The sequence below is a fragment of the Rutidosis leptorrhynchoides genome, chromosome 11 (assembly GCF_046630445.1).
Source record: "Rutidosis leptorrhynchoides isolate AG116_Rl617_1_P2 chromosome 11, CSIRO_AGI_Rlap_v1, whole genome shotgun sequence".
Lineage (NCBI taxonomy): Eukaryota > Viridiplantae > Streptophyta > Magnoliopsida > Asterales > Asteraceae > Rutidosis > Rutidosis leptorrhynchoides.
Window position 1 is genome coordinate 341156642 of NC_092343.1, and position 72089 is coordinate 341228730.

Below are 72089 nucleotides of genomic sequence, written 5' to 3' on the forward strand. Positions count from 1 at the left end.
GTTTTTAGTAAGTCCGGTTCGTTCCACAGGGAGCTGGTGAAGTTAACGCTATATTATTAAGTTTATTTGTAAAAATATATATATAAATAAGTAGTAGTATTATTATAAAATGGGGGTTTTACCGTTTAATGACCGGTTTGTCGATTTTAAGCGTAAAAATAAATGACAAAAATTAAAGTGCGTAAAATAAATTGCGATAAATAAAATGACAGAAAATAAAATTGCGAGTAATAAAATGACAGTAAATAAAGATACGATGAGAAATATAATAAAAGAATTATGCTTATTTAAACTTCCGTAATCATGATGTTTGACGTGTTGATTTTAATTTATTACCATGGGTTAATTGTCCTTTGTCCTGGTTTATTTGATACATCTATCTGGTTTTTGTCCATAATAGTTCATCGGTCATAAATATAAAGTGCGAGTATCCTCGTCAAATTACCCTTATACCCGAAGTCAAATATTCCAACTGATTAAGGATTTAAACTGTGACGCAGTTATCACTTCTGTCAACAATTACACCAGTTATCACTGTATGTAATCCACCCCTGTTTTAATTAGTTTATGAATATTAATTCATCCACTTGATCAGAATGAATAATCAATTACCCAACCCAATTGATTAATTAAATGATTATAACAGATTCCATATGAATATCACTAAATAGGACAACCATAATCATTATTAATTATTAGGTTAATTAATTTGAAGATAGGTTCGACAGACTCCAATGAGTTGTCACTCAATTAGACAATACCCCCCATCTATTAATAGTCAATAGTTCAATTTCCACAAGTGTCGGTCTTTTGCCCAAACCTTAATTATGGTACAAAGCCCAATTACCCAATTTTAGTAATTAGCCCAACATCATGATTACTTCGTTTTAAATAAGCATAATAATAACTTAGCTACGAGACATTAATGTAAAAAGGTTGAACATAACTTACAATGATTAAAAATAGCGTAGCGTTACACGGACAGAATTTCGACTTACACACTCAAACGATCTCTATCATAAATCTTATTATTATCATAATTTAAAATTAAAATTAAGATTATTGTTATATCTTATTAAGTTAACATTATGATAGAGATATAGAATATAGATATTGATATTTGATATTAAGGATAGAAAAAAAAAGATCGAATAGAAAAAGGTCTCCCTTATTTCATCGATTTACATAGCCTTTTATAGGCGAATTGTAAATTGAAATTTTCATTTACGACCCCTGAACTATGCTCAATTAACAACTTTTTATTATTTAATATTATTCTTATTATGAATTATTTAAATATTATATTTTATTCTTGTGCATAGTTGACTCGTAATTTTTACACCGTTGCGTCGAGCGCTGAAAGTTGGTTCATGCCTCGGTTCCGGATTTTCGAACGTCCTTTCGTATAATTTAATATCTTGTACTTTGCGTTTTGTAACTTGTACTCTTGTCATTTTTAGACGTTCTTCATCAATAATTTGAACCTTTTTGATTGTATCTTGTACTTTTGAGCTTTTTGGACCTTTGCGTCTTCAAATCTTCGTTTTCGCCTTTTGTCTTCGCACTTATTTAATATAACCGATTATTACTTGAAAATGAAACAATTGCAACTAAAATCTTGTCTTTCTTGGGGAATAATGCTATGAAATATATGTTCCTTTTTAGCCTTATCAATATCCCCACACTTGAGCGTTGCTTGTCCTCAAGCAATACAGTCTTGAAATAATATAATACATCACACGAATCACTTCTTTATTCTTCACACTTTGTACATCAGTGATTTTGATAGAGCGGTATAAACAATGATATTAACAATAGAACCATGGTTAAAGGTGGGTGTGTCATCCACAGTTACCTTGGGTTTAGGTCAACGACACTTGCAATCAAATAGCCGATTTACTTTCGGTTTCCAAAGCAAAGTGCACATTTGAAAGGCGGTTTACAGTCCCACATGACTATAAAAATTTAGATCCTTTAAGGAAATTGGATCTTTATGAAAACATTTGATCTTTTGAAAATTCAAGCTAGATTTTACCCTAGACAAGTTTTCTGATTTGATCCATCATTGGTGTTGCAAAATATATTTGTGGATCAATATTTTGGCTAAAAACTTTTAGGTTCGTGTAATCCACTGCTATCCCGGTATCGGAAAGCACACATCCAGTTTACTTGTTCCGTATATTACCTTTCGGTAAACTACCGTCCGGTTGTAAAGGAAATCGATGAACAAGAAACTGTTAAGGCAATGTCCCGTGACATGCAGATGATTATGGTCTTTTAACGTGTCGGATGCTAGAACTATCCTTGGTAGGAGCGATAGTAAAGATCATCCTATGATTTTTCGGTCTGGCACAAGGTCCTGTCTCTGACCATGCTATGCAACCACCGTTCTTACGGTTGACACCCGATTTGGTTCAGGTGACCTAATGAATTCTGATGAATTCTCAGGATTTTACGTTCAATGGTAATGAACGCATTGAAAATGGGTTTTCAGAAAACAAATCGGTTTGTATTTTTGATCAAAATATTTTCTCGTTCAAGCTCGAGTTTAGATATCATTGAATTCCATGAGTTTGAATTCTCAATCTTTAAGGTCAATCTCAAGGATTGAGTAATATCAGTCTTAAAAGCTGATTTTTAATCTTTAAGGAGATTATCCTTTCTGGGGATCTGATTCATTAGTCTTATCAAGCTAATTTGCACGGTGCCTCCCCATTGTACGAGATAAATCCTTCTCATGGTTAGGATAAATCTGACCACTTAGCGACCCTGTTTGATGCTGAGGTCCGTGGATTTCCTGCTGATTTTAGTGATGACTTTTCTAGATTTTTCGTCAACCTACAGCTGGTCTGGACGACAACTTCATGACCTAAATCAAGAAGCGCGTGTCTTTTTCGGAAGACTTTACTTCCTTTTAATGATGGAATTGATTCATCGTGTAGATCCATCTTTCTTTCAAATGTATTACAGTAAACCGGGTAAAACTGATTAGTATCGTCCAAAGCAAAAGTACCTGCAATAATCTTGTACAAAAATATGTGATATATGTTTTAAATTGAATAACTTGGTACATTCTTCCCACACTTAGTTTCTTTCTTTGCCTTTTTATTTTCTTTTATTTCATTTTAAATGAATTCAAGCGTTTTAGGGTGTTTCTCAATTTATGTCATTTTCGAGGTAACGATAATTTCGGTATTATCACCTAGTTTTCACCGTTCATAAATATGTATAAACATGATTTTAAATTCATTTAGTTGAAAATTTTTCAAATTTTCACAAAATTTGGCAAATAAACTAAGTGCAAACCCGAGAGAATTTATAACCCTTCCCCACACTTGAGATCATGCAATGCCCTCATTTGCATGAAATCAGACTATAATTATAAATTCATGAGGGTGATTAGTGTAGAAAAGTGATTAAAAATACCCAGTTTGTAAGCATATTATTTTACATCACATTTGATATTTTGCTTCTTGTCGTCAAAATCAGTAGCTATTGCTGAACTTAATGTTAGTCTTTGAAAGTGCGTTGTTCTACCCTGTTTTGTACATAAGATAAAATACAAACATATATATATATATATATATATATATATATATATATATATATATATATATATATATATATATATATATATATATATATATTGAAGTTTGGTTTATAACCCCACTTTTCAAAAATTTATAAAGTATAATATTTTTGGCATACTTTAAATCAATAAAATTAAAAATAATGATAACAAAATTTGTCGCCCCGCCCTCGGGTAAAGCAATTTCGGCTCTATGACCTAGTCTTCAACTCACGACGAATTTTAGAAATCAATTTTTTTTTAACTTAATGAAATAAAGTAAATTTTGTTTTTAAAATCACACAAAACTTAAATTTAAAAAGCATATTAATTTATATATAAAACCTACAAAATAAAAAAAAATTCAGAATGGAGGGAGGAAACTAGTTCTTTAGTGTCTGCTAGCGGAAAAGACCAATCGGATTCCATTCTCGGAACTACACGAGAACAGAACAACTAACTCTAGATAGCATTTTTTTAAGACACTTAAATCTCCCCACACTTAGGTAGCTGTGGTGTTGAAATTGTGATTAACTTCATCGTTAATTTCTTTTGGTCCATAATTAACTTGCGTATCTGTGAATTTTTCTTTAAGCCATTGCCTAGCTTCTTCTGTGAAATCCCATAATTCAACTAGTTTGGCCTTTTCTTTAGGCGACAGATTGGATACTAACCGGTTACATAACTTAAAGTTCCCCTTACTTCTAGCATCAATAGCCCTTTTAAAAAGTTTCTTCATTGAACTGTTAATAACGGGGTCATTTAATTTCGTATCAATAACGGGGTTCTTTGTTATCAAGTCATCATTAGATGTTACTTCATTTTCCCCACACTTAGGCGTTTTATTATTGTTAAGCACTACCGTTGGAGTTGGTAAAACAACATGGTTATTACCAATCGATTTTACTGGTTCAACGGTTTTGGTTGGTGGAGATTTAGACTTTCGAATCATAAAGGTGATTGACTTGTCACCACTTTTAAGTGTCATTCTACCATTTCCTACATCAAATAACGCCTTGGTGGACGCTAAGAATGGTCGACCTAAAATTAGAGGAATGTTTGGGTCCTCTTCTATGTTAATGACAATGAATTCGACTAGAAAGGTTAAATTGCCTACTTGAACGGGTAGGTTGTCAACAATTCCAACTGGGTGTTTAATGGTTTGATCAAAGAGTCGAACACTCATATCCGTTGGACTTAACTCACCTACACCTAATCTCTTATATAATGAAAGAGGCATAACACTTACACTTGCACCTAAATCTGCTAGTGCATCATACATAACACAATCACTAAGTAGACAAGGAACAATAAATTCACCCGGATCACCTACCCTAGGTGGAGGTTTTGGTGAAACTGTATTCACCGGGTTTACTTCTACGGCTTTTGTTTATTGTACTTTCTTATTCTTTTTCTTCTTCTTCTTTCCAGAGGTATCACAATCTTTATTACCTATCACTTGCTCATACTCAACTCCTTTTCTTGGAAACGGGATGGGTGGTTTGTATGGTGCCACCATTGGCTTTACATACTCGGGTGGTGGTGGTGTAACTTCTTCATTGTTACTCTCATCTAAAACCTTCCCATCTTCTGGTGCTGGTTTTTCAGAATTCGTTGAAACCATATTAACATTCTCATTCCGAGGATTTACTTCAGTATTACTCGGTAGCTTTCCTCGTTCCCTCTCACTCATCATGCTAGCAAGAGTACCTACGTGTTTTTCAAGATTCAAAATGGAAGCTTGTTGAGTTCTTAATGACTGATCAAACCTCTCGTTCGTTTGGGTTTGAGATGTAATGAATTGTGTTTGAGATTCAATCAGCTTTGCCATCATTTCTTCAAGATTTGGCTTTTTCTCTTCGGGTTGTTGTGGTGGTTTATACAAGCTAGGTCTTTGTTGATTGAAAGTGTTGTTTTGAGTTGGTTGGTTATTCGGACCTTGTTGGTTATACCAGTTATTTTCGGGTCCTTTTGGATTGTAAAGAATGTTTTGATTTCGATTTAAGTTTAGCCTTGGCGGTTGATAATTATTTTGATAATTATTTCCCGGCCTTTGGTTCATATAGAAAACATTCTCTCGTTGTTCCAATGTTGGTTCAATGTGACAATCTTTCAATAAGTGTGGTCCACCGCATAGCTCACAACTGATTCGTATTGCGTGAATATCTTTATTCATCTTTTCCATTCGTCTTTCGAAAGCATCTATTTTTGCGAAAACGGAATCAAAGTCATGGCTAGAATCGGCTCTAGCCACTTTAGATGAACGAAAAATATCTTTTTCTTGGTGCCACTCATGCGAGTGGGAGGCTGTGTTATCAATAATTTTGTAAGCTTCAGTTGCGGTTTTCTTCATAATGGAACCACCAGCTGTTATGTCGATGTCTTTTCGTGTGGCGATGTCTACGCCTTTATAGAAGATTTGTACTATTTGAAAAGTATCTAATCCGTGTTGAGGACATCCTCTCAACATCCTTCCGAATCTTGTCCACGCCTCATATAATGTTTCATTTGGATTTTGCGCGAACGTAACAATTTCTCCTTGAAGTCTCACGGCTTTGGATGCCGGAAAGAATCGTTTAAGAAATTTTTCAACTAAAACATCCCATGTGTCAATCGCCCCTTCAGGTAACGATTCTAACCAATCTTTGGCTTCTCCCTTTAAAGTCCAGGGAAATAACATGAGATAGATCTGCTCATCTTCCACTTCTCGGATTTTGAATAGTGTACAAATTCTTTTAAACGTACGAAGGTGTTCGTTAGGATCTTCATTCGGTGCACCACTGAATTGGCATTGGTTAGTTACCATGTGTAGAATTTGTCCTTTGATTTCATAATCTGGCGCATTAACTTCTGGTTTAATAATGGCATGACCTTGGCCCGTGCGTGTGGCTCTCATTCGATCTTCCATACTTAGAGGTTCCGTTACTTCCATAATTGAATTTGTTGAATACGAATCACTAGAGGACTCTGATTTAACGGTTTGTGGTTCAGGAGGAATAATTAGTGGTTCAGGATCTTGGAATTGTCCTTGAATATGCTCCGGGTTCTTAATTGTGAAGTCGGGTTCAAAAGATGGATTATCGGAAATTTGAGTTAGAGTTCTTGGTCGACTAGATGATGATTCTAAAGAAAAATCAACGGCAGCTATATTTGTTAAACGATGTCTTGATCGAGTTACAGGTGGTGAACGTACAAAAGGTGGTGAACGTCTTGCTCGGTGCATTCACTGAATATCCTATTAGTTTTAAAAAGGAAAGAAAAATTATAATAAGTTATCCAACCAATAGACTTTTCTGATTTTGCCCACGTTTCGAATAGCCAAAAGATGCAGCAGAGGGGCAGGATTCGTTTGGTCTCAATATAATTGAGGACTGTTTGGCTCCAATAACCCGGTCCACGTACAAATCCAACTATTACTACGAACCAGAAAATTTTGATGTCTATCAATTTAACCACTTAAAATAAATTTTCGTAATTTTAAGAAATTTAGAGAAGAAGTAGAAAAAATTCTAAGTCCTAAAAACTAGAATGGCGAGAAATAAGAGAGAAAAAGATTGCGCGTCGAAAAGTGTCGAAAAATAAAAAAGACGAAGAGTGGTTTGTAAACACGCGGTTAATCCAACCTTATAACGATCACTATCTTAAAATTAAAACTACAAATAAAGATTACTAATTGGAATTGTAATTGATACATAGGTAAAAGGCGTCGAAAAATAAAAATAAGAAAATAACTATGGCAAAACTAAACTTAATACTAAAAGTTGCGACTATAGTCTAAAAATCTAAAGGTAATAAAACTAAAAAAAAACATTTTTTTTTTATAGACAAAATTTTAAAAATATATATATATTTTTTTTTTTTTTACGTTTTTTTTTTTTTTTTTTTTTTTCGTTTTTTTTTTAAATTTTTTAAAAAAAAACGATTTTTTTTTTACAAATTTTTTTTTTTAAAACGAATTTTTTTTTTTTTAAAAAAAAACGATTTTTTTTTTACACAAATTTTTTTTTTTTTTTAAAAACGAAATTTTTTTTTTTAAAAAAAAATGATTTTTTTTTTTTTTTTAAAAAAAACGATTTTTTTTTACAAATTAATAATTTTTTTTATAATTATAATTTTTTTTCAAAATTTTTTTTTTTTTTTATTCATTTACTATTCATGAATAGTAAATGAAAATAAATTAATTAATTTACTATTTAAATGAAAGCGACATGATAGCAATTATTAATTATAAGTTACATAATATACCCCTGAAGTATTTAATAAATACGACTTTTTTAAAATTTACGTATAAATTTTTGATTCTTAAATATTATTATATTATTATATTCTATTTCAATATTATTATATTATTATATTCTATTTCAATATTATTATATTATTATATTTTATTTCAATATTATTATAATTAAAAATATAGCGTTTTAGCGCTCCCCGGCAGCGGCGCCAAAAACTTGATGATGTAGCGTGAGGGTACGAAATAGTATTATTTTTAATACAAAATACTACAAAATATGACACAAGTTTTATTAATTTACGGATGGGATATACCTAAACCTTGCTACAACACTATAGGCAGTGTACCTAATCGTAGAGTAGTGTAGTTTTTAGTAAGTCCGGTTCGTTCCACAGGGAGCTGGTGAAGTTAACGCTATATTATTAAGTTTATTTGTAAAAATATATATATAAATAAGTAGTAGTATTATTATAAAATGGGGGTTTTACCTTTTAATGACCGGTTTGTCGATTTTAAGCGTAAAAATAAATGACAAAAATTAAAGTGCGTAAAATAAATTGCGATAAATAAAATGACAGAAAATAAAATTGCGAGTAATAAAATGACAGTAAATAAAGATACGATGAGAAATATAATAAAAGAATTATGCTTATTTAAACTTCCGTAATCATGATGTTTGACGTGTTGATTTTAATTTATTACCATGGGTTAATTGTCCTTTGTCCTGGTTTATTTGATACATCTATCTGGTTTTTGTCCATAATAGTTCATCGGTCATAAATATAAAGTGCGAGTATCCTCGTCAAATTACCCTTATACCCGAAGTCAAATATTCCAACTGATTAAGGATTTAAACTGTGACGCAGTTATCACTTCTGTCAACAATTACACCAGTTATCACTGTATGTAATCCACCCCTGTTTTAATTAGTTTATGAATATTAATTCATCCACTTGATCAGAATGAATAATCAATTACCCAACCCAATTGATTAATTAAATGATTATAACAGATTCCATATGAACATCACTAAATAGGACAACCATAATCATTATTAATTATTAGGTTAATTAATTTGAAGATAGGTTCGACAGACTCCAATGAGTTGTCACTCAATTAGACAATACCCCCCATCTATTAATAGTCAATAGTTCAATTTCCACAAGTGTCGGTCTTTTGCCCAAACCTTAATTATGGTACAAAGCCCAATTACCCAATTTTAGTAATTAGCCCAACATCATGATTACTTCGTTTTAAATAAGCATAATAATAACTTAGCTACGAGACATTAATGTAAAAAGGTTGAACATAACTTACAATGATTAAAAATAGCGTAGCGTTACACGGACAGAATTTCGACTTACACACTCAAACGATCTCTATCATAAATCTTATTATTATCATAATTTAAAATTAAAATTAAGATTATTGTTATATCTTATTAAGTTAACATTATGATAGAGATATAGAATATAGATATTGATATTTGATATTAAGGATAGAAAAAAAAAGATCGAATAGAAAAAGGTCTCCCTTATTTCATCGATTTACATAGCCTTTTATAGGCGAATTGTAAATTGAAATTTTCATTTACGACCCCTGAACTATGCTCAATTAACAACTTTTTATTATTTAATATTATTCTTATTATGAATTATTTAAATATTATATTTTATTCTTGTGCATAGTTGACTCGTAATTTTTACACCGTTGCGTCGAGCGCTGAAAGTTGGTTCATGCCTCGGTTCCGGATTTTCGAACGTCCTTTCGTATAATTTAATATCTTGTACTTTGCGTTTTGTAACTTGTACTCTTGTCATTTTTAGACGTTCTTCATCAATAATTTGAACCTTTTTGATTGTATCTTGTACTTTTGAGCTTTTTGGACCTTTGCGTCTTCAAATCTTCGTTTTCGCCTTTTGTCTTCGCACTTATTTAATATAACCGATTATTACTTGAAAATGAAACAATTGCAACTAAAATCTTGTCTTTCTTGGGGAATAATGCTATGAAATATATGTTCCTTTTTAGCCTTATCAGTATCGTACGCAATCTCAATAATATACAAACAAAAGCACAAAATACAAACACATTTCGTTGACACATTTTATCGAACAGTTGGCGTGCAAAAACTTTTTTTTAGCACAAAGAACGAAGATGGAAGAAAATCTAACTTAGATCGAATAATATAACATAGATCTAAGAAGTCTAACCTGTTCTTGAGACTTAATGAATGATGATGGTGATTCGATGATGTTGGTGGCGTAGAAGCTCGCTTGTACTCGGGAAGATTGAAGATGGAAGGATGAAGATGATCTAGTAAGAATGAAGATGTGAGGAGGATGATGATGAAGATTTTGCGAGTGTTTGCAAGGATGATGTAAGGAAGCTTGATGACGATCTTGCGAGTGACGAGCGAAAGGGCACCAGAGAGCAGCTTGCGTATGAGTGTGGTTGTGAGGTGAACAGTGAACGCAAAGTGATCATTTAACTAGCTCTTTTTAGGAAAGACGCAATGTCGCAAGGTCGCAGGGTCCCAAAGCCGCAAGGTCGCAAAGACGCAAATCATCTTGCGCCTTGCGAGGGCAAATTGTCAACTTTTTTTTTTAGGGCTGTCAGTCAACATGCTTCAAAAAAATGGGCATTTTGGTGATAATCCCTTGTATAACTGGTCAAACATGTGACATCAATCTAGCGTTGCATACAACGATCTAACAGGAACTATTTATTTTGGAGGTCAACTTTCGACGTTTTCCATCTCAAGCTTTAAAGGAAACCCGGTGCTTGGGAATTAAGACACACACACATTTAAAAAAACGGCCACTATAAAAAACGCGACGTGCAAATAGATAGATCTCTACAAACACACACATTCAAAAAAAACCGGTGACCAAATCGGAGCTAAGAATCAAAAGATATGATCGTTCAAAGTTCGAAAATGAGTTAGAACACAGAAGAGACGTTATAATACAAATCTGTTCGAATTCAGTGTATTCGGTGTAAAATTTAGGCGTTAGAACAAATATTTATTCGAATGGGTGTTAGTAGTCTGTGTTAATATGGAAATTTTGTTCGAATGGGCATTGTATATAGGCAACTTTTTTAAAAAGGTATACATCCTAGTAATTTTTTTTTTTTTAAATATAATGTATCTGAGCTAATTTATATAACTTTAAACATCAAACATTAGTAGGAGTAACAATTTGTTTTAAGCCCAAAGAAATCTATCTATTCTTTTAAATTGCTATTTTGCTTATGTCATTAATATTAATAAGCTTAATCAAAGCTTAAGAAAAAATTAAAAAACAAATCAAAAAAATCTAAGACCCTCTAATGATGTCATTATTAATAATTAATTAAAAATTAAAAATGAAATATACAGTATTAGAAAAGCATATCGATAAATGGTTTGCAGCTTTAATTTTTCACCATAATCTTGGGACTATAATAATGCTTTGCAGCTTTAATTCAAATTCAAATTCAAATTCAATTGCCTTGCACGCCATCAATATGCATCGCGTCTTCTCACATTGTTCTCAAATCAGGCTATTTTTTCAATTATAATCTGCATCACTTCAATTACCCTAATTTTCTTAATAGAGTTGATTCAGTTTTAGGGTTCTTAATTTAGTTTTGTTTTTCTAATTATTTGGATGTCAACATCAAGGTTGCTGCAAGTATTGATCTCGATTGAAGTTTTTGACGCGGCATTTGATGTGCGTTTATCGATATGTTGAAGGTAGATTTATATTTTATTTGAAATTTATTATAAGTTTGTTATGATTTAAATATGGAAAAGTGTTATTAAATCGATGTTTGATATGTTATTTTCTAATGCATACAAGGTGTTCCATGAAATGATCGGTATAAATTTGTGAATTGAATGCTAGCAAAATTTGTTCTTGCATACTAATGAACATTATCCATTGCTGGTTACTAATGAACATTATCCATTGCAAAACTATTGTTCCTTTTTTGGTGTTTATGATTTCAGGATTTTTAAAAGACTACATTTAAAGCTGTGAGGTAGATTACATCAGAAGAATCTAAATGTGCATGTACGTTGATTAACAGTATGTATGATATTTGAGGTGCCTCATTGAATGTTTTATATATGTTGTTTGGTGAACATATGCGATGTTTTTTCTAATGAAATTCATTATTTTTTAATCAAATGTCAGAGTAGTATTTTTTTGTTGGTTAGCATATTTTTGTTGGATATGTTCATGGAATAGAACTAACGGTAAGAATATGATTTGCCCATCTCATTTAAATCATAGTGAAAACACTTGATTCATCTTGAGGCTACTTTTTGCATGTAGTGCTTATATCTTCTTCCTCTTCAGTTTTATCTTTCTTACACTTTAGCATTTTGTGTGCTAGATGTTGAGGTACTTTGAGATTACAGATATATTCACCATTTATGGGCGTCTTGGCTGCCATCTAAGGGAACTTTTGAATATTGATAGTTGGTCTACGGTTAAGAATGATTTTGTGAAAATATATTTGCATTCAAAACACAGATTATGGTAAAAGGTAAGGTTCGTATGTATTGTAGGTTGTTACTTTTTTACTTCAATAGACTTTTCTAATTTATTTGTTTATTGCTTATAATTTTCAACCAACTTCATAAATGGTACTGCACAAGTATTCAGTTAATAATTGGGGCATAAAAGATGTACAAGTCACTTGGGAAGAGTGAGTAAAATTGTCACAGTTGGATGTATACAGCTAAAGTGAAATTGACTATGGACACATGTCAAGTTTCGGATTAATGGGTCGCAAGAAACATGAACAAAGTCAATAGTGAGGGGTATAATGCCGAGTTCTCCATGATTTTTTCCGATTTGTGCAACCTTGCCCATATGCTATGTTACTATTTATTTTTTTAGATTTTATTGCTAGAACTTTAGTGTTTGTATTCTATTTTCAAATATACTTTATTTGTTATTTCCTTTTGTTTTTATTATACTTTGAGGTAGGACTAACTTTATCTTATTTGTTTCACTTCTTTTGGTTAATCCTATTGAGCATTGTAAAAAGTTAGTGTGATATCTATATATTATGTGTCACTTAAATGAAAGTATAGCAATCGTTATAATTAAAGTTACAAGTTATATATGTTATATAATTTTTATTTGATTGTGATGACTCAATTCATTTGATGATTTTTTTTTGTAGGGTCTTGTGTTCTTTGTCATTATAGCCATATCAAACAATGGAGATGGAGCTGGTGAATATAATGAATCATTTTGTTGTTTGCCACAAGGATTCCATCAACATATGAACGTCGCCTCAGAAAACATGTTATAATGTTATGTTATATATAGAGTTTTTGTGATGATATTTGATTTAAAAAATTTTATTTTATTAGACTTATTTTTATTTTTATATTTCGGGTCTTTGAACTAATTTTATTTTTAACTCTCAAATACAAATAAAAAATACCGTCTTCATATGCCGGCCGTCAAAGAATAAAACAACAAAAAAAAGTGTGTGTAACCCTAAAAAATACACAAGTACGTACATCGTCTATTCTCCCAACTCTTCTCAAGTGAGAAACGTAAGTCCCATTCGCTATCTTTTACATTAATATATTTTTTTTTTTTCAAGGCAAACTTGGTTATATATATATAAACAAACAAACGATTACAATGATAAAGTCCAACGACCTGTGCCAAAGTTTTATACCACGAGCCTATGCACCTAAACTATTATATACAATTGAGATAATATGAATATCTAATCAACCTACACCCGTACGGTTAATGAAGAATGAAGGATTGATTAACCATTGGTGCCATTCGAGACTTGTTTTCTTTAGCCGACGAGAGATCCATTCGAAACTTAGACATTGTGCTTCCGATAAGATACTTGATGCATTCCAATTTTTTCTTTGGAAAACCAACTTGTTCCTAGCTTTCCAAATGCAATAAGCACAAGACCATTTTGCACCACCCCACACGAGTTTTCCTTGCGATGTAAGATTTGAAAAACACGAGTCCTCTTTAATTGGTTCAAGATCACGAAGTTTGTCTTCCGAGAGATTCCACCATTTTAAGAAGAGTTCCCATACCCTTTTTACATTGTTGCAATTGAAAAGGCTATGGTCAACCGATTCGGAAACGTTTGAACAAATGGGGCATAGAATTGTGTGTAAATCTTTCATATCTTTATTTTATGCTTGGAAATTGTACTTTGAACATCAATCAATCAATATCAATTAATTAATTATATTATGGCTTGCTTAGTTTTGATTCTCTTATCGATTATTGATTTTTTTTTTTTTTTTTTTTTTTTTTTTTTTCACAAATCCACATTAAATTGAAAGTGACCAAATACAAAGCAAGTACTGATGATTTGAATTTATCAACAATTTGACACGATGAAATTATATGCCAAAATAACGATTTACTTTAATTGAGTGATATTCTTTCTGATCAATCTTCATTCCTTGTTTAGGTAGTATATGAAATTAAGCTTTACTTATATGTAGTATATATTATAATATTATAATATAATATTATATTGTATGTAATATGATGAATGATAAACCAAAACTCATTCCCTTAGAAGAACACAAATCATGGTGGATGCAAAGAAAGCGGTGTTGGCTTTCGATAAACATAGCAGCCCAGTGAAAGACCTAGTCAATGAGTTTCAGACCAACTGCAAAAAGTTGAGTAAATGTTTACCCATGGAGGCTGCCATCGCTACCATCAAGGCTATTGTTCCCCCCACCATCAAAGAGACCTGCTTAGGAGGCCTCACCGGTTTATTTACACAATTGCTTTACAAGGAAACCTTTGAAACTCTTTCTATCCCTACACCATCTACACAGGTATATATGCTACTACTAATTACTAACAAATTACTCTGTTAATTATAGTATGTATATAATATTCTTTTATGTTTTTGAAAATCTTTTGTTGTGTTTACGTACAGCAACTTGCACATTTAGGGGACTACCGTCCATTGGTACAATCTTTCGTAGCAAACAGAAATTTCGAACATGCCCGTAATTTTGCTGTTGTGTCCGGTGTTGGTAAAAGCATATTTTGTCTCTGGAAAAAAATACGAGGCAAGGAGGATGACGATGTGGAAACATGGTATCTTTTTTTTTTTTTTTTTTTTTTTTTTTTTTTTTTTTTTTTATTAATCTGAGTGTCTGACTTGCTTTGCGAATAGACTAATCCTAAGGCGACCACCTGTTTTGAGGTAATTAGCCCCGGAGTCATCGCCAGTAAACCTCTGTGAACGCGCGGGGTTTATTTGTTTTCCAAGGATTCGAACTTTATACCTCTAGATTTTTTCACCCTTAGAGATCAAATCCTTACGATTTCCTTTGCCAGGATTTTTTTTTTTTTTTGAAAGGCAAGGATAATATATTAAAATAACGCGAAACGAACAATGGAGGTACAAAGGGCATAAATCCCCATTACACGAATGTTCTACATGTAAGATTAACTAGCTATTATCTTGCGGAGCTAGCAAGCATACTACCACGATGAGATAAAACATTACATAATTGAAAGATAGCAACTTGGATCGCTTAACCAAGTTAGCCAATCGAATTTCCTCCCTCTCGATCTTTGTGAAGTCCATTCGAATGATTTAATTTGAATCTCCATCATAGCCACCGAAACACTCCACGATTTGTTATTGAAGATTGTATTGTTACGATTCTTCCATATGTAGTAAGCACTAACCCATTCGACCGCTTGCCAAATTTTCATATCGAATTTTGACATATTGGTTGATCCATTAGTATTACCACGAAAAATTTCGTTTGAGCTGAAGTTTGAAAAATTACCAACTTTCCACCATTTATAAACCCGATTCCAAATTTCCATGGAAAACTTGCAAAAAATCAAAAATGGTCCACAGTTTCCAAATCGTCATCACATACCGGACATCTAACGGAAGGAAGATCAATGCCACGTTTGTCGAGTTCGATTCTTACTGGCAAACGTTTCTTGATAGCCCTCCACACGAAGATTTCCAGTTTCCTCCGGACTAAATTATTCCGAAGCGTTTGTTCTGCATGACTGTTGATCAATAATAGCTGCTCGTCGATTAATGTTGTTAGTTGCTTTACTGTAAACAGACCACTTGCTGCCGAAACCCATTTCCATTTATCTTTGCGTTCGTGATCAAAAGATGCACCTGCAATTAAAAGTATGAGATCATCCAATTCACCGAGAGTGCGGCCCGTTGGTGATCGGGACCAGGCCCAAGTCAAAGTAGATGAAGGACTAGCAATGTTGATCCTGTCACTAATGACCGCATCTTTCTCCGCTTCCAATCAATATAGTCTCGGGAACAAAGTGTTGAGTTTATCATTCTCGACCCAATGGTCGTTCCAAAAGGATGTTGATGAGCCGTCGCCTATTGATTTGATAAAGGAGTTCTTGAAATTCACGCTTAGATCTTCAATATTATTTCCTGCAAGAATAATGTTATGCCAAATACTTGACGATGAGGAGCAACATACATTACTCCCCATCCCCAAGCCGCCGTTCGCACCCATGATTTTAACCCAAAAAGAGTCGGTTTCGGTTTTAAACCTCCACCACCATTTTTCCAATAAAGATAAGTTTTTTCCTTTTAAAGAGCCCAAGTTTAACCCCCCACACTCATAAGAAGACATCACACATTCCCATTTAACCCAAGATATTTTTTACCCGAATCCGACCCGCCCAAAAAAAAAGAACGTCTTATACTCTCAAGCACTTTTAGGACGCACGAAGGAACACGAAATAGCGAGAAATAGTACAACGGAAGACTATTTAGAACCGATTTAATGAGGACTAATCTTCCCCCAAACGACATCATCCGCATTTTCCAATCCCAGAGCTGACTTTTAATTTTTTCGATGACCGGATCCCAAGACTTTAACTTTGACATTTTTGCACCAATTGGTAATCCAAGGTAGGTAAACGGGAATTTTCCTACTTGGCACCCGAGTGTATTAGCCGCTTGTGTCGCCTCTTCCAAGCTTATACCGATACCATACAAGCAGCTTTTTTGAAAGTTTACTTTCAACCTCGACGCCAACTCGAAGCATGTGAGAAGATTGTGTATGTTGTGAATATTAACCCGATTCCATTCCCTGATGAATATAGTGTCGTCGGCATATTGAAGATGTGAGACAAGTACCTTATCGTTCCCTATTTCAACACCCTTAAACAAACCTTTTTCGGTAGCTGCTTTTGCAAGAATATTTAAACCTTCGGCCGCTAGAATAAACAAAAATGGTGAGAGCGGGTCCCCTTGTCTTACCCCCCGACTTAACGAAAACTCATTAGTAGGGGATCCGTTTACAAGTATAGAGATGGAGGCTGAATTCAAGCATGCTAGTATCCAATAACGCCATTTACTACCGAATCCCATACACTTCATTACTTCTAGAAGAAAGTTCCAATTAAGACAATCAAAGGCTTTTTCAAAATCAATTTTAAGCAAGATACCTTTTTGTTTTTTTTGACTTAAGAAACTTGATGCTTTCGTTCACAACAAGTGTACCGTCTAAAATAAACCGACCTTTTAGGAATGCGCTTTGTTCCGGTCCCACAAGATTTACCAAGATGTATAGTAACTTTTGCCAGGATTTACCAAGATGTATAGTAACTTTGGGTGGTGAATCAATATGATAAATTTATCAAATTTACTTTTTAGATTGATAGTGAATAATTATTTTGGAATATCTGGAAACAACAATATGGAATTCTAAGTTGAAACGAATAGAATATATAAATAATAGGAGTACTAAAGTTAAAGGTAACACTATAACAAATTTATTAATTAACCACGCATAAATTTACATACTTTTAAAAAGTGTGTACTTTTTTGTTAAATTCCTCATACTTGTAAATGTATGTCAATGTATTATATTTATAAGTGTAGAAAATAGTTATGGTTTCACACATGAAAGTGTAGACAAAAAAATTCACACTAATTTGTGTGTATAATCATAAATATAATCACATTTAAGAGTGTTGAGTTAATTTTGTCGCACTAGATTTGTTCACGCTTCCTCTTGTGTGAAGAAATGAGGTGTAACAAATTTACTCACATTTTTAAATGTGATTAAGTTTGTGTTTGTACACATTAATAAGTGTGAACAAACTTTTCCTACAATTTAATGTGTGAAAAATAAATAACATTCAACATTTATAAATGTAACAAACTTATATACATTTATAAGTGTGAAGAATTTGATAAAAAGCTCACACTTTCTTATAAGTGTGTAAAAATATGCGTGAGCAACTGATAAATTTGTTGTAGTGTAAAACAAGTCATTTTCTCGAAAAAGAAAAGAAATACTTCTCTTCTATATAGATATTAATATTAATTTAGCTTGTTTATTCCAAGCTAGTTAATATGATCTCACACTCATCTATGTGTATATGTATCGTTGCAGTATTGTGTCCGGTTTTGGTGCTGGAGTTGCTTTATCATTGGTTACTGGCATGAGGGGTCCTAGTGTCATATCAGTTGGTGTTATTTGTGCACTCTTCTATGGTGTAACGTTTCAGGTCGTCTAGCTAGGTCATATATAGCTCTAACAGAAACTAAGGGGTAAAAGTGGAAAGCTTCTTTTCTTAAATTGTATGTGTTTTGTCTGGGGACAATATATTTGGAACGGTGTGGAACGGTGGGAGTAATATACATATATATCATTGTCTTGCAGGCGGAGGAAGCATCAAAATCACAACCAATTGAAATAATGGTGGATACAAAGAAAGAGTTAATCAGTGATGAGTTACAGACTAATAACTGCAAACAATCTTTAACGACCGTTGATGCTGCATGTACTGGCAACATCGTCAATGAGGCCTGCAACGGTGGCTACATCGATTTATTTACAGAATTGCTTTACAACAAAACCCTCAACTTTCTTTCCCTTGGTCCACCGTCTACAGAGGTATATATATGCTCTACTATAATAATCAACTTTCTTATTACTATTATTTATCTACGTCAGCTCAATTAGGAGTATATCTGAATTATGAAATTCGATTAATCAATGATATGTGTTTTTGAATATATTTTGCTCTATGTACGTAGAGCTGATGTGTGCGAGGTGGTGTATAAAATAGTTATAATTTTTACAAGAAAATACTATTAAATACGATACAATTTTACACAAGATATTTATTTATTTATAGAATGGATATACCTAAACCTTGCTACAACACTTATAGGCAGTGTACCTAATCGTACAGTAGTGTAGTTTTTAGTAAGTCCGGTTCGTTCCACAGGGATCTTTTAAACAAGCTTAACGCTATATTTTTAAAAACTATAATTGTAAAAATACAAAAATATATAAGAAATATTATTATTATAAAAAGGGGGTTTTTACCGTTTAATGACCGGTTTGTCGATTTTTAAACTTAAGTCGCAGTTAAAACCTAATGTAAAATATTAAAAATAATTTAATTTAAAGCATAAAGTAAATAACGATAATGAAAGTGCGATAAAATAAAATTGCGATAATTAAAAGGTACGATAAATGACAATAAATTAAAGTGCGATAATTAAAAGTGCAATTAAATATGAAATATATAAATTATGCTTATTTAAACTTCCGTAATCATGATGTTTGACGTGTTGATTTTAGTTTATTACCATGGGTTAATTGTCCTTTGTCCTGGATTATTCAATATGTCCGTCTGGTTTTTGTCCATAACAGTCCATCAGTCATAAATATAAAGTGCGAGTGTCCTCGTCAAATTATCCTTATATCCGAAGTCAAATATTCCAACTAATTGGGGACTTAAACTGTAACAAGGTTTTAATACTTTGTTTAATAATTACACCAGGATATCGACTGCGTGTAACCCAAGGTTTTAATATTTTGTTAACCATTACGCCAAGTGTCCTTGTACATAATTTCACCCTTGTTTTAATAAGTCTATTAACTATTAATCCATTCCCGTGTCCGGTTAAATGAACGATTATTCGTACATATAAATATCCCGCCCATCGTGTCCGATCGAGTGTATATGGTTATTTATAGGTACGTCCAATTGTAAATCTTTATATTAAATTAACAAACTATCATTTAATTAAACAAATATAAAGCCCATTGATAACCCATAGTCTAATTTTCACAAGTGTCGTTCTTTTGTCCAAACCCCAATTATGGTATAAAGCCCAATTACCCCGTCTTAATATTTTAGCCCAACATAATGATTACTTCGTCTTAAATAAGCATAATAATAACTTAGCTACGAGACATTAAATTAAAAAGGTTGAATATAACTTACAATGATTAAAAATAGCGTAGCGTTATACAGACAGAATTTCGACTTACACCCTTACAACATTCGCTAACATACCCTTATTATTAGAATTTAAATTTAAAATTAAAATTAAAATATAATATATATATATATATATATATATATATATATATATATATATATATATATATATATATATATATATATATATATATATATATATATACGTTTGATAGATAGAGAGATGGATGGATGATCTTTATTCGACCAAAAACTGCGAAATTTATAGATGTGGCCAATATTTCAGGGCCATGCGATCGCATGGCTTTGATGCCTGATTTCCATGCGATCGCATGGATGTAGGTATCAGCTCACACTCATTTGTTTTCTTGTTTGACGACGTTTATATTATATAATATAATATATATATTAATTTTAAGAATTAATTATATATTATATTATATTCATGTGCATAGTTGACTTGTAATTTTAGGTCCGTTGCGTCGAGCTTTGAGAGTTGACTTTGGTCCCGGTTCCGGATTTTTGAACGTCCTTGCGTCTAATTTAATATCTTGTACTTTGTGTTTCGCGTCTTGTACTCTTGTAATTTTGAGATGTTTCTCATCAATAATTGGAACCACTTTGATTGTATTTTGTACTTTTGAGCTTTTTGGTCGTTTGCGTCTTTAATTCGTCGAATCTGTCTTTTGTCTTCACCTTTTATTATTTAAATGAATATCACTTGTAAATAGAACAATTGCAACTAAAAGCTTGTCTTTCTTGAGGGATAATGCGATGAAATATATGTTCGTTTTTATCATTATCAACAGCAATTTGCACGTCTCGTAGAATACTGTCCATTGGCAGAGTCTTTCTTAGCAGGACCGAGCCTCGAACATGTTCGTAATTTGCTTGTTATGTCAGGTGTTGGTGCAACCATAGCTTGTATCTCAAAAGAAATAAGAGGCAAGGAGGATGTCGAAACAAGGTAATTAAGTAACCTTATGCAAACTAGTTTACTTTCTTTTATCTTTTTAAATATTTTCATACTAATATACACATACATATATAAATACCTCTGTTTCAAAGTTTGAAAAAGTTCATTTTTCAAAGTTCTTTTAGCTAGCTTAGACCATTTGTTATGGTGACATTTTTTGACGGTGACGTGATGGAAGAGAGAAAAATTAGACTATGACGTGACAATGTTAAATTTGAAGAGTGTGTTATGGTGAGCGTTAAATTTGAGTAAGAAACGTTTTGAGTGATGTGTTAAATAAGTTGATGAAAATTTTAAATTTAAATTAACTAATAAAGTATAAATGACGTGGCAAGTTTTCATTGGTTAAAATAAATCTAATAAAATTTTTGCTACCAGTTTGAAACATAACTAACGCCCCTTTTAACGCCATGTAACAAATGGTCTATGTGTGTTAATTAAAAGAAGCACCATACATTCTCAACACTAATATCTGAATACTTATAATTGCAATATGGTATAAGAACTTGAAACATTCTCAATTGTTTTATTATAACTTACTTTTTTCACGTTTTTTGCGTTGAAGTATTGATGTTAAAGCGAAGGGGTACAAAATAGTTATATTTTTACTTCAAAATACTATTAAATACGATACAATTTTACACAAGTTATTTATTTATTTATAGAGTGGATATACCTAAACCTTGCTACAACACTTATAGGCAGTGTACCTAATCGTACATAGTAGTGTAGTTTTTAGTAAGTCCGGTTCGTCCACAGGGAACTCGCCAAGTTTAACGCTATATTTTTAAAACTATATTTGTAAATAAATATATATATAAATATAAGTAGTATTATTATTATAAAAGGGGTTTTTACCGTTTAATGATCGGTTTGTCGATTTTAAAACTTTAGTCGCAGTTAAAACCTAATGTAAAATATTAAATATATAAAAGACTTAATTTAAAGCGTAAAGTGAATGACAATAATTAAAGTGCGATAAATAAAAGTGCGATAAATAAAATGACAATAAATAAAATTGCAATAATTAAAAGTGCAATTAAATATGAAATAAAGGAATTATGCTTATTTAAACTTCCGTAATCATGATGTTTGACGTGTTAATTTTAGTTTATTCTCATGGGTTAATTGTCCTTTGTCCTGGATTATTCAATATGTCCTTCTGGTTTTTGTCCATAACAGTCCATCAGTCATAAATATAAAGTGCGAGTGTCCTCGTCAAATTATCCTTATATCCGAAGTCAAATATTCCAATTAATTGGGGACTTAAACTATAATTACACCAAGTGTCCTTGTATATAATTCACCCCTGTTTTAATAAGTCTATTGACTATTAATCCATTTCCGTGTCCGATTAAATGAACGATTATTAGTACTTATAAATATCCCGCCCATCGTGTCCGATCGAGTGTATATGGTTATTTATAGGTACGTTCAATTTTAAATCTTTATATTAAATTAACAAACTATCATTTAATTAAACAAATGTAAAGCCCATTAATAGTCCATAGTCTAATTACCACAAGTGTCGTTCTTTTGTCCAAACCCCAATTATGGTACAAAACCCAATTACCCAATCTTTAATATTTTAGCCCAACATCACGATTACTTCGGCTTAAATAAGCATAATAATAACTTAGCTACGAGACATTAATTTAAAAAGGTTGAACATAACTTACAATGATTAATAATAGCGTAGCGTTACACGGACAGAATTTCGACTTACACCCTTACAACATTCGCTAACATACCCTTGTTATTATTAAAATTAAAATTAAAATTAAAATTATAATATATATATATATATATATATATATATATATATATATATATATATATATATTTACGTGAGAGATAGAGAAAGAAAAAGATGTGTTTTTGTTTGCTGAAACTCGTCGCCTTTTATAGATGTGGTCAGCATTTCGGGGCCATGCGACCGCATGGAATTTTCACTTCCAGGCCATGCGATCGCATGGCCTGCTTTTCCAGCTCACATTTTGTTGTTTGCTTCTTGCCGACGGTTTTATAAATATGTATAATATATATATAATATTTAAGAATTATTTATATATTATATTATATTTATGTGCATAGTTAACTTGTAATTTTAGCTCCGTTGCGTCGCGCGTTGAGAATTGACTTTGGTCCCGGTTCCGAATTTTTGAACGTCCTTGCGTACAATTTAATATCTTGTATTTTGCGTTTTGCATCTTGTACTCTTGTAATTTTGAGACGTTTCTTATCAATAATTTGAACCACTTTGATTGTACTTTGTACTTTTGAGCTTTTTGGTCGTTTGGGTCTTCAATTCGTCGAATCTGTCTTTTGTCTTCACCTTTTATTATTTAAACGAATATCACTTGTAAATAGAACAATTGCAACTAAAAGCTTGTCTTTCTTGAGGGATAAGGCTATGAAATATATGTTCGTTTTTAGCATTATCAAATATTCCCACACTTGAGCATTGCTTGTCCTCAAGCAATATAGTCTTGAAAATAAAAATACTAGAATCACTTCTTTTATTCTTCACACTTTGTACATCAGTGATTTCTATACGGCGGTATAAACAATGATAGTAACGTTGCGGTTTACAGTCCCACATGACTATGAAAATTTAGATCCTTTAGGAAATTGGATCTTTATGAAAACATTTGATCTTTTGAAAATTCAATCTAGCTTTTACCCTAGATAAGTTTTTCGGAATAACCCTTCACCGGTATTTGCAAAATGTTTTTGTGGGTTTGGTGGGTTTCAGATTTAAAAATTTTAGCTCAAAACTTGCGGTTTTGTGTCACCCACTTGCTAACCTTGTATTGGGAAAGCAACACATCCAGTTTACTTGCTCCGTATATTACCTTTAGGTAAACTACCGTCCGGTTGTAAAGGAAAGCATTGAGCAAGCAATTGTTAAGGCAATGTCCCGTGACATGTTTTTTATTATGGTCTATAACGTGTCGGATGCAATTACTATCCTTTGTAGGAGCAATAGTAAAGATCACCCTATAGTTTTTCGGTCTGGCACAAGGTCCTGTCTTTGACCATGCTATGCAACCACCGTTCTTACGGTTGACACCCGATTTGGTTCAGGTGACCTAATGAATTCCAGGTGAATTCCTAGGATTTTACGTTCAATAGTAATGAACGCATTAAAAATGGGTTTTCAGAAAACAAATCGATTTGTAATTTGATCAAAATATTTTCTCGTTCAAGCTCGAGTTTAGATATCATCGAATTCCATGAGTTTGTAATTCTCAATCTTTAAAGTCAATCTCAAGGATTGAGTAATATCAGTCTTAAAAGCTGATTTTTGATCTTTAAGGAGATTATTCTTTCTGGGGATCTGATTCATTAGTCTTATCAAGCTAATTTGCACGGCGCCCTCCCCATTTTACGAGACAGATCTTCTCATGGTTAGGATAAGTCTGACCACTTGGCGACCCTGTTTGATGCTGAGGTCCGTGGATTTCCAGCTGATTTTCGAGATGACTTTTCTAGATTTTTTTGTCAACCTACAGCTGGTCTGGATGACAACTTATTGACCTAAATCAAGAAGCGCGTGTCTTTTTCGGAAGACTTTACTTCCGTTTAATGATGGAATTGATTCATCGTGTAGATCCATCTTTCTTTCAAATATATTACAATTTATCGGGTAAAACGGTTAATTTTGTCCAAAACAAAAGTATCTTCAATTATTTGTACAAAAATATGTGATATCAGTTTTAAATAACTTGGTAAATTTTTCCCACACTTGGCTTTTATTTTCCTTTCTTTGCCTTTTTATTGTCCTCTATTCCATTTTAAATGAATTCTAACATTTTGGGTTGTTTCTCAATTTATGTCTTTTCCGAGGTAACAATAATTTCGGTGTTAACACCTAGTTTTATCGTTCATAAATATGTATAAACATGATTTTGAATTCATTTATTTGAAAATTTTGAAAAATTTTACTAGAATTGGGTAGTCAGTATATAAGACTAGGGCTGTTCTTTATTATCAGAGAGCACTAGATTCTAATACAACTACTGCGTTACTAGTATTTTTAATGGTAACCAAGTGTTTAAGTCAAAAAATTTTAAAAATCCGAAATAATTTTACCCCTTCCCACACTTAAGATCTTGCAATGCCCTCATTTGCAAGAAATCAGTAACAATTTTAATTATTGAGGGTGATTAGCGTAGAAGAATGATTAAATTTTACCAAAGTTTCCAAACATATTGGCGTTTGATTGTTGAATGATAAATGGTGCACATTATTTGTTCATTCCGTCTTGTTGTTACATCACATTTGTTTTTCGTTTTGTCGTCAAAATTAGTAGCTTTTGCTGAACTTAATGCCAGTCTTTGAAAATGCGCTGTTTTACCCTGTTGTGTACAATTGACAATATACATACATACAAATAACATGCATGGTAATTTGAAATGAGACTTAAAATCCCACTTTCAAATCAAATATGAAATATTAGTACAACATAATAAAAATATTAAACATTACAATAAAAGTATCACAATATTATATGTTTAAACATAAATAAATAAAAATAATAAAAAGATAAAAATCAATAAAATACCAACGGGAACTATATCAATCTGGATAGGGGTTCCAGTTCATGTCATCGGGCGGGTTCCATGGTTGGTGATAGGTGTACTGATAGGCCTGGTTACGGTCGTAGAGAGTAAATGGTGGTCGCATATCGGGCTGGTGTGGAGGATAGTAAGCAGGTCGGGTCGGTACGTAGTGGTCCTGAGGTGATAGCCGGCTCATGATCTGATGCTGATGATAGTGCCATCTATCATGCTGTCGTTGCCTGGAATGCTCGTACTCATTCCGGGCTTGCCACTGCTCGTATCGATTATGTCTATCCTGGTTTGTCATTTTTACCTCATCTATACGCTGGTAGACGTCGGTCATAGCCTCCCTAATGACATCCCTAATGTCATCTGATTCCTCCATTTCCTCATCTGAACCTCTCTCTACCTGTGGATGACGACCAACATAGGGTACTGCCTGATTGCGTCTGCTCTTCAATACCTTAGCACCCTGATAGACCTTCAATCCTAAAGTATCATCCTGTTCCCTACAAACCAAGAGTGGACCCCCTTGATCCCTATTTACACCCAAATACTCTCCAATGAGAGTAACAAAAATACCTCCTCCTATTATTCCCCCTTCCTGTATTCCTTCCACTATCTTAGACAAATAAAAACCAACACAGTAGGGGATATTAACAAAGCCTCTTGGGTCTCAAATACACTTAAGGTAAAATAAATCATGTAAGGTCATTTTCTCCTTGTTGTGACCTCTCTGTGTAATCGAGTTAGCCAGAAATCTATGAATTATACGAAGCTCGGCTCTGTGAATATGTAAGTAGGAGTGTGTTCCTGCCCGCCCAAAAATATTATAATCTGACATACGCCTCCAGACGGCGTTAGCATCAAAATTCCTATCTACCCTTTCACCATGATAAATCAAATGTGTACAATCGGATAATAGTAATTCAGCGGGCGTATATATCTGTAAAGCCCTGGCCATGTCCAGCATGGACATCCTGTACATCTTACGGCCAAGTATAAATCTAAGAAAACTTCTATCATCTAATCTAACTACATCCGCATTTAATGCTATAGTACTCATAAGCTCAACGCACCATTCCTTATATACAGGCCTACGAATGGTGAATAAACGTTCCCAATCGGGAAAAGAAGAGCTGCCATACCTTTGGATCAGATGCTGTCTAACTGAGTTAGCAAGTTGGACCCTTTCCAAAGGCTCCCAATCGATTACCCTCGGCACTTCTACATTTTTCATTACCAGTTTGAATTTGTTACTTTGATATGTCGGGTAATCTCTCCAACTCCGATCAAATCTCAAATTGGGATGCAACTGTTCTTCATGAATCGTTGGATGTTGTACTATCGGATGCATCGGAAATACTACGTAGGCATCAACATATTCTTGTTGCGGATCATAATAAGGTACATGTTGATCAGGTTGTTGTTGTTGTTGTTGTTCCTGTTCATATTGCATTTCTGGTTCAGGTTTGGGAGCAGGTTGTCTAGATGATGATGATGCACCATCAGTATCGGTAAATCTCTGCAAAACACATTAAACACAAAATTTGTGCATCCAAATATGCATTAGTGTTAGCAAAATAACAACTAGAAACAATTAAAATAACATGTTCAATCAAAGTTAAACTTATACACATTTTCACAATCTTCACAATTCTACACTTTTTCAAATAAGCATATATGAAAATGGTTACAAAGTTCATAAGCATTCAACTCAAATAACATGTTAAAATAACCATTACTAGCAATTAAACAAGTTTCAAATGGCATTTACATCAATTTAGTCCAGTTCATGAATTTTAGACCTAAAAAGTCCACTTTAATTCTCAAAAATCATGTTTAGGATCAAAGTTTGGATCATTTACCTACCTAAACATGTTACACTACTTAATTTAGCAATAATTCATGAAAAAAATCGGCCATAACCTGTTTATATCAAAAAGCCCCAAATTGCTCAAAAACACAAACCCTAGATTCCTAAGATTTTTGAAGTTTTTGGCTTCAAATCATGTTAAATAGCATCAATCTAGGTTATACATGCATAATATACTAACAATTTAACTCTAATTACACTAGAAATTAACAAAATCAAATTTGGAAAATTATAGCTCAAGAACAATAAAAATCAAATTTAAAGAGGTTTAGGGGTGTAATTGTTACCCTTCTTGATAAACTTTTTATCAAATTCATGATTAGAGTGGATTATAGCAAGAAATTTGGTTGATTTTGGTGAAAAATTGATGAAAATGGAGAGGATTTGGGGAGTATGTTCGTATGTATGTGTGTGTTGGAGTGTTGAAGACAGACAGCTCGATGGACTTTGTTTCTGGCCAGTTTTTCTCATCCATGCGATCGCATGGAAATGAAGGCAAAACCCCATGCGATCGCATGGAGTCCGATTTTTTTTTTATATAAAAACCATTACTAATAAAACATATAATTAATAAATTTTAAAAATTTGGTTCTTTTTAGGAGTGAGGACGTTTCGGATCGTTGTCCTAGTCCGTCTCTCAACAAAGTTTTAAAATTTGTTACTTTTTAAGCGTCGTTTTTTAAAGCAAAGATTTTTGGGTTTTTTAAATGTTTTTTTTTAACGTTTTTGGCATACTTTAATTCAATAAAATTAAAAATAATGATAATAAAAGTTCTCGTCCCGCCCTCGGGTAAAGCAATTTCGGTTCAACGACCTAGTTTTCAACTCACGACGAATTTTAAAAATCATATTTTTAATTTAATGAAATAAAGTAAATTTTTTTTGTTTTTAAATTCACACCAAACTTAAATTTAAAATGCATAAAATTAAAAATTCATATTATTAAAATTAAAAATTCACACCAAACTTATATTATATTTTCTTTTTTATACATACAAACTTATATTAAAAATATTAATTTTTCAAATATTTACAAACTTAAATATATTGATTTTAAAAAGTTTACAATATTAATTTAATATTTATATATTAATTTTAAAAACATGGTAAAAATTTAAAATTTAAAATCTTTTTGGTCTTTTATCCCACTTTAATCAATCAAATATTATCAAAAATATACGCTCCTCTTTTCGGTAAAGTAATTTCGGCTATATTGCCTAGTTTTACTCCTGACGAATTTTTGAAATATTTTGGGTTGATTGATTAAAGATATTTATACCTTAAGAATAAACGGTAAATTTCGCAGTGATGTAATAAATTTTTGTATGACATCAATAATTTCGATTACGCATACCTAATTTTATTGAATACCAATTTAATACTTTATAGCGAACGATTCAGCGTTTATTATCAAAAGGTTAAAAGCAATAAAAATAAAAACTGTACATACTTACCTGTGAGATAGAATTCTCAGAGACCTGCTTTAGCCGACTCACAGGAGAGTCGTGTGATTTGGTTTTCTATAGCTACATACGCATAACCTCGAATCTTCAATATCTTTTCTTCTAAACATATAAACGGTCCTTCTCTGCATAGAGTAACAAATTCGGTATTTGAATATGTTTAATTATTTGAACATTTACCTTCGTGTGACCATTTTCCGCAATTATAACATCTTTCAAGGTGCCGTGCTCTTCTTTTTGTTGCGGATTTTGATTTTCCTTTACCAAAATGTATCTTATGATGATCTTTTCTGAGTTCTTTTCTTACTCCGTCCATTTTGGCTCTTATGAATGATACCAGTTCATTTGGAAGTGTGTCATTATTACGTTTAGTAATCATAGCGTGTAGCATTAGACCATGGTTCAGATCAAATGAATTCTTCATCTCGTAAAACCTTAAAAAAAATAAAAATTCAAAATCGGGGAAGAAGACTAGTTCTTTAGGGTCTGCTAGGGAAAGACCATTCGGATTCCATTCTCGAGAACTACACGAAAACAGAATATCTAACTCTAACAGAAATATATATTACCCTAAAAAGATTCGAACCTTCCCACACTTAGTTAGCTGTGGTGTCGAAATTGTGATTAACTTCATCTTCAACTTCCATTGGACTATCTATGTAATGTTTAACTCTGTGACCATTAACCTTAAATTCAATCCCATTTGAATTTATTAATTCTACTGTTCCATATGGGAAAACTCTTTTGACTATGAATGGTCCAGACCATCTTGATTTCAATTTTTCAGGAAATAGCTTGAATCGTGAATTGAAAAGAAGAACTCTGTCTCCTTCCTTAAATTCTTTTGAACTTCTGATTCTTTTATCATGCCATTTCTTCATTCTTTCTTTATAGATTAACGAATTTTCATATGCTTCATGTCTTAATTCTTCTAATTCGTTTAATTGACTTAACCGTAGACGTCCAGCTTCATGTAAATCAAGATTACATGTCTTCAAAGCCCAAAATGATTTGTGCTCAATTTCTACTGGAAGATGACATGCTTTTCCGTAAACGAGTCTAAAAGGTGTGGTTCCAATTGGAGTTTTGTAGGTTGTTCTAAAAGCTCAGAGTGCATCCTCCAATTTCATGGACCATTCCTTCGGATTTGATCATACGGTTTTCTCTAGAATACGTTTTAAAGCTCGGTTGGTATTTTCAACTTGTCCACTTGTTTGTGGATGATAAGCAGTGGAGATTTTATGAGTTACTCCATATCTTTTAAGAACTTTCTCAAGTTGATTGTTACAAAAATGAGTACCCCGATCACTTATTAAAGCTTTCGGTGTACAAACCTTGCAAAAAGACGTTTTAAGAAGTTGACTACAACTCGTGCATCGTTAGTTGGGAGAGCTTGTGCTTCCGCCCATTTAGATACATAATCAATGGCAACGAGAATGTAGAGATTATTATGAGATTTTGGAAATGGACCCATAAAGTCAATACCCCAAATGTCAAATACTTCACATACTTGAATGACATTTTGTGGCATTTCATCACGTTGACTTATTTTTCCGGCCCTTTAACAAGCATCACATGATTGGCAAAGAAGGTGTGCGTCTTTGAAAATTGTAGGCCAATAGAATCCAGCATTGTAAACTTTTCTTGCCGTGAGTTGAGACCCATAATGCCCTCCTGTTGGTCCTGTGTGACAATGGTTTAAGATTTGACTAGCTTCATCTCTGAATACACATCGGCGTATTATTCCATCGGGACAACTTTTAAACAAATGTGGATCTTCCCAGAAATAGTGTTTTATATCACTAAAGAATTTCTTTCGTTTTTGGTACGACAACCCTTTTACAAGGAATCCACATACTAAGTAGTTTGCATAGTCTGCAAACTATGGAATTTCATTATAATCTATCTTCAATAGATATTCATCAGAAAATTTATCTTGTATGGCCGAGTCATTTAGAACTTCTAATTCGGGATTTTCAAGACGAGAAAGATGATCAGCGGCGAGATTTTCTGCTCCTTTTTTGTCTCGGATTTCAATATTGAACTCTTGTAAGAGTAAGATCCAACGGATTAATCTTGGTTTGGCATCTTGTTTCGAAAATAGGTATCTAAGAGCAGAATGGTCGGTATAGACCACCGTTTTAGCTAGAACGAGATATGAATGAAATTTGTCAAAAGCAAAGACAATGGCAATGAGTTCTTTTTCAGTAGTTGTGTAATTTGTTTGTGATCCTTGTAATGTCTTACTAGCGTAATAAATAGGTTGAAATTGTTTTTCAATCCTTTGTCCTAAAACGGCTCCCATTGCAAAATCACTTGCATCGCACATTAGTTCAAACGGTAGATTCCAATTTGGAGTTATCATGATCGGTGCATTAGTGAATTTTTCTTTAAGAATATTAAAAGATTTGATGCATTCATCTGAAAAGATGAATGGAGCATCCTTTTCTAGGAGTTTATTCATAAGAGTGGCAATTTTAGAAAAATCTTTTATGAAACGTCGGTAAAAACCGGCATGCCCTAGAAAACTCCTAACTCCTCTAACATTGGTGGGATGTGGAAGTTTAGCAATTACATCTACTTTAGCTCTATCCACTTCAATTCCTTCCTTTGAAATTTTATGACCAAGAACGATGCCTTCTTTAACCATGAAATGGTATTTTTCCCAATTAAGAACTAGATTTGATTGTTCGCATCTAATAAGCATTCATTCAAGATTAACTAGACATGTTTCAAAAGTATCACCGAAGACTGAAAAGTCATCCATGAAAACTTCCATGCATTCTTCTATCACGTCGTGAAAAATCGCCATCATGCACCTTTGAAAGGTTGCAGGGGCGTTACAAAGTCCAAATGGCATACGTTTGTAAGCAAAAGTACCATAAGGGCATGTGAATGTGGTTTTCTCTTGATCTTCGGGTGCTATTGGAATTTAAAAGTATCCGGAAAAACCATCAAGAAAACAATAGTAACTATTTCCGGCTAATATTTTCAACATTTGATCAATGAAAGGTAAGGGAAAGTGATCTTTTCTAGCGGCGTAATTTAATTTTCTATAATCAATACAAACACGCCATCCTGTTACAGTCCTAGTAGGAATAAGCTCATTTTTTTCATTTGTGATGACAGTCATGCCACCCTTCTTAGGTACGCATTGAACTGGGCTTACCCATGGACTATCAGAGATTGGATAAATTAAACCTGCATCTAGCAGTTTAATAATTTCTTTCTTAACAACATCTTGCATATTAGGATTTAGTCTTCTTTGGCGTTGCACATACGTTTTATGACCTTCTTCCTTAAGAATTTTATGTGTGCAATACGAAGGACTTATGCCTTTAATGTCATGAATCTTCCATGTAATAGCTGGTTTATGAGCTTTTAGCACATAAATGAGTCGTGATTTTTCATTTTCAGTAAGAGAAGACGATATTATTACAGGTAATTCAGATTCACCATGTAAATAAGTGTATTCCAAATTAGTTGGAAGTGGCTTTAACTCTAATGTCGGTGGTTCTTCTATCGATGATTTGTATCGATATCTGTCTTCCTCTTTTAGCATTTGAAGTTCTTCTGTTGTTGGTTCGTAACCATTAGTAATAAGTGTGGCTAACATTCCAGCTTCATCAATTGGTTCGGTTCCTTCTCCTAAAGAACATTCTCCCGTTCCTTGTAATTCTGGAAATTCTTCTAACAATTCTGCATGTGAATCTATAGTTTGAATATAATAACATGTATCATCTGCAGATTGCGGTTGTTGCATGGCTCTATCAACAGAAAAGGTAACACTCTCATCCTCTATACTTTGGGTCAATTTTTACCGAACACGTCTATTATTGCTTTAGCCGTGTTTAAGAATGGTCTTCCTAATATGAGAGGAACTCGAGAATCTTCTTCTATGTCCAGAATAACAAAATCTACTGGAAATACTAAAGTACCAACTTTAACTAGCATGTTCTCCATTATCCCTCTAGGATATTTTACTGATCGATCGGCTAGTTGTATGCTTATTCGTGTTGGTTTCAATTCTCCAAGGTCTAGTTTAGCGTATAGTAAATACGGCATTAGATTTATACTAGACCTAAGTCTGCCAATGCTTCTATTGAACTAAGACTACCCAAAAAATATGGAATTGTGAAACTTCCTGGATCTGATAATTTTTCTGGTATCTTATTCAAAAGCACTGCAGAACAATTAGCATTCATAGTAACAGTCGAGAGTTCTTCCATTTTCTTTCTATTTGTGATTAGATCTTTCAAGAATTTAGCATATCTAGGCATTCCTGAAATCACATCAATGAAAGGAAGATTTACATTTATTTGTTTAAACATATCCAAGAATTTGGATTGCTCGGCTTCAAGTCTCTCTTTTCTCATTTTACTCGGGTAAGGAAGTGGTGGTTGGTATGGTTTAACATAAGGTTTAGCTTTAACTGTGTTGTCTTCATTAACCTTTTCAACTACCAGTTCTTTTTCCTTTTCTTGATCAGGTTGTGGTTCTTGTGGAGTAGGAATAGAGTCATCAGAAATTATAGGTATTTCAGGTGGTTTAAGTGTAATACTACTTCTTGTGGTAATGGCTTTTGCTGTTTCATTCCGGGGGTTAGCATTTGTATCACTAGGTAGACTTCCCGGTTTTCTTTCACCTATCAACCTTGCTAGGTTGCTTACTTCTTGTTCCAAATTTTGAATAGAAGCTTGTTGATTTCTAAATGCTTGAGCATTTTGTTCATTGGTTTGTTTCTGAGATGTGAAAAACTGCGTTTGAGATTCAACTAGCTTCGACATCATATCTTCTAAATTTGGCTTTTTATCATCGGTTTGTGGTGGTTTATTTTGAAAAATAGGTCTTTGCTGATTGTAAGGATTGTTGGATACTTGTTGATTACTAGGACCTTGTTGGTTGTTATATGGAACATTTCGGTTATAATTTTAATTTTGATTGTAGATTGGTCTTGGCGGTTGATAATTATTCTGATAATTATTTCCAGGCCTTTGGTTCATATATGAAACATTCTCTCTTTGTTCCATTGTTTGTTCAATGCTGAGACAATCTTTTGTCAAATGTGGTCCTCCACACTGCTCACAACTAATTCGTATTGAGTGAATATCTTTAGTCATCTTTTCCATTCGTCTCTCGACAGCATCTATCTTTGCAGAAATTGAATCAAAGTCATGGCTAGAATCGGCTCTAGCTGCTTTAGATGATCTAACAATATCTTTTTCTTGATGCCACTCATGTGAGTGAGAAGCAGTGTTATCAATAATTTTGTAAGCTTCAGTTGCGGTTTTCTTCATAATGGAACCACCAGCTGCTATATCGATGTCTTTTCTTGTAGTGATGTCGCATCCTTGGTAGAATATTTGTACTATTTGATAAGTGTCTAAACTATGTTGCGGACATCCTCTTAACAATTTTCCAAATCTTGTCCACGCTTCATATAGAGTTTCGTTTGGCTTTTGTGTGAACGTAACAATTTCTCCTTGAAGTCTCACGGCTTTAGATGCCAGAAAGAATTGTTTAAGAAAATTTTCAACTAAGACATCCCATGTATCAATCGCCCCTTCGGGTAACGATTCTAACCAATCTTTGGCTTTTCTCTTTAAAGTCCAGGGAAATAACATGAGATAGATCTGTTCATCCTCCACTTCTCTTATTTTAAATAGGGTACAGATCCTATTAAAGGTACGAAGATGTTCATTTAGATCTTCCTTCGGTGCACCACTAAATTGGCATTGATTAGTCACCATGTGTAGGATTTGTCCTTTAATTTCATAATCTGGCGCATTAATGTCAGGTTGAGTAATTGCGTGACCTTGGCCAGCGCATTTAGCTCTCATTCGGTCTTCCATACTTAGAGGTTCCAGATTCTCCATGATTGAATTTGTTAAATCTGAATCACTAGAGGATTCTGATTTAAAGGTTTGTTCCTCGACAATGTCTGTTTGAATGATTGGTGGTTCCGGAGGAAAGATTAATGGTTCAGAATCTCTGAATTGTCCCTGAATATCCTCCGGATTATCAATTGTGAGGTCGGGTTCAAAAAATGGATTATCGGAAATTTGAATTGGAGTACTTGGTAGACTAGATGACGATTCTAAAGAAAAATCAATGGCGACAATATTGGCTAGATGTCTTGATCGAGTTACAGGTGGTGAACGTACGAAAGGTGGTGAACGTTTTGCTCGGTGCATTCACTGAATATCCTATTAGTTATAAAAGATAAAAATTATATAGGTTATCAAATTAATAGACTTTTCTGATTTTACCCACGTTTCGAATAGCCAATAGATGCAGCAGGTAGCCAGGACCCTTTAAATCGGAAGCCCACAACTAGCCACTAACAAATCCAACTATTACTACGAACCATAAAATTTTGGATGTTTATCAATTTAACCACTTAAAATAATTTTTCGTTGAAATTTAAAGAAATTTTAGAGAAGAAATAGAAAATTCTATGTCCTAAAAACTAGAGCGTCAAATAAAATAAGAAAGAAAAAGAGCGCGTCGAAAAACGTCGAAAAATAAAAATAAGAAAATAAGCGTCGAAAAATAATAAAAAGAAAGTAAAGCGTCGAAACTTAAAAGTCTAAAAACTAAAAAATTAAAAGTTGCGTCTAAAAATATTAAAGCTTAAAAGAAATTCTATATCCAAAACGGTAATAACTTTAAAAAGTACTAAAATTTATAAAACGGCGTCGCAAAATTTTAAAGCACTTAAATCTTAGTCTAAAGAAAAAGTACTTAAGGGATTTTACGGCAAATCCTAAAAATCTAGAAATAAAAATAACTATGGCAAATACTAAATTTAAAACTAGTTACGAGCGAAAAATACAAATATTACGCTAAAACAAATAAAAAGATAAAAAATATAAAAATAAACTTAAAGTTGTAAAAAGTACAATTTTATAAAAATATTATTTATTTTATAAAAGTATTAAGTTTATATATTTAATAAAACTAAATAAAACTTAAAAATACAAATTAAATAAAACTAAATTTAATTAATTAAATAAATAACCCTAATTAGGGTTTATAATAATAATACTAATTAATACACCGTAATTATTGCTGAAATCAGTCAAACCTGGCGTGTCAGATCAGGCCATGCGGTCGCATGAATTTTACATTATAATTTCATGCAGTCGCATGAACTAGGTTTCCAGGCCAGAGTTGGGCTTCTACAGTGCCTTGGCCCGATTTTTTTTTTTTGTTTTGTATTTTTATAGAATATTTATATATAAAATAAATAAAAACTTTAATTTTTGAAAACTAAAATAAAATAAAGAAACTTTATAATTTTATATATATATTTAACATACTCTTAAAAATATATAAATTTTGTTTTTCTTTTTATATTTTTGTATTTTTAATAATTAAAACGTATTTTTACAAAAGCGTATTTTTACAAAAGTAAACTAAGAATCTTTTTTTTTTATATAGCGTTTTGCTTCCGGCGTTTAAGCAGGTCCCCGTCAGCGGTGGCAAAAATACTTGATGTTAAAGCGAAGGGGTACAAAATAGTTATATTTTTACTACAAAATACTATTAAATACGATACAATTTTACACGAGTTATTTATTTATTTGTAGAGTGGATATACCTAAACCTTGTTACAACACTTATAGGCAGTGTACCTAATCGTACAGTAGTGTAGTTTTTAGTAAGTCCGGTTCGTCCACAGGGAACTCGCCAAGTTTAACGCTATATTTTTAAAACTATATTTGTAAATAAATATATATATATAAATATAAGTAGTATTATTATTATAAAAGGGGGTTTTTACCGTTTAATGACCGGTTTGTCGATTTTAAAACTTTAGTCGCAGTTAAAACCTAATGTAAAATATTAAATATATAAAAAAGTTAATTTAAAGCGTAAAGTAAATGACAATAATTAAAGTGCGATAAATAAAAGTGCGTTAAATAAAATGACAATAAATAAAATTGCGATAATTAAAAGTGCAATTAAATATGAAATAAAGGAATTATGCTTATTTAAACTTCCGTAATCATGATGTTTGACTTGTTGATTTTAGTTTATTCCCATGGGTTAATTGTCCTTTATCCTGGATTATTCAATATGTCCGTCTGGTTTTTGTCCATAACAGTCCATCAGTCATAAATATAAAGTGCGAGTGTCCTCGTCAAATTATCCTTATATCCGAAGTCAAATATTCCAACTAATTGGGAACTTAAACTATAATTACACCAAGTGTCCTTGTATATAATTCACCCCTGTTTTAATAAGTCCATTGACTATTAATCCATTCCCGTGTCCGGTTAAATGAACGATTATTAGTACTTATAAATATCCCGCCCATCGTGTCCGATCGAGTGTATATGGTTATTTATAGGTACGTCCAATTGTAAATCTTTATATTAAATTAACAAACTATCATTTAATTAAACAAATATAAAGCCCATTAATAGCCCATAGTCTAATTTTCACAAGTGTCGTTCTTTTGTCCAAACTCCAATTATGGTACAAAACTCAATTACCCAATCTTTAATATTTTAGCCCAACATCACGATTACTTTGGCTTAAATAAGCATAATAATAACTTAGCTACGAGACATTAATTTAAAAAGGTTGAACATAACTTACAATGATTAATAATAGCGTAGCGTTACACGGACAGAATTTCGACTTACACCCTTACAACATTCGCTAACATATCCTTATTATTATTAAAATTAAAATTAAAATTATAATATATATATATATATATATATATATATATATATATATATATATATATATATATATATATATATATATATATACGTGAGAGATAGACAAAGAAAAAGATGTGTTTTTGTTTGCTGAAACTCGTCGCCTTTTATAGATGTGGTCAACATTTCAGGGCCATGCGATCGCATGACCTGCTTTTCCAGCTCACATTTTGTTGTTTGTTTCTTGCCGACGGTTTTATAAATATATATATATATATAATTTTTAAGAATTATTTATATATTATATTATATTTATGTGCACAGTTAACTTGTAATTTTAGATCCGTTGCGTCGCGCGTTGAGAATTGACTTTGGTCCCGGTTCCGGATTTTCGAACGTCATTGCGTACAATTTAATATCTTGTATTTTGCGTTTTGCGTCTTGTACTCTTGTAATTTTGAGACGTTTCTTATCAATAATTTGAACCACTTTGATTGTACTTTGTACTTTTGAGCTTTTTGGTCGTTTGCGTCTTCAATTCATCGAATCTGTCTTTTGTCTTCACCTTTTATTATTTAAACGAATATCACTTGTAAATAGAACAATTGCAACTAAAAGCTTGTCTTTCTTGAGGGATAATGCTATGAAATATATGTTCGTTTTTAGCATTATCAAGTATCATGGCCGGTTTTGCTTCTGGTGTGGCTATATCATTAGTTACCGGTATGAGGGGTCCTAGTGTGATATCAGTTGGCGTTCTTTGTGCACTTGTGAATGGTGGAATTTATAAGGTAATAATTATGCTTTTACTTTGTCCTTTTCCTTAATTTGCTTGGAAAATAAATAGGTCGATCAGTATTCTTTTACTTTGTCCTTCTCCTTAAGCAGTTAAATTTTTTAAAACTAGGTGAAAATGGGAGGGATTAATCACTCCCATCACTGCTCTGAAAGAATCCACATCCAAATTAAGGTACGTTATTCTTGCTATCTGAGCTATTTTAATTTAAATTTCTCTTATTTTACAAAAAAGAAAAAAAACGTAAAACAAAATCTTATTCTATATGGATTTGAAAGTACTAGTTGTAACTCGATGATTAATTATTCTTTTAAAATATATTTCATGTGTGTAGGGAGAAGAGGGAAAGAAGGGGTAGAACGACATGATTGAGATCTTCATCTAAGTAAGCATATATTTTGGAGGTTGAAGAATAGGACACCAACTTTCATAGTTTTTTAGTCATTGTCGACAAATGTAAATAATAGATTTGATGAATTCATGCTTGTTTTGATGTGCTAACAAAACTATTTATGTGAGGTGAAATAGGATGCACACCATAAGGAAATAGGGTAAATTGAAATATGTCATCCACAGCTCATCATGGTGTAATGACGAGCGACACGGTGCAGTGTCAAGTCCTAACAAAATCACCTCGGGTTAAAAGACGAAAGATGGGTAAGACACATGAATTGTGTGAAAGGTATGTGTCAACCACGGCTAATCTGGTAATGATTAGCGACACTACCAGTTAACTTTAACTTGTTCAGTATATTATATTTCAATAAACTACCTCTCGGGTGAAAAGAAAGGCGATGAAGAAGAAACTTTTAATGTGATGTCTCGTGACACGCATATAAATTTGGGTAAAGTGGTCGGACGCATACACTATCCTTGTGAGGAGAGATGGTGAAGACAGTCCTATAACCATTTTGATCTGGCACAATCTAATATAAGTAGGATTTTCGTTTATGATAAACGTTGATAAAATGTCTTTGAGACATGTATGATTAGTGGGTAAGGATGTCGAGCGCACGCATTATCCTGGGAGGAGAAATAATACAGACAACCATATGTTTGTTGGTCTGAATCTCAGTTTGTTATCTAACTGAGACTTTAACAACCAGTATGGGTTTCCCTCTTGTGGTCAAACGAAGCCTTCTAACAGTACATGACATCGCATTGATGTCGGTCGAAATCAATGTAGGTTAGGAAGGTGATACATCAAGTCCAGAAATCATTGATGTATCATGAGGTAATACATCTCTTACTGTTGAGGCATCCACATCTTGATTGAAATAAGAAAATGGAGCGTTTTGATCTAGATGATCAGTGACGGGGATCTGATAAATCTACCGGAGTCCCCCCCCCCCCCGGCCCGCCCCGCGAGACGAGACAAATCTCCTTCATCAAGATAAGTCTGACATCAATGTATGTTTTTCAACAAACAATTGAGTCATGGAAGACTTTACTTCCTTATCTTTGGATGTAGTGGAACCATCCTTAGGAGACTTTACTGTTTTTTCAATGTTTGCAGGTTTAGGTTAATGTTATTTTGCACCAAATTTTCGTGCATTTTGTGTCACTTAGTTGCAAGGAATTATGATTATAAACATCGAAGAACGGATTTTGCACTGTTGTATGTACAAAAGCTATCATGTTGTTTAACACCTATTTGAAGTGTGGGTTCTATAATGAAGTGTACGTGTAGAAGTCATTTTGATTTTCAAAACTTATCTTTTAAGTACCACTTGTAAGTACTATCAATTTGGGTAATGGACATTTTATTTCATTTAGGTAATGGGTTTGATGAACGCAATGGAAAAACACAATTCTTTGAATTTGCCAGACTTACAAATCTTGGCTTGAAATCATTTAACTCATTGAATGAGTACTTAATTGATTATGGTTTTATTGATACTTGTCTAGAAAATGAGTTTCGCATGTGTTTAGAAACAAGATCGATTTTGATCTTAGGTGTTTTTTGTGGCTCATTGGAAGATATTTTTGAAAACGTTTTCTTATCGTTTGAGAAAAGCTTCCATACTGGTCACGAAATCGTTGAGTATTTCCCCCCTGCGAGGTTCACCTACCAATAATGGGTTGTTTTTGTTGGTTTTGTAGCTTAAGTAATCATTAGGTCTTGGGAATTGTGATTTTTCAGGGATTAAAGACTTCAATGGAGATTTAGTAGAAGTCTTGAGGTTTTTGAGTCTTCGGGTGGATCGTTTCGATTGATCTGTAGACTTGGAATGACCTTGATATTTCTGGTTTGGGTCAGTTTTGTTTTAGGCAATTTACTCGAATTCGGCTTTGAGAGGTAATAACTTTCTTGCCAACCATTTGAGGAGAATCTAAAAACAATGTCCGAGTCTCAACCGTTTCTAGCATTTGTTCCAGAAGACTAGATAATTCAACATAATCTAAAGCATCGTAAAATTCCTCTATGTCTTCTGAATGTATCAGAATGATATTAGCCATTGAGGTTGAAGCCAAGGTCTGAGTTCCTACAGAGGTTTTTGATGGTTTGTTCTCGGGAATGGATACATTTATACCAGTGGACACCATTTTGGGCTTGAAATGGTGTACATTTTGATTCTTCGAGTTTGTTTGCAACTCACTATTTTGGGGCTTGAAATGGTGTACATTTTGATTCTTCGAGTTTGGTTGCAACTCACCCTCAAGTTAGGAATTGTTGCCTTCAAACATAATTCGGATGAATGAAGTTGCAAACATTTGTCATTTAAATCTTGAATGGTTTTCTTAAAACTAAGCTTTTCTTTGTCAAAATATTCTGTTTTGGATATCATTTAATTCTCCATCATATTTATCCAAGTTTTGGTTGAGAAATGAAATTAAGTTTATTCTTTTCAAAACTTTTTGCTTATATCATAAGACTAGATTCAAGATTTATGATTTTCTGATTTCCGTAGGGTAGCCACTTCATACTATATTTTTAAATAACAGGGTCAATTCAGGTTGTATTTGATCAAAAATTGATCAAAAAAGGCTATGAGCTAAAACTGAAACTGGATAAAATTGCAATACTCGGATTATCACTTATGAGTTGTGAAAAGCGATGCTAAAACACCCCCGACTGTCTAAGAATCTATCGATATACGGATAACAAAGGCATCTCATAGTAGATAAAGATTGAATATTCTAAGTGATATTTTAACATTATATAAGCTTGCTTACTTGGTGGCATATGCGATCCATCAGACTTAAGTTAGAAATGAACTTTCATTGGCCAGCCTCTCTATTAAGCTCAAATGGCATCCCTTAAAAAAATATTGATTTTGTTCTTCAAGCTTCTACCAATCTTTAAAGAGAAAAAAACAACATTGTTGGAGCAACACAGACAAATGAAAGTTAGTACAAGGATTATTAAACATAAAACTATTAAGTTAAACTTTGAATCAACTGTTAGCAAATCTGTACAATAAGAAACGCAAATGAAAATGTCTTACAAAAACAACTTGATGTCGGTCAACATCACTACACCCAAAATGATCAATTATCAAACCATTTACTCTAGAGAACAAAAGAAAACAATAAGTGATTTTATCAGTTGTAGTTGTATCTGTTGGAAACTTTGGCCTTCAATAATTGTAGCTGTCAAATTCTATGTATGTTATGTTACATAAATTTAAGATGATCATTTTGGGTGTAGTGATGCTGTGATGGTAACCGACATCAAGTTGTTTTTGTGGAAAGATACATACATGAAACATCTAATTGATCCGTTACAAGATTCAAGTACACGACAATCTTGCAAGGATTTAATTTTCGTTGGTGTTTTTTTTTTCTATTTTAGTGAAGAGGCAGTAAACAAATTGCAATGTAAATATGGAGCATATGTGGTGTTTTTGTTTCTCTCTATTTCACTTGTACGTGCAGTATAAATAAAATAGAGGCTTGATGAATGATTATGGATGTAGAGTTCTGGTTGTAAATAATAAGAACACAAGACACAATAATATGGGGAAGTAATAGTTTTGCTTTTCTCACTTTAATTTGCATGTAATTGGAAAAGTGAATTAAAGGCTTAATCTTTTCTCTCTTTGTTTACATATAAATGCTCCAATGAAAACAAAGGCTCCCACGTGCATGTGCAACTATATCGGATAAGTCTTCCAACCGTTTGAGATCACGTCTTTTATACGTTGAGCAAATAACAGACCTTCTTGACTGCTCCAATTTGACTAATTCAATTAATTGTTTTCTCGAAAACGTTAAGATCCACCGTGGATGCCATCGGAACCATCGATCTTGTGAATATCCCATTGGATAAAATTCTTGACGAAGGAGCCGAGTAAATCGAGACCATGTGACTTCCTCTTCGGTCATCATTATCAAGTGTGAATTCCACCATGCTAATGCATGGTTCGTTTGTTGCAAGCTTCGACGAGCCCAACACACCCACTATAGAGGACCTAGACTATACTAGACTCACTACACCAACACTTTGACGTTGGTTAGCTTTTAATTTTATAAATCCTTAGTGCACAATGTACTTAGGCGACAGTGTCGACCATATATCTTTAGGCGGTATAACCGACCATGTATTACTTAGGCGGCAGAGCCGACCATATAATAAGAACAACAAAAGTGCACTAAGAACTTAAACACAAACTAAGGCTTGATCGGGAAACTTAACAAAAACACTTATATTAAATTACAATTACAATATTACTTACAAGCTTTCTCTTCTCTACTTTCGCTAACTCACACTCTTCTTCTCTTCTTCACAACTCACTTCTTATTTCACTCTCACAACTTCACACAACACAAATGAAATCTCCTCCCATATTTATACTACCCCATGGAACATTCTAGAACCTAGATATTTCCATGGATATATAAATATCTAGATATTTCTACAACCTACAAATATTTAGATTTTTCTTTTACATTTCAATTTCTAGATTTTTCCCTCATATTCTAATATCTAGATATTTTCTTATACATATTAATATCTAGATATTTTACCCATATACATTTACTAATTCCATATTATTCTAAATTTGCATTGTATTTTAACACTCCCCCTCAATGCAAATTTTCTTCCAACGATGTCTTGCAGACCATTCCAAGTGCTTTTCTGAATTTTTCAAACTTTGATTTACTTAGGCTCTTGGTGAATATATCTGCAACTTGTTCATCTGTCTTTGTTGGCACCATCTTGATCTCCCCTTCAAGGACCTTCTCGCGTACATAGTGATAGTGCACTTCTATATGTTTTGTTCTTGCATGGAAGACTGGATTCTCTGCTAATCGAATAGCTGATAGATTATCACAGAAAAGTTTTACTTGATAATCTGTTGATTGATGAAGATCTTCCATTAGCTGCTTCAACCAAGTAATTTCTTGTGTTGCTGATGCTGCTGATCGATATTCTGCTTCGGTGCTTGATAAGGATACAGTTGGTTGTCTCTTGCTGCACCATGATATTACTCCCGATCCAAGACTAAACATGTATCCAGTTGTTGATCGTTGTGTATCATAGTCTCCAGCGTAATCAGCGTCACAATATCCAGTCACGTGACATTCTTTTGTTTTCTTGTACAAAATGCCAAAGTTAATAGTGCCTTTAACATACCTTAAGATGCGTCGTACAACATCAAGGTGAGGCTTCTTCGGATTGCTCATGTATCGACTAACCACTCCAACTGCATAAGATATGTCTGGCCGGCTTAGTGTGAGATAAATAAGACTTCCGACCATCTTTCGATACATGGTAACATCTTGATGACTTTTTCCTTCACCTCCTCGTAGTTTTGTATTCGGATCCATCGGAGTTGAGATAGGTTTGCAATTAAGCATTCCGTACTTTTGTAAAAGATCTCGCGCATATTTCTGTTGTCCCAGAAATAATCCTTCTCTTTTCTGCTCTATTTCGAGTCCAAGAAAATGTTTGAGTTCTCCAAGTTCTTTCATATGAAATCTGATAGACAGATTCTCTCTTGTCCTTTGGATCTCCTCATAGTGATCTCCCGTGATGATTAAGTCATCCACATATACTAGCACTATGGCTAGTTTTCCTTGATCTTGTTTCACAAATAAACTAGAATCTGAAGGAGCAACTGTGAAACCACTTTGTACTAAGAACTCGCCAATCTTCCCGTACCAAGCTCTTGGAGCCTGCTTCAAGCCGTATAGTGCTTTCTTTAATTTGCAGACATGGTCAGGATGGGACTTGTTCTCAAAGCCTCTTGGTTGCTCCATATAAATTTCTTTATCAAGTTCTCCATGTAAGAAAGCGTTCTTGACATCCATCTGCCACAGCTTCCAAGATTTGCTAGCGGCTAAAGCTAGAAGAGCTCGAATTGTTGTGATCTTCGCCACTGGACTAAACGTTTCTTCATAATCCAGCCCATATTGTTGAGAAAAACCTCTAGCAACAAGTCGAGCTTTATATCTTTCAATGGAGCCATCTGATCGAGTCTTCACCTTGTAAACCCATTTATAAGATATTGGTTTTACATCTTTTGGCTTTGGAACTAAACTCCATGTCTGGTTTTCTTTTAGTGCATTAATTTCTTCTTCCATCGCTTTCTGCCATTCTTGACTTTGTGCTGCTTCTTCATAAGTGGAAGGCTCAATAGGTATTGATTCATCCACATGAGCAGCATTGGCATACCTCGAATTAGGTTGCCTCGGCCTTGTTGATCTCCGTAATTCTTGCACATGCTCCTCGGCATCCATTTGGCTTGGACGAACCTCTTCGGATGTAGATTGATGTACCCCAGTTTTCCATGGACTCGTTTCCTTAGTGTACGATCCATCTCCTTCTTTAATTGGATCCGATATGTGCTCTTTATGTTCTTCTTTCTCTTTTGGAACTTCTTCTAATCCATGAGATTCTGGAAGCTCTATCTTTTGAGGTGACCACCATGAAGAAGCTTCATCAAATACCACATTTCTTGAAGTATGACACTTTCCAGTATTTGGATCACAACATCTCCATCCTTTTCTTGATTCATCATAACCGACAAAAATGCACCGAATTGCCTTCTTATCAAATTTGCTTCGTAGATGATCTGGTACGAAGATGTAACATACACATCCAAAAACCTTGAGATGGTTGACGGTTGGCTTGATCTTCCATAATTTTTCATAAGGTGAAATATACCCCAACTTTGTTTGTGGGAGTCTGTTAATCACGTACGATGCCGTCCTCATACATTCGGCCCAAAATCTACCTGGTACATTCTTACTATGAAGCATACTTCGACAAGTTTCGGCAAGGTGGCGATTCTTGCGTTCTGCCACTCCGTTCTGCTGTGGAGTATTGGGGCAAGTTAATTGCCTTCTGATCTTGTGCTTCTCAAGATAGATATTGAACTCGGTTGATAAATATTCTCCTCCATTATCTGTACGTAAGCATCGAATCTTAGTATTGAGCTCACTTTCTACCTTGTTCTTGAACTCTTTAAACTTCTGAAAAGTCTCCGACTTTTCCTTCATGAAGTAAACCCATACATACCTTGAGAAGTCATCAATGAATGTCACCATATACTTCATACCTCCAAGTGATGTTTGTTTCACTGGTCCGAAGACATCTGAGTGTATTAGCTCTAGTGGTGTCTTGGACTGATGCGCTGACTCCTTGAATGACAATTGGTGAGCTTTGCCAAATTGACATCCAGCACATATTGTATCTGTTTGGATATTAATTTGAGGAAGCCCATTTACTATGTGTTTTACCATCATCTCCTTTAACTTGTTGTATCCCACATGCCCAAGACGTTCATGCCAAAGATCAGCCGTCTCATTTTTTTGAGTCTTATCCACATATGCTGTTTCAGCAGATAGTACATAGACCGACTCTATTCTTTTTCCTTGCATAATTGGATTGCCAACCACCTTCACTCTCTTGAATACAGACACATCTTCTGGTTCAAAGAGCACATAATTTCCTTCTGCTGTCAATTGTGGTACTGACAGTAAATTCTTCTTTAGGCCAGGGACAAGATACACCTTCTCGAGTTGGAGCTTATGAGAGTCACCTTCACTTGGAATTATTGTCTTTCCAATGTGAGAAATAGACAACCTTGAATTGTTGGCTGTCAACACGACTCTTTTTCCTTTGTAATCCTCCATTTCTTGCAGCTTCGTCTCATCATTGGTCATATGATTTGAGCACCCAGAATCGATGATCCAATCATCTTTGTAGTTTATTTTTGACTTTAAAGTTATCGTAAGAGCTTGATCATCTATGTCAGCTTCAACAGAGAGTCCAGCTTCTGCATCCCATGTTTTCTCATTAATGGATGCTTCAAATGTGACCTCTTTCTTCTCATCTCTTGCGGCGGCCACATTTCCTTCGAAAGTTCGCCTTCTGGGGAATCTACAATCTCGAGCAAAATGACCCTTCTTGCCACAATTGAAGCATTCACCATTCTTTCTCTTATCATTTTCCCCGTATTGTTGGCGATGATCTCTTCTTCCTTGTTTAGCTCCCCCTGAAGCATTGCTTTTTGGTTTTAGATGACTTTTGCCTCCATATGCATGTCTTTCTTTCGTCACTTCTTGTCTCCGAGACATAGTTTTCTTCTTATTGGTGAAGAGTGCTTCTTCTTCGCCTTTTATGCTCACTTTATTCATCTGCTTGGCTAATGCCTCTTGGTTAGCCAATAAATTCTCCAGCTCTATTAATGATGGTTGAGTAGGCCATCCTCTCACAGCGGCTATAAATCCATTATATTCGGATCTTAGGCCGTGGATGATAATTCTCTTCATCCTTGCTTCACTCACTTTCTCTTCAGGAGCAAGTTGAGATATCTCACGGCAGATAGATTTCACCTTGGTAAAATACTGAGAAATAGACAGACTTCCTTGTGAGATACCCACGAGCTCATTTTCCAAGAGCTGGAGGCGTGCTTCATTCTTCTTTGAAAATAATTTTTCAAAAGTTTCCCAAGCTGCCTTTGGTGTTTTCTCGTCACGGATGTGCTCCAATAGATCCTCCTCGATTGTAGTCTTCAATATAAATAAAGCCTTCCCGGCCTTGATGTTTCATTTTCTAAAGGCTTCGGCATTTTCTTTCAGTGGAGGCGTTGTGTCACTGCCAGCAACTATTTCCCATAAATCCTGTCCTTGTAGGTAGGATTCTATGCAAGTCCGCCAATAACCATAGTTGTGGTTATTGAGACTCTTGATTCCACTGCTCGTACTTGCAAGATCTGCCATCATGACGTCCAACGTCCAATAAGCTTGGTCCCAGACCGATGAGCTTTCACAGTTCCTAACTGTGCTCCGACAGAATCTCCCTTAGAGCCTTGGTGAAAACAAGTCGATGTAAACGGCCAACGTTTACCGATTTCCTCCACTAGAAATGGTCCCGAACGACCCGCTCTGATACCAATTGTTGCAAGCTTCGACGAGCCCAACACACCCACTATAGAGGACCTAGACTATACTAGACTCACTACACCAACACTTTGACGTTGGTTAGCTTTTAATTTTATAAATCCTTAGTGCACAATGTACTTAGGCGACAGTGTCGACCATATATCTTTAGGCGGTATAACCGACCATGTATTACTTAGGCGGCAGAGCCGACCATATAATAAGAACAACAAAAGTGCACTAAGAACTTAAACACAAACTAAGGCTTGATCGGGAAACTTAACAAAAACACTTATATTAAATTACAATTACAATATTACTTACAAGCTTTCTCTTCTCTACTTTCGCTAACTCACACTCTTCTTCTCTTCTTCACAACTCACTTCTTATTTCACTCTCACAACTTCACACAACACAAATGAAATCTCCTCCCATATTTATACTACCCCATGGAACATTCTAGAACCTAGATATTTCCATGGATATATAAATATCTAGATATTTCTACAACCTACAAATATCTAGATTTTTCTTTTACATTTCAATTTCTAGATTTTTCTCTCATATTCTAATATCTAGATATTTTCTTATACATATTAATATCTAGATATTTTACCCATATACATTTACTAATTCCATATTATTCTAAATTTGCATTGTATTTTAACATCGTTAGCTTCAATCTCGCAAATGAAACATTCTCGGTACTATTAAACCCATAAAGGGTGAAGTAAGTCTCGAGTTGGTCATTCCACGAGTCTAACTTCTCGGCATCCACGGTTCCATCAAACGTTGGGATGTCGATTTTAGCTTCAACTTTAAATGGTCGGTGAGAACCATGACCCGCAATAACACTCTTTTCTCCTTCTCGATCATCTTCCGTATCATACTTGAAACTCGTTTCTTCTTCGTTTCTTTCTTTGAATGGTGTTTCTGGAGCGTTTGGTTTTTGTTGTGTTTGAATCCATGCAAGCACAGACTAAAGCTGACTAGTTAGGTGGTCAACTTTAGCCGCGAGTTCGCTCAATCCTGGTGTGTTACTTCTTTATCCTGTCATTGTTGTTGTTTTTTTGTGGGTTGTCGACTTTCGATGCTTTTGCAATTCTGACAACGGCTAACCGGTTGCTTGATATGTGGATTTATTGTGCACCATACACGAGGTAGGAATACGGATCTTGATACCAATTGATCCGTTACAAGATTCAAGTACACGACGATCTTGCAAGGATTTGATTTTCATTGGTGTTTTTTTTTAGTGAAGAGACAGTAAACAAATTGCAATGTAAATATGGAGCATATGTGGTGTATTTGTTACTCTCTATTTCACTTGTACGTGCAGTATAAATAAAATAGAGGCTTGATGAATGATTATGGATGTAGAGTTTTGATTGTAAATAATAAGAACACAAGACAAAATAATATGGGGAAGTAATAGTTTTGCTTTTCTCTCTTTAATTTACATGTAACTGGAAAACTAAATTAAAGACTTAATCTTTGATTTTTCTAAACATAGCCCTAAGGGCTATACTTAAGGATTTAAAACATGCATAAATTTTTTGTACATTTTTAAAAACCACCTCAAGTAACTACTCCACTACTTCTAATGTACTATCATTGAAGCTTGAAAATTTCTTTAAGTATAGCCCTATAGCCCTAAGGGCTAACATTAGAAAAATCAATCTTTGATTTTTCTAAACATAGCCCTAAGGGAATGCATAAATTTTTTGTACATTTTTAAAAACCACCTTGAAAATTTCTCTTAAGTGTAGCCCTATAGCCCTAAGGGCTAACATTAGAAAAATCCTAATCTTTTCTCTCTTTGTTTACATATAAATGCTCCAATGAAAACAAAGGCTCCCACGTGCATGTGCAACTATATCGGATAAGTCTTCCAACCGTTTGAGATCACGTCTTTTATACATTGAGCAAATAACGGACCTTCTTGACTGCTCCAATTTGACTAATTCAAATCATTGTTTTCTCGAAGAAGTTAAGATCCATCGGATCACTAATAGACACTTTCATTTGCATTTATATTTGCTCACAGTTGATCCAAAGTTTAATTTTAAAACTTTTTTGTATAATAATCCTTGTACCAACTTTTATATGTTTGTATTGCACCAACAATGTTGTGTTTTCTCTTTTTAAAGCTTGGCAGAAACTTGAAGAACAAAGTCAATAATGTTGTAGTAAGATTTGTACATAAATCCTCACCTCTCCGAATATTAAGTTGTTCCTCCAAAAGTTGCCGTCCATTCAGATACAACGAATCAAATCAAAGGCTTAGATGCATACATCAACCTTGATTTCACTCGTGACAAACACAAAACGTCACATGTAATCACTGTTGTAAATCCCTTTCACTCAGTCAAATTCTCAGAGTTCTCGGGTTAGATCACCAGTCGAGTTATTGGTGCCCGGCTGAATTGGGGATTAGTGGTCAACTCAGTAACTCGGTCAAAAACTCGACAAATTGGTCAAAGTCTATTAGAATTTATATTAGAACACATATATTTTATACTAAAAGCTAAGAAGTCAATGTATGTCAACATTCGAGTTCTTCCCGAGTTGGCGAGAACTCCCCAAAAAATGCCGACTGAGTTCTCCCCGAGTTCCGAGTTCTCAAATCTTGCACGTGTGATTTTTAGGACATTATAAATGACCCGTATGTGGAAAACAAAGGATGACTATAATAACAAATTTACAAGACCTAACATGATTGTAAAGAAAATAGACAAATGATCTACAATGGGAGAATCTTTTGGTGGGAGAATCTTTTGCTGGTTGCGGTCATATGCAACTGGTTCACAATACAGAACAATTGACGTTTACTTTGGTTTTCTAACTCTACAAAATGCATAATAACAATGCCTAGAAACCAATTTATAAACACAGTACTTAATGAAACTATCATGCTTGTAATGGAGCATAATTTATTTAAGTGTTGTGTTCTGCTCCAGCTTCCTACTGGTTCTTCAGTTACAGTTACTGATTCTTCTTTGATTTTCCTTGCTGGTTCTTTAATTATCATTTATTAATGTAAGATCCTGAATTCCTGAATTTTTGTGCGTCAGAAAGTGTTCCTGAAAGTGTCAGTAAATGTGTGCATCAGAAAGCGCCACTAAAAGTGAACATAACACTTACTCATTTTCAGAATTTACATCAGAATCAGAATCTGTCAACCTCAGTCCCTGAACTTTTAAATTGAAGCTGAAAACTGAAATTCGGTTGAAGAGCTGCAGGTATCGCGTTTGGAGCTCGTTTATCGCGTCTTGGTTCGTCGCGATACGCGACAGAGTGGGTTGAAACGCGATGGCCTGGAAACCCCCTCTCCTGACCAACTTGTCGCGTTTGGGTGGGATTTTTCACGTCATGGTCGTCGCGAAACGCTACAGGCTGTCGCGAAACGCGACAAAGTTGCTGAACTGACCATTTTAACCCGTTTTTGAGGGTATCTTTTGGGGTGTTTTGGTCTTTTCACTTTGTGGAGGGGTTTTTAGCCTCAAAACTGATCCAAACCTTATCTCTATCTCATTCTTCACACACACAAGCACTCTCATCCATTTCTAGAGAGAGAGTTAGAATTTTAGAGAGAGAGAGAGAGAGCTTAGTTTGAGGAAGAAGAAGAGTGAATCGGGTCAAGTCGCGAGTGTTAAAGTTGTTCATCTCGTTCTTGGCTACGTTGTGGTAGTGTTGGTAAGTTCTAACTCTGAATTTCTTTGTTTGATTCTCGTTCATGTTAGGGTTTGTGACTAGTTAGTGTTATAAACCCCACTAGTTGCAAGATTTGGGGGTTTTGGGTGTTGTTAGGGTGTATGGACCTAATTAATGTGGGTTTAAGGTTAGATGACAGAATTGGAAGTATTTGTTATGGTTTGGGTGTTTAATCACTAGATTATAAGTGTGTTGATGATTTGGAAAGTTCATAAGAACTTGTTTACTAGTCAAAATGAGTATTGACTTTAATTGTTGTCAAATTATGTTTTGGGTCAATATTTGACGAATCGAGTGTTTAAATGTTTGAACCAAGTGTTAATTGGTGTTTTAGAAAGTTAATCACTAGCCATTAGTGGTTAAGGACGTTTTTATGACTTTGGTCAAAATGGGTTGACTTTGAATTGGGTCGAATTTGGTAATGACACTAATTTTGGATTAAATGGATTTTAAACACTTTTGTTAAGTGTTAAATGACGTTTTTGAATGAAAGTAATTATGAGAAGCGAGTTTTGGGTTAAAATGGTATTTTAACAATAAGTCAACCGCGGTCAAATGCCATATGAGTCAATATTGTTCGTGTTGGGGTTTTTGGTGTTAATGACGTCCGAAATGATTACTACCTAAATAGTAATTTAGTGTTAAGACCTAGGTTGGTCTAATTGGTGTCAAATATAATTTGGGTTAAGTTATGCTTGCTTGAATGGGTCAGAATTACCACCCGTAGTGGTAATTGGTGAAGTCCACCTTAGGTGTCTAAATGGGTGGATTGTGGAGGTAGGTATAAACCCTTGGTTAAGGGCGTTTGCGTCAAATTCTCTTGAAGGGAATGTATGTTGATTATGTGAATACCTATATGCATATTATAGGTAAAAGCTTGCTCGGTTGCGTTTGGAGGCGATTTTACATACATGACTTGTGCATGCATTTCGAGATGAGTGGAATATTTATGTATGTATGTATATGATTTATTTGCCCGTATTAATTGTGCACATAGCTATTTTGTGCACATGGTTGTGAGTAATAGCCGTTATTAAGTGACGCCATAGCCGTTTTGGAACACTTTGGGGGAATACCATAGCCATTTTGGGATACCTCGGGGTTAGCATACCATAGTCGTTTTGGGCGCTAACCGAATAGCCGGTTCTTACTCACACGTGATCAAGTAATGCCATAGCCATTTTGGAACACTTGGGGGTGATGCCATAGCCGTTTTTGAAACACCTCGGGGGTTAGCATACCATGGCCGTTTTTGGGCGCTAACGGTTGTTATGAACACCGATGACTTGTTCGCGAGGTCATTCCCTTGCGATTATTGGTAAACCATGATTTATACTTGTTGTTGTTTAGCATTTTGAAATGTATCGTTCATATCGATTATAAACGTTCCATATTAATTGATTTCGTTGCGAGGTTTTGACCTCTATATGAGACGTTTTTCAAAGACTGCATTCGTTTTTAAAACAAACCATAACCTTTATTTTATCGACAAGGTTAAAAAGACACCACCTAGATTATCCAGAAATGATAATCTAAAAATATCACACTTACACACTACCAATACATATTGGTTTATAATATTAATATGTTACAACAAAATAAATCTCGAATTGTTATAATTCAGTAGGCTTATAACTACCTTTAGTGGTTTGATTCTTGATGTTATAATTCAGTAGGCTTATAACTACCTTTAGTGGTTTGATTCTTAATTAAGAATGCTAATAATGAAGTGTAAGAGCAAAGATGATAATGGAGAGAAAGAAAGAAACACTTTGTAAGTGTGAGAAAATGGTGCAAGTTTAATGCTTGCATTCATGGCTATTTATAGCAAAAATATCACAAGTTTAGGTAATACAATAATATTACTTTTGTGTATCAATAATTGACTATCCATTTATATATATATTTATATATTATAACACTCCCCCTTGGATAGCAATTTTGTTTGTTGAAGATCAACTGTAAGTTACTGCCTCGTTAAAAATCTTGCTAAAGAAAACCAAGTGGGAAAAAAAAACTTTAGCTAAGGGAAAAAGAGTGCAGCATGGAGTTGACTCCCCCTCAAGTAGACATCACTTCAGTTGTTACATCTTTTGAACATGTCTCATACCAATGTTATGAACGTGTGTTCTGAAAATAGCAGTTGGAAGTGCTTTCGTGAAAAGATCAGCAGAGTTTTTGCTGGATTGAACATATCTCTTTTCAATCTCGTTGTCCTTAATGAGATTTTGAGTGTATGAGAAGGATCTAGGAGGTATGTGTTTGGTTCGGTCACTTTTGATATACCCTTCTTTCATCTGTGCTATGCAAGCTGCATTATCTTCATAGATAATTGTTGGACTTTTATCGCGTTCTAGTCCACAAGAATCAGTAATGATTTGTGTCATTGATCTCAACCAAAAACATTCCCGAGTAGCTTCATGTAATGCAATCACTTCGGCATGATTTGATGATGTAGCAACAAGTATTTGTTTTTGAGAACGCCATGATATTGCAGTACCTCCATTTAGGAATACATATCCAGTTTGAGATTTAGCTTTATGTGGAACAGATAAATAACCTGCATCAGCATAACCAACCAAATCTTGTTTTGATTCGTTAGAATAAAATAATCCTAAATCAGTAGTTCCTCGAAGGTATCGAAATATGTGTTTGATCCCATTCCGGTGTCTTTTGGTAGGAGCAGAGCTGAACCTTGCCAACAAATTAACTGCAAAAGAAATGTCAGGTCTTGTACAATTTGTAAGATACATAAGAGCTCCAATTGCACTAAGATATGGTACTTCTGGTCCAAGAATATCTTCATGATCTTCACATGGACGAAATGGATCAGTTTCAACATTGAGTGATCTAACAACCATAGGAGTACTTAATGGTTTTGCCTTGTCCATATTGAAACGTTTCAGAATCTTTTCAGTATATGTTGTTTGATGTACAAGTAAACCATTAGGCATATGTTCAATTTGTAAACTAAGGCAATACTTGTTTTTTCCGAGATCTTTCATTTCAAATTCTTTCTTTAGAAGTTGAATGGCTTCATGGATCTCTTTATTTGTACCTATGATGTTAAGATCATCAACATAAACAGCTATGATCACATATCCGGATGTTGTTTTCTTAATGAAAACACAAGGACAAGTAAGGTTATTTGTATACCCTTTGCTTATCAAGTAATCACTTAATCGGTTATACCACATACGTCCCGATTGTTTTAACCCATATAAAGATCTTTGTAATTTAATCGAATACATTTCTTTGGGTTTTGCATTTAATGCTTCTGGTACCTAAAAGCCTTCAGGTATCTTCATATATATATCACTATCAAGTGATCCATATAGATAAGCAGTCACAACATCCATGAGATGCATTTCTAAATTTTTAGAAACTGCCAGGCTGATTAAGTATCTAAAAGTAATTGCATCCATAACAGGGGAATAAGTTTCTTCATAATTAATTCCCGGTATTTGAGAAAAACCTTGAGCTACAAGTCTAGCTTCATACCTTGTAACTTCATTTTTCTCATTTCTTTTTCGGACAAAAATCCATCTGTATCCTACGGGTTTCACATCTTTAGGAGTGAGAATGATGGATCCGAAAACTTTTCTTTTATTGAGTGATTCTAATTCAGCTCGTATTGCTTCTTTCCATTGAGCCCAATCATGTCTATTTTGACATTCAACCATAGATGTTGGTTCTGGATCATCATCATTATTCATGATGTCATATGCAACATTAAATGAAAATTTCTCATGAAGATTTTTCATTTCATTTCGGTTCCATAATATTTTTGAATGTGCATAATTGATTGCAATTTCTGTATTGACATCATCAATATCCTCTGTAGTAGGAGTACTGATTTGTGGTTCTTCTTGAACACTTTCTTTTACCTTATTATCAGCTGATTTTATTTTTCGAGGATTTTTATCTTTGGAACCAACTGGTCTCCCACATTTCAGACGTGGCATAGATTCTTGAGTGACTACATTATCAGTTTTTCAATTTAGAATCTCAACTCGAGCTGGAGTATTAACTGCTGGTATATATGATTTAGTCACCCTTTTTGTATCTGTGAATGCATCAGGCAATTGATTTGCAAGTTCTTGTATATGCATTATCTTTTGAACTTTTATCTCGCATTCTTTTGTGCGAGGATCAAGATACTTTAATTGAGGTTCACACCATGAAACATCATTTTCTTTATTTTTTATTTCTCCCCCTAATCTAGGAAACAATGTTTCATTAAAATGACAATCAGCAAAACGTGCTGTAAAAACATCACCTGTCATAGGTTCAATATACCTTATGATTGAAGATGTTTCATATCCAACATATATTCCCAACCTCCTTTGAGGACCCATTTTTGTACGTTGTGGTGGCGCAATTGGAACATATACTGCACAACCAAATGTTCTAAGGTGGGAAATATTTGGCTCTTGACCAAAAGCAAGTTGTAGGGGGGAATATTTATGACTTGCACTTGGTCTGATGCGAATCAATGCAGCAGCATGTAAAATTGCATGACCCCATATAGATACAGGGAGTTTTGTTCTCATTATCAATGGTCTAGCGATTAACTGTAAACGTTTAATCAGTGACTCGGCTAAACCATTTTGTGTATGCACATGAGCAACAGAATGTTCAACAACAATTCCTATAGACATGCAATAGTCATTAAATGCTTGAGATGTAAACTCATCAGCATTATCAAGTCTCACCTTTTTAATGATGTAATCAGGAAAATGTGCTCTCAATTTAATAATTTCGGCAAGAAATTTTGTAAATGTCACATTACGGCTTGATAACAGACAAACATGAGACCATCTACTAGATGCGTCTATTAGGACCATGAAATATCTAAATGGTCCACATGGTGGATGAATTGGTCCACAAATATCACCTTGAATTCTTTCAAGAAACATTGGTGATTCTTTCTCAACCTTAAGTGGTGAGGGTCTAGTTATCAATTTTTCAAGAGAGCAAGATATACATGGAACCATTGTATCATGAAGGATTTTTCTATCCTTCAGTGGATGTCCATGCGTACATTCAATAATTCTTTTCATCATTGTTGATCCTGGATGGCCCAATCTGTTATGCCATAAATTAAATACACCAGGATCAATATACTTTTCTTTAATCACCATATGTGCTTCTGGTACATTTATATGTGTATAATGTAATCCAGAATTAAGTCTTGGCAGTTTTTCAATCACGTGATTCTTGTTAGTGATACTTAAATATTTCTCATTTTCTGCCGTTACTGACTGATAATCATATCCATTAAGGTATATGTCAGAAAAACTCAATAAATTTCTGCTTGACTTAGGAGAGAATAAGGCATTATTAATTAAAAATGTTGTACCGTTTGGTAATATGAATTTTGCCTTTCCTATCCCTTCTATCAAGTTAGCAGCACCTGATATTGTATGTATAGTTCCTTCCGTTGGTTTCAAATCAATGAAATATTTTTCAGATTTAAGTATAGTGTGTGTAGCACCACTATCTGCTATACAGAGATCTCCACTACTTGATTGATGTTGTGTTCCAGCAGAATTCATATTAAACTTCATATATAAGAAACAAACAGTAAGTATATAAATGTTACACAAAATGTTTATTACACACAAATAGATAAAACTGAAACATTTGACATACATAGAATTGAAACATCAAACATAGAACTGGAACATTTGATAAAACATATAGAACTGAAACATTTGAGAAAACATGATGACAAAGGTTAAATCGTTTTATTTATAAAAGAAACATATTAATTTAATTCAAGAAATCTTCATATAAATCAGATGGTTGCTCAGTGACTGTTGGATCAATATTATCCACAAAATTTACTTCCTTTTCTTTACCTTTCAGCGAATTCTGATACATCTTAACAAGATGTTTAGATGTTCGGCAAGTATTAGCTCAGTGGCCCATTCTACCACATCTGTAACAAGATTCTTCAGAATTTTTAGAAGAATTTTCTTCAACATCTTGTTTAGTGGGCTTGTTTTGTGGTTGATATTTATATTTTCATGGATTATTATTTCTTTGACCACCACGGCCACGACCACGGCCACGTCCACGCCCATTCCCATTACCATAAGGATGGTTTCTACCATAGTTATGGCTTTTGGCATGATGATGGCGATGGTTATTATAACCACGACCTTGCCCGCGTCCTTGTCCATGTTTATAATTATTTGCAGTATTTGCTTCAGGGATTGCAAGTGTACCAGTAGGACGGGATTGCTGATTTTTCATTAATAGCTCATCATTTTGCTCTGCAACCAAGAGATATGAATTAAGTTCAGGATATGTGTTGAACTTTAGCATTCTCAAATTTCTTTGCACTTTGATGTTGGCAGCATTCATTGTGGAGAAAGTTTTCTCCAACATGTCTGCATCACTTATTTCATGTCTACAAAATTTAAGTTGTGAGACTGTATTATACAGAGCTGAGCTGTATTCATTTACTTTCTTAAAGTCTTGGAACCTTAATGTTCTCCATTGATCCATAGCAGCTGGAAGTAAAATTTCTCTTTGATTATTGAATTTGCTTTTGAGACCTTCCCATAAAACATGGGGATCTTCTACAGTCACATAATTATTTTGTAAGCATTCATCAATATGTTGATGAATAAAGCAACATGCCGTTGCTTGTTCTTTTTCAGAACAAGTGTTGTTTTCATTTATGGTTTCAAGAATGCCCATTGATTTAAGATGCATTTTTACTTTTATAACCCATGGCATGTAGTTGTTTCACGTTGATTCAAAAGGAGTAAATTTAAGCTTTTCCAGATTCGACATTTTCTATTATCAAAAATTAAAACAAACAACATGATAAATTAGAGTCAATTTATATTCATAAGTATATAAACATTAAACATAAATTTAATATAACATAAATGATAAGTAGGCGACAGTGTCGACCATATGTAAGCAATCATAAATAAATGTTATATAACATAAATGATAATTAGGTGACAGTGTCGACCATATAAATGTTAGATAATAGAAATATAAATGTTAGTAACATAAATGATAATTAGGCGACAGTGTCGGCCATATATTATTCAGGTGGAATAACCGACCATATATCATTTAGGTGGCAGAGCCAACCATAATTAGTATTAAGATTATCGTGCTGATAACGTGTTATAATTCAGTAGGCTTATAACTACCTTTTGTAGTGACCCGAACTTTTCCATGTTTATATATATTAATTGAGATTGATATTTACATGATTAAATGTTTCCAACATGTTAAGCAATCAAACTTGTTAAGACTTGATTAATTGAACTATGTTTCATATAGACAATTGACCACCCAAGTTGACCGGTGATTCACGAACGTTAAAACTTGTAAAAACTATATGATGACATATATATGGATATATATATAGTTAAAATGATACTATGATAAGTAAACATATCATTAAGTATATTAACAATGAACTACATATGTAAAAACAAGACTACTAACTTAATGATTTTTAAACGAGACATATATGTAACGATTATCGTTGTAAAGACATTTAATGTATATATATCATATTAAGGGATATTCTTACATGATAATATCATGATAATATAATAATTTAAAATCTCATTTGATATTATAAACATTGGGTTGACAACATTTAACAAGATCGTTAACCTAAAGGTTTCAAAACAACACTTACATGTAACGACTAACGATGACTTAACGACTCAGTTAAAATATATATACATGTAGTGTTTTAATATGTATTTATACACTTTTGAAAGACTTCAATACACTTATCAAAATACTTCTACTTAACAAAAATGCTTACAATTACATCCTCGTTCAGTTTCATCAACAATTCTACTCGTATGCACCCGTATTCGTACTCGTACAATACACAGCTTTTAGATGTATGTAATATTGGTATATACACTCCAATGATCAGCTCTTAGCAGACCATGTGAGTCACCTAACACATGTGGGAACCATCATTTGGCAACTAGCATGAAATATCTCATAAAATTACAAAAATATGAGTAATCATTCATGACTTATTTACATGAAAACAAAATTACATATCCTTTATATCTAATCCATACACCAACGACCAAAAACACCTACAAACACTTTCATTCTTCAATTTTCTTCATCTAATTGATCTCTCTCAAGTTCTATCTTCAAGTTCTAAGTGTTCTTCATATATTCTACAAGTTCTAGTTACATAAAATCAAGAATACTTTCAAGTTTGCTAGCTCACTTCCAATCTTGTAAGGTGATCATCCAACCTCAAGAAATCTTTGTTTCTTACAGTAGGTTATCATTCTAATACAAGGTAATAATCATATTCAAACTTTGGTTCAATTTCTATAACTATAACAATCTTATTTCAAGTGATGATCTTACTTGAACTTGTTTTCGTGTCATGATTCTGCTTCAAGAACTTCGAGCCATCCAAAGATCCGTTGAAGCTAGATCCATTTTCTATTTTCCAGTAGGTTTATCCAAGGAACTTAAGGTAGTAATGATGTTCATAACATCATTCGATTCATACATATAAAGCTATCTTATTCGAAGGTTTAAACTTGTAATCACTAGAACATAGTTTAGTTAATTCTAAACTTGTTCGCAAGCAAAAGTTAATCCTTCTAACTTGACTTTTAAAATCAACTAAACACATGTTCTATATCTATATGATATACTAACTTAATGATTTAAAACCTGGAAACACGAAAAACACCGTAAAACCGGATTTACGCCGTCGTAGTAACACCGCGGGCTGTTTTGGGTTAGTTAATTAAAAACTATGATAAACTTTGATTTAAAAGTTGTTATTCTGAGAAAATGATTTTTATTATGAACATGAAACTATATCCAAAAATTATGGTTAAACTCAAAGTGGAAGTATGTTTTCTAAAATGGTCATCTAGACGTCGTTCTTTCGACTGAAATGACTACCTTTATAAAAATGACTTGTAACTTATTTTTCTGACTATAAACCTATACTTTTTCTGTTTAGATTCATAAAATAGAGTTCAATATGAAACCATAGCAATTTGATTCACTCAAAACGGATTTAAAATGAAGAAGTTATGGGTAAAACAAGATTGGATAATTTTTCTCATTTTAGCTACGTGAAAATTGGTAACAAATCTATTCCAACCATAACTTAATCAACTTGTATTGTATATTATGTAATCTTGAGATACCATAGACACGTATACAATGTTTCGACCTATCATGTCGACACATCTATATATATTTCGGAACAACCATAGACACTCTATATGTGAATGTTGGAGTTAGCTATACAGGGTTGAGGTTGATTCCAAAATATATATAGTTTGAGTTGTGATCAATACTGAGATACGTATACACTGGGTCGTGGATTGATTCAAGATAATATTTATCGATTTATTTTTGTACATCTAACTGTGGACAACTAGTTGTAGGTTACTAACGAGGACAGCTGACTTAATAAACTTAAAACATCAAAATATATTAAAAGTGTTGTAAATATATTTTGAACATACTTTGATATATATGTATATATTGTTATAGGTTCGTGAATCAACCAGTGGCCAAGTCTTACTTCCCGACAAAGTAAAAATCTGTGAAAGTGAGTTATAGTCCCACTTTTAAAATCTAATATTTTTGGGATGAGAATACATGCAGGTTTTATAAATGATTTACAAAATAGACACAAGTACGTGAAACTACATTCTATGGTTGAATTATCGAAATCGAATATGCCCCTTTTTATTAAGTCTGGTAATCTAAGAATTAGGGAACAGACACCCTAATTGACGCGAATCCTAAAGATAGATCTATTGGGCCTAACAAACCCCATCCAAAGTACCGGATGCTTTAGTACTTCGAAATTTATATCATATCCGAAGGGTGTCCCGAAATGATGGGGATATTCTTATATATGCATCTTGTTAATGTCGGTTACCAGGTGTTCACCATATGAATGATTTTTTATCTCTATGTATGGGATGTGTATTGAAATATGAAATCTTGTGGTCTATTATTATGATTTGATATATATAGGTTAAACCTATAACTCACCAACATTTTTGTTGACGTTTTAAGCATGTTTATTCTCAGGTGATTATTAAGAGCTTCCGCTATCGCATACTTAAATAAGGACGAGATTTGGAGTCCATGCTTGTATGATATTGTGTAAAAACTGCATTCAAGAAACTTATTTTGTTATAACATATTTGTATTGTAAACCATTATGTAATGGTCGTGTGTAAACAGGATATTTTAGATTATCATTATTTGATAATCTACGTAAAGCTTTTTAAACCTTTATTGATGAAATAAAGGTTATGGTTTGTTTTAAAATGAACGCAGTATTTGAAAAACGTCTCATATAGAGGTCAAAACCTCGCAACGAAATCAATTAATATGGAACGTTTTTAATCAATAAGAACGGGACATTTCAGTTGGTATCCGAGCGTTGGTCTTAGAGAACCAGAATTTTGCATTAGTGTGTCTTATCGAGTTTGTTAGGATGCATTAGTGAGTCTGGACTTCGACCGTGTTTACTTGAAAAATGATTGCTTAACAAATTTTGTTGGAAACTATATATTTTTAACATGTGAATATTATGTGATATATTAATCTCTTAACGCGTTTGATATTATATGATAGATCTCTACCTCTAGAACAAGTCCCATTGACTCACCTAATAATAATGAAGAGTCAAATGTAAATTGGAATGATTCGTGGACTGATTCACAAGTTCCCGAAGAGGAACCGGAAGAAGAGTCGGAACCGGAAGAAGAATCGGAACCGGAAGAAGAAATAGAACCGGATGAAGAAATAGAACCGGTGGGGGAAATAATAAAATGGTTAAGTAAAAGAAAATCCTCAACCAACCGACCAAGGTTAATTATGGTCAATGGTGTTTCCGCCAAGGAAGCAAAATATTGGGAGGATTACCAATTCTCCGATGAATCGGATTCCGACGAGAATTCTGATGATGTTATAGAAATTACCCCAACTGAATTTAAAAAGGCAAAAGAAAATAATAAGGGAAAGGGCATAAAAATAGAGAAATCTAATTCCAACCCCGATGAACTTTATATGTATCGTCAACCCCCGAAGTCCTTAAGTTGTAACAATGACCCGGGAACCTCTAAACCACCAGGTTTTTCTAAACCAATGTGGAAAACGATGGCTCGTATTAGGGGAACATCATATATCCCTAGAAACTTGGCAAAACGAACCAAAACCAAAGAAGAAGAAACAAGCGAGTCAGAATAAGATAGTTGTATTCGTGTGGTGTAATATATGTAATATAGTGTGCTTATGCTTTATGATATATGTAAAAATTGCTTGTATTAATAAGTATTTTTTTATGAATCTAACTCTTGTCTATTTTACAGTATAAAAACACAAAATGGATAGACAACCCAATATTTTAAGAGACCTATCCGGAGACATGATTGATGAAATCTTGTCTAGAGTGTAACATCCCGCCTTTTTCCGTTTTCTTTTCCGTTATACTAATTTAAACTCCGTTACATGTCTATAACATCTCCCGTTAATACGCGTTTTAAAATATTCCGTTTAGGTATTTTCTGCACCCGACTACAAACTCGAGGGACTAAAATTGACACGGGGCAAACTAGTTGACTAGGTCACCTAGTCCACCCCAATCACCACCATTCAACCATCTCTCTCTCTCTCTCTCTCTCTCTCTCTCTCTCTCTCTCTTTCTCTCTAGCAAGAACACACCCAATTTCCAAATTCATTCAATCATCATCTAAATTCGATCTAGGAGGCTTACAACAAAATAAATTACATATTCGTGATCCTCTCTTCATCCTCTTCGTTTTGGTACCAACTTCATCTCGTTTGGGTAACATTTCTAAAACACTAGTTCTCTTTAAATTTGTGTTCTTGACTTAAAAGTATGTTAATTAGTGTCCATGGCTCATTGTGATGTCGTGTAAGTAATTTGTATGCTCGATTTGTTGTTTTTGGTGTAACTAGTTCATTATGAAAATTACTTGCTAAATCCTTGATTTTGGATGATCAAATGTTATTAGATTGTTAATGTGCATGCTTTAAAAGTGTTACTAGTATCATTAGCTTCATTTGGATGTAAAGATTGATCTAAGAAACCTCTTAAACTTGATTATGAAATTTGGTGATTTTTGGTTAGGGTTTCATGAACTAGGAATGGATTTTTGATGCATTAAATGACATGAAATGTTAATTGTAAGTGTTAGGTTGTGTTGTATGCTTAATTACCTTCGAAACGGCATATTGTTCATGTAATTTGGCTATCGAATCATTTAATGGCGTTTATGACTTGTATGCATTGAATGAGGAGCATTGATTGCGGTTTTTGGTTGTTGTAAATGAAAGTTTGATTGATAAAAAGTGCATAGTTGCATTCCTTGTCAAAATACCTTTCCGGTGATATAAAATGCATGCCTTGAATGTTTGCGGTTTGTAAATTGTGTTGGGTTGAGTTTTGATTCGTGCACTTAGGAGTTTCAGCAACCAGGGCCTGGAAACACCTCAGGACGCCGTCCAAATACCCAGGACGACGTCCCACTTTTCTAACCTAGACGCCGTCTAGGAATTGGGGACGCCGTCCCACTCTTTTAATCGAGACGCCGTCTAGCCATTTGGGACGCCGTCCCATTTGGCTAAAACTGGCTGTTTGCTTTGGTCATTTGACATGAAAATGTTTGCTATGCTACGGACCTCCGATTAACATGAAACTTGGCCAACATGCTCATATATGATTATATAACTTAGAAAAATTGTCGGATATCCAACCCGACCCCGTTGACTTTTCTGTTGACTTTGACCCGACCAAGTTGACTTTTAATCAAACTTAACCAAATAATTGTGCAATCGTTCTAACATGTTTTTATACTTGTACCTTGCATGAAACATGACAATTTGATTCACATGCTATTAGGATCGAGTCTTAACGAGCTATAGGACTAATTGAACATCTTTGACCTATCGTGTTTACCGTTATTGATACAAACCTATTGTTTAGGTCAAGACTAGCATTGTTCTTTGCACACGTTTACTTGTTGAAGTACTTTACTACTCGTGCACTCAAGGTGAGATCATAGTCCCACTTTTACTCTTTTTGAACTTACATTTGGGATGAGAAAACATAAACATTTCTTTACTAAGTGAACACAAGTACAGGAAAAACAAACATTCTACATACGAGTTTAGAACAAAATCCTCAATTCGATTATCATTAGTTACACTTGCCGGGTGTAAGCGAGAACTTATGTTGTATGGATCCATATGGGTCTGACAAGCCCTCATTCAAACGGTTCGCTACCGTTTACGAATGAAATATATTTTCGAGAAACAGTGTATGTTCTAGCACTAAGTGATGGGGTTCAATGGAAGGAAATGTTAAGCATTGATAATTGGGTGCTCGTGAAACAAACTTTTGGAATGTATTACTATTAATTCATTGATGCAAATCTTGTGGTTCACTTGTACTTACTTACTTAAACCTATGATTTCACCAACGTTTTCGTTGACAGATTTCTATGTTTTTCTCAGGTCCTTGAACGATACATGATACATGCTTCCGCTCATTATTTGATACTTGCATTGGATGTCGAGTATATGTGCATTTCATGGAGCGTCTTTTGACTTTACTTTAAACCGTGTCGCCTAGATTTCATTCGTATTATAACATTGTAACTTAACTATTGGTTGAACAATTCTTGTAAACTTTGGGAACAATCTTTATTTTGAAATGAAGGCGACATATTTTGGTCAAACTTTGTCTTAAAGACTTATGACCACGTAACGGGACCTAAGTAGACGGCGCCGTCAAACATGATTTGGTCGGGTCGCTAAAGATGGTATCAGAGCGTTGGTTGTAGGGATTTAGAGTTCATTGGTGTCGACCCCGAGTCATAGGGTACATTGGTGAGTCTAGACTACAACCGGCATATAGACTTGAAGTAGGAATTACTTGACTACTTGTGCATTTATACTCGAACGCTTCTACTCATATCTACTCTTAGTTCATCTTAATCTCACGTTGTTTAATTTGATTGACACGCCACCTTGACTATATGAAATGATGTCGAATGCACACATGAATCAGGGTAATATAATTTCCGGGATTATATTACGGTGACTCATATGAACGTTCCGACATTATGACATAAAGAATTTAAGGCGAGTCGAGGAAAAAAAAAACTTCTCTTTATCTTTATTCTATATCACGGTTAGTATTATTGAGAATACTAATCAATGATATTCTTGTGTCTTGAAGGAACAATGGCTCCTCGTCGTGTACGCCGCAATGAAACTCCCGAACAAGCTCTCGAACGGATGATAGCCACCGCCGTAGATGCGGCCATGGCCGGTCACTCATCCAACAACAATAATAATAACAACCACAACAACAACAACAACAACAACAACAACAATGGAGCCGGAAACTCAAACGAGGGATGCTCCTATAAAGCTTTCATGGGGTGCAAACCTCACACTTTTGATGGAACCGGGGGACCGGTCGTGCTCACCCGATGGTTTGAGCAAACGGAAGCCGTCTTTAGCATAAGCGGTTGTCGGGACCAAGACAAGGTCAAATACTCCACTCACACTTTCTCCGGAATTGCTCTAACATGGTGGAACACCTATGTTCAATCGGTGGGTACCGATGAGGCTCATGCCCTCTCTTGGGCCGATCTAAAGGAAAAGATGATTGTTGAATATTTTCCGCGCGAAGAAACCCGAAAGCTTGAGGAAGAACTAAGAGCTTTGAAAGCGGTCGAAAACGATCTTAAAGCTTATAATCAACGCTTCGCCGAACTATCCTTGATGTGTCCTAATGTTGTTAACCCCGAATCTCAAAGGATTGAGCTCTACATGCTCGGTCTTCCAAAAAGCATCAAACAAGGGGTGATGTCATCCAAACCCACTACTCATCAAGCCGCTATGAACATGGCTCGCCAACTAATTGAAACGGTTGACGAAATCGTAGTTCCGGCACCTAAGGCCGAGGATAAATCGGGCGGCAACAAAAGAAAGTGGGAACCCTCCCAATCAAGCAACAACAACTTTGCCAAGAAATCTTTCACTTTCGACGGCAAGAAGGGTTATGCCGGGAATCTACCTTTTTGCAACAAATGCAACAAACATCACTTTGGCGAATGTAGTAAGCTAATTTGCCATCGGTGCCAAGGAATTGGTCATAAGGCCAACGATTGTAAAAGTGCCACTCCCGTCACTCGAAAGTGGCCCAATGCACCAAAGACGGGCACTTGTTACGAATGTGGCCAAACGGGTCATTATAGAAATGCATGCCCAAAGAAGAAAGATAACCCCAATACGCGCGGCCGAGCTTTCAACATCAACACCGAGGAAGCCCGGGATGACACTGAACTAGTCACGGGTACGTTTCTTCTCAACAATTCTTATGTCTCTTGCTTATTCGATTCGGGTGCCGATAAATGCTTTGTATCCAAGACTTTGACTCATTCTTTTAGCACTCCACCTCTTCCATTAGATACCCCTTATACCATTGAAGTGGCTAACGGGAAACTATTAAGTGCCGACACATATTACCGGGGGTGTGCGTTAGACATTTTGGGTAAGGAATTTGAAATTGACTTGATACCCATGGAACTAGGAAGCTTTGATGTAATAATCGGTATGAATTGGTTAGTCAAAACGAAATCTCACATCCTTTGTGATCTTAACGCAATCCGAATTCCTATCGAGAATGGTGAACCTTTGATTGTTTATGGCGATAAGAGTTGCACCAGACTCAACCTCGTTTCGTGCCTTAAAGTTAGAAAACTACTCCGTAAGGGTTGTTTTGCGATCCTCGCCCACGTTAAGAAAGCCGAGTCCGATGAGAAGCATATCGATGATGTGCAAATTGTTAGTGACTTTTTCGATGTATTTCCCGACGAATTGCCGGGTCTTCCACCTCATCGACCGGTTGAATTCTAAATCGATCTTATTCCGGGAGCCGCACCCGTAGCACGTGCACCATATAGACTCGCTCCATCCGAAATGCAAGAATTGCAAAGTCAAATCCAAGAACTACTTGACCGTGGTTTTATCCAACCTAGCCATTCACCTTGGGGCGCTCCGATTTTGTTTGTTAAAAAGAAAGACGGATCCCTACGAATGTGCATTGATTATCGTGAACTAAATAAATTGACGGTTAAGAACCGATATCCTCTTCCTCGCATCGATGACCTCTTTGATCAACTACAAGGGTCTTGTGTATATTCGAAAATCGATCTCCGCTCGGGTTATCATCAATTAAGGGTTAAGGGGGAAGATGTCTCCAAAACCGCTTTCCGGACTCGCTATGGTAGTTATGAATTCCTCGTCATGCCATTTGGTCTCACTAACGCACCGGCGGTGTTCATGGATCTTATGAACCGCGTGTGCAAACCGTATCTCGATAAATTCGTTATTGTGTTCATCGATGATATATTGATCTATTCTAAAAATGAAGAAGAGCACGAACAACATCTCCGACTTGTGCTTGAGCTCTTGAGACAAGAACGACTTTATGCCAAATTCTCCAAGTGTGAATTTTGGTTGAAGGAAGTTCAATTTCTTGGTCATGTTGTAAGTGATCAAGGCATTAAAGTCGATCCCACGAAGATCGAAGCCATTAGTAAATGGGAGACTCCTACTACTCCTACTCACATTCGTCAATTTTTGGGTCTCGCCGGGTACTATCGTAGATTCATCGAAAATTTCTCTTTGGTTGCACGTTCTCTAACCGCATTGACTCACAAGGGAAAGAAATTCATTTGGGCGACCGAACATGAATCCGCATTCCAAATCTTGAAAACGAAGCTAACCACCGCTCCTATCTTGTCACTTCCCGAAGGCAATGATGACTTTGTTGTATATTGCGATGCCTCAAAACATGGTTTTGGGTGTGTATTGATGCAACGAACGAAAGTCATTGCTTATGCTTCTCGACAACTCAAAATTCATGAACGAAACTATACGACACATGATCTCGAACTCGGAGCCGTTGTCTTTGCGCTTAAAATGTGGAGACACTATCTTTATGGAACCAAGAGTACTATCTTCACCGATCACAAAAGCCTTCAACACATTTTCGATCAAAAGCAACTAAACATGAGACAACGAAGGTGGATTGAAACCTTAAACGATTACGATTGCGAGCTTCGTTACCATCCCGGGAAGGCAAATGTAGTAGCCGATGCCTTAAGTCGAAAAGAAAGAGCGGTGCCTCTCCGTGTCCGAGCTTTAAACATCACCATTCACACCAACCTTAATAGCCAAATTCGGGTAGCCCAAGATGAGGCTCTCAAGGATGAAAACATCTCTCTCGAACACTTGAACGTCCTCACCTCTCGATTCGAAGTTAAAGAAACCGGACTCCGATATTTCGCCGGAAGAATTTGGGTGCCTAGTTATGGGGATCTACGAAGCCTTATTTTAGATGAAGCCCATAAGTCACGATACTCGATTCACCCCGGTGCCAATAAGATGTACCACGACCTTAAACAACTATATTGGTGGCCGAACATCAAAAGGGACGTAGCTACTTATGTTTCCAAGTGTTTGACATGTTCCAAAGTCAAAGCCGAACACCAAAGACCGTCCGGACTACTTCAACAACCCGAGATCCCGCAATGGAAGTGGGAAAGAATAACGATGGATTTTATCACCAAACTACCAAAAACGACGGGCGGTTATGATACCATTTGGGTTATTGTTGACCGTCTCACCAAATCCGCACACTTCCTTGCCATGAAAGAAACGGACAAAATGGAGAAACTTGCACAACTTTACATTAAGGAGATCGTAGCCCGACACGGTGTACCTTTATCGATTATCTCCGACCGAGATGGCCGTTTCGTTTCTAGATTTTGGCGTACATTGCAAGAAGCGTTGGGAACGCGTTTAGACATGAGCACCGCATATCATCCTCAAACCGATGGACAAAGCGAACGTACAATCCAAACCTTGGAAGACATGTTACGAGCTTGCGTGGTTGATTTCGGAAAAACTTGGGACAAGCACTTACCTCTCGCCGAGTTCTCTTATAACAATAGTTATCACGCGAGTATTAAAGCCGCACCTTTTGAAGCGCTATATGGCCGCAAATGTCGTTCACCTACGTGCAAATCACCGGACCCGAACTCATTCACGAAACCACCGAGAAAATCGTTCAAATCCGAGATAGGCTTAGGACGGCCCGAAGTCGTCAAAAGAGCTATACCGACAAACGACGCAACGATCTTGAATTTCAAGTCGGTGACCGAGTAATGTTAAAAGTCGCACCTTGGAAGGGTGTAATCCGTTTTGGGAAACGCGAGAAGCTAAATCCGCGGTATATTGGTCCTTTCGAAATCTTGGAGCGTATTGGAACCGTTGCTTATCGTTTAGATCTTCCGCCTCAATTGAACTCCGTTCATCCTACCTTCCATGTATCTAACTTGAAAAAGTGTCTTGCCGAACCCGATATCGTCATCCCTCTCGAAGAACTTACTATTGATGACAAACTTCATTTTGTGGAGGAACCGGTTGAAATTGTGTACACCTCCGTCAAGACATTGAAACAAAGCCGAATCCCGATTGTCAAGGTTCGTTGGAATGCCAAAAGAGGACCCGAGTTTACTTGGGAAAGACAAGACCAAATGCAAAGGAAGTATCCTCATCTATTTGTGAATTCAGAAACGCAAGATCTCGAGGAAGAAACAACGACTACTACGCCTACTTAAATTTCGGGACGAAATTTCTTTTAAGGAGTAGGTAATGTAACATCCCGCCTTTTTCTGTTTTCTTTTCCGTTATACTAATTTAAACTCCGTTACATGTCTATAACATCTCCCGTTAATACGCGTTTTAAAATATTCCGTTTAGGTATTTTCTGCACCCGACTACAAACTCGAGGGACTAAAATTGACACGGGGCAAACTAGTTGACTAGGTCACCTAGTCCACCCCAATCACCACCATTCAACCATCTCTCTCTCTCTCTCTCTTTCTCTCTAGCAAGAACACACCCAATTTCCAAATTCATTCAATCATCATCTAAATTCGATCTAGGAGGCTTACAACAAAATAAATTACATATTCGTGATCCTCTCTTCATCCTCTTCGTTTTGGTACCAACTTCATCTCGTTTGGGTAACATTTCTAAAACACTAGTTCTCTTTAAATTTGTGTTCTTGACTTAAAAGTATGTTAATTAGTGTCCATGGCTCATTGTGATGTCGTGTAAGTAATTTGTATGCTCGATTTGTTGTTTTTGGTGTAACTAGTTCATTATGAAAATTACTTGCTAAATCCTTGATTTTGGATGATCAAATGTTATTAGATTGTTAATGTGCATGCTTTAAAAGTGTTACTAGTATCATTAGCTTCATTTGGATGTAAAGATTGATCTAAGAAACCTCTTAAACTTGATTATGAAATTTGGTGATTTTTGGTTAGGGTTTCATGAACTAGGAATGGATTTTTGATGCATTAAATGACATGAAATGTTAATTGTAAGTGTTAGGTTGTGTTGTATGCTTAATTACCTTCGAAACGGCATATTGTTCATGTAATTTGGCTATCGAATCATTTAATGGCGTTTATGACTTGTATGCATTGAATGAGGAGCATTGATTGCGGTTTTTGGTTGTTGTAAATGAAAGTTTGATTGATAAAAAGTGCATAGTTGCGTTCCTTGTCAAAATACCTTTCCGGTGATATAAAATGCATGCCTTGAATGTTTGCGGTTTGTAAATTGTGTTGGGTTGAGTTTTGATTCGTGCACTTAGGAGTTTCAGCAACCAGGGCCTGGAAACACCTCAGGACGCCGTCCAAATACCCAGGACGACGTCCCACTTTTCTAACCTAGACGCCGTCTAGGAATTGGGGACGCCGTCCCACTCTTTTAATCGAGACGCCGTCTAGCCATTTGGGACGCCGTCCCATTTGGCTAAAACTGGCTGTTTGCTTTGGTCATTTGACATGAAAATGTTTGCTATGCTACGGACCTCCGATTAACATGAAACTTGGCCAACATGCTCATATATGATTATATAACTTAGAAAAATTGTCGGATATCCAACCCGACCCCGTTGACTTTTCTGTTGACTTTGACCCGACCAAGTTGACTTTTAATCAAACTTAACCAAATAATTGTGCAATCGTTCTAACATGTTTTTATACTTGTACCTTGCATGAAACATGACAATTTGATTCACATGCTATTAGGATCGAGTCTTAACGAGCCATAGGACTAATTGAACATCTTTGACCTATCGTGTTTACCGTTATTGATACAAACCTATTGTTTAGGTCAAGACTAGCATTGTTCTTTGCACACGTTTACTTGTTGAAGTACTTTACTACTCGTGCACTCAAGGTGAGATCATAGTCCCACTTTTACTCTTTTTGAACTTACATTTGGGATGAGAAAACATAAACATTTCTTTACTAAGTGAACACAAGTACAGGAAAAACAAACATTCTACATACGAGTTTAGAACAAAATCCTCAATTCGATTATCATTAGTTACACTTGCCGGGTGTAAGCGAGAACTTATGTTGTATGGATCCATATGGGTCTGACAAGCCCTCATTCAAACGGTTCGCTACCGTTTACGAATGAAATA

The 72089-nt window shown here is 34.6% G+C and overlaps 1 protein-coding gene across 1 annotated transcript; it reads left to right on the forward strand.

Annotated features, from left to right (window-relative positions):
• The first annotated feature begins 13286 nt into the window (after nt 1–13286).
• On the forward strand, nt 13287–39024 carry LOC139875816 (uncharacterized). Its single transcript, XM_071863112.1, has 9 exons — nt 13287–13365; nt 14379–14643; nt 14748–14911; nt 18226–18340; nt 18496–18729; nt 20881–21038; nt 38303–38417; nt 38534–38596; nt 38757–39024. Exons 2-9 carry the CDS (start codon nt 14389–14391, stop codon nt 38778–38780), a joined length of 1128 nt encoding a protein of 375 aa, XP_071719213.1. The 5' UTR covers nt 13287–13365; nt 14379–14388; the 3' UTR covers nt 38781–39024.
• The last annotated feature ends 33065 nt before the right edge of the window (nt 39025–72089 follow it).

What these genes read in the sequence shown, in the direction of transcription:
- LOC139875816 (XM_071863112.1), top strand. Translation starts at nt 14,389, where the DNA reads ATGGTGGATGCAAAGAAAGCGGTGTTGGCTTTCGATAAACATAGCAGC. An exon ending in GATGACGATGTGGAAACATG is followed by an intron (nt 14,912 to 18,225) that starts GTATCTTTTTTT and finishes GTATCGTTGCAG; the next exon opens with TATTGTGTCCGGTTTTGGTG. An exon ending in AAGGAGGATGTCGAAACAAG is followed by an intron (nt 21,039 to 38,302) that starts GTAATTAAGTAA and finishes AGCATTATCAAG; the next exon opens with TATCATGGCCGGTTTTGCTT.